Source organism: Micropterus salmoides, unplaced genomic scaffold (assembly GCF_014851395.1).
Source record: "Micropterus salmoides isolate LMB-PRFRI ecotype aquatic unplaced genomic scaffold, ASM1485139v1 Ms_hic_scaffold_18, whole genome shotgun sequence".
Classification (NCBI taxonomy): Eukaryota; Metazoa; Chordata; class Actinopteri; order Centrarchiformes; family Centrarchidae; genus Micropterus; species Micropterus salmoides.
Window position 1 is genome coordinate 14,697,811 of NW_024040928.1, and position 70,374 is coordinate 14,768,184.

At 39.7% G+C, this 70,374-nt stretch overlaps 6 protein-coding genes across 13 annotated transcripts in view; 4 read left to right on the forward strand and 2 right to left on the reverse strand.

Annotated features, from left to right (window-relative positions):
* The first annotated feature begins 9,780 nt into the window (after positions 1-9,780).
* LOC119909346 (visual system homeobox 2-like) lies at positions 9,781-15,767 on the forward strand. The gene is made up of 5 exons (XM_038727536.1): positions 9,781-10,413; positions 11,057-11,147; positions 11,746-11,869; positions 13,785-13,965; positions 15,181-15,767. The coding sequence occupies exons 1-5, from the start codon at positions 9,933-9,935 to the stop codon at positions 15,510-15,512; spliced, it is 1,209 nt and encodes a 402-aa protein (XP_038583464.1). The 5' UTR covers positions 9,781-9,932; the 3' UTR covers positions 15,513-15,767.
* Positions 15,768-17,333: 1,566 nt separating this feature from the next.
* LOC119909571 (acetyl-coenzyme A synthetase 2-like, mitochondrial) lies at positions 17,334-31,011 on the forward strand. Of its 5 annotated transcripts, XM_038727829.1 has the most exons (15): positions 17,339-17,751; positions 18,034-18,130; positions 18,213-18,412; positions 19,395-19,570; positions 20,152-20,304; positions 20,556-20,703; positions 21,046-21,168; positions 21,282-21,419; positions 22,373-22,465; positions 27,594-27,706; positions 28,269-28,395; positions 28,532-28,659; positions 28,926-28,989; positions 30,344-30,465; positions 30,545-31,011. In XM_038727829.1, the coding sequence occupies exons 1-15, from the start codon at positions 17,451-17,453 to the stop codon at positions 30,719-30,721; spliced, it is 2,160 nt and encodes a 719-aa protein (XP_038583757.1). In that variant the 5' UTR covers positions 17,339-17,450; the 3' UTR covers positions 30,722-31,011. The 5 variants fall into 5 exon arrangements, with proteins under 5 accessions (XP_038583760.1, XP_038583762.1, XP_038583761.1 ...); XM_038727830.1 differs by lacking the exon at positions 21,046-21,168 and having other exon boundaries at positions 17,340-17,751; XM_038727833.1 differs by lacking the exons at positions 28,926-28,989; positions 30,344-30,465; positions 30,545-31,011 and having other exon boundaries at positions 17,338-17,751; positions 28,508-28,649.
* On the reverse strand, positions 22,076-41,266 carry abcd4 (ATP-binding cassette, sub-family D (ALD), member 4). Of its 4 annotated transcripts, XR_005445480.1 has the most exons (20): positions 40,885-41,265; positions 40,405-40,523; positions 40,024-40,151; positions 38,990-39,129; positions 38,627-38,743; positions 36,297-36,422; positions 35,879-35,929; positions 35,493-35,587; positions 35,279-35,400; positions 34,613-34,704; positions 34,334-34,423; positions 33,902-34,107; positions 33,243-33,334; positions 33,027-33,063; positions 32,581-32,630; positions 32,369-32,421; positions 32,182-32,258; positions 31,852-31,967; positions 31,300-31,494; positions 22,076-22,209 (listed from the first exon to the last, which is right to left on the reverse strand). XR_005445480.1 is itself a non-coding variant. In XM_038727835.1 (19 exons), exons 1-19 carry the CDS (start codon positions 40,923-40,925, stop codon positions 31,396-31,398), a joined length of 1,851 nt encoding a protein of 616 aa, XP_038583763.1. In that variant the 5' UTR covers positions 40,926-41,265; the 3' UTR covers positions 30,924-31,395. The 4 variants fall into 4 exon arrangements, 2 of the variants coding, with proteins under 2 accessions (XP_038583763.1, XP_038583764.1); XR_005445481.1 differs by lacking the exon at positions 22,076-22,209 and having other exon boundaries at positions 30,924-31,494; positions 32,162-32,258; positions 40,885-41,266; XM_038727835.1 differs by lacking the exon at positions 22,076-22,209 and having other exon boundaries at positions 30,924-31,494.
* A 3,410-nt stretch (positions 41,267-44,676) lies between these two features.
* Positions 44,677-50,488, reverse strand: LOC119909573 (sphingosine-1-phosphate phosphatase 1-like). Its single transcript, XM_038727837.1, has 3 exons — positions 49,544-50,488; positions 46,160-46,249; positions 44,677-45,776 (listed from the first exon to the last, which is right to left on the reverse strand). The coding sequence occupies exons 1-3, from the start codon at positions 50,204-50,206 to the stop codon at positions 45,225-45,227; spliced, it is 1,305 nt and encodes a 434-aa protein (XP_038583765.1). The 5' UTR covers positions 50,207-50,488; the 3' UTR covers positions 44,677-45,224.
* A 2,160-nt stretch (positions 50,489-52,648) lies between these two features.
* On the forward strand, positions 52,649-68,403 carry LOC119909216 (potassium voltage-gated channel subfamily H member 5-like). Its single transcript, XM_038727321.1, has 12 exons — positions 52,649-52,894; positions 54,364-54,487; positions 55,019-55,125; positions 55,274-55,402; positions 56,344-56,459; positions 56,952-57,344; positions 57,486-57,578; positions 58,544-58,973; positions 64,195-64,394; positions 65,260-65,512; positions 65,787-65,983; positions 66,902-68,403. The coding sequence occupies exons 1-12, from the start codon at positions 52,822-52,824 to the stop codon at positions 68,015-68,017; spliced, it is 3,231 nt and encodes a 1,076-aa protein (XP_038583249.1). The 5' UTR covers positions 52,649-52,821; the 3' UTR covers positions 68,018-68,403.
* Positions 68,404-69,917: 1,514 nt separating this feature from the next.
* The window catches only part of LOC119908610 (trans-L-3-hydroxyproline dehydratase-like), a 5,034-nt gene continuing 4,577 nt past the window's right edge, over positions 69,918-70,374 (forward strand). The window contains 1 exon segment of the mRNA XM_038726404.1: positions 69,918-70,033. The gene's annotated coding sequence lies outside the window, so the exon portion shown is untranslated.

Below are 70,374 nucleotides of genomic sequence, written 5' to 3' on the forward strand. Positions count from 1 at the left end.
ACATGGTGAGGCTGTCATCCGGCTCTCTGGGGGTTCGCACAGGAAGGATAAATGTTTAATCCATTAAATAACAATTACAGCCTGTGCTTGTCCAGAGTGGCTGGCAGAGGGGGGGAGGCAACATGGCTGAACTGCTCACATGCCTGAAAATGAATTTGCTTCTTCATGACACAAAGCATTCTTGTATCAAAGTGTTCACCAGCCAGCAGATACAGACCAAGAGATATTTGGGGGTTTAACAGCCTTGAGTGGATTTACGTAGAACATATACATGGTGGGTATTTTTTAGGCTGATTCCAGTAGTTTTAGACTCAGTATATTTAAACTTGATGACTTCTAAGCCAGTTACAAAATAAATGAATGAAGATTTCAGTATTTCTTCCCAAGAATGTTATTCATGTCTCAGAAACTGCTTTTAAAATAGATTAGATAAGATAACTTTATTATCCCAGAGGAAAACTGTATTTGGTCACCCATGCATAATGACAAATGACAAGAGAGACACAATTCAGTAACCTCAGATAATATATGAAACACACAAGCTAACAGATATCTGATCAGCATATTAGCTCATAGCTAACCACTAAATTAAAAAAAGTCAAATTTTAAGATTAAATAAAAGGTCAATTATAAGTGATGCACCAAAAAACAACAAGTTGAGAAATGTTCTGCCCAATTTCACTAAAACTTTATATAGAAATATAATTAAAAATAATTTAAAAACTAACTCAATTGATGTAACATGAAAAAAATGTTTGTGGTTATAAGTGTAATTTAGCAACCTTGAAAAATGTGTATAAAAGTCAAAATGGAAGTTGAATTCAATGTCCTCTGAACTCATCTGTAAACAAACAACATGCTAATGGCGATCTGATTTAAATCAAAGGTGGTGCTAATATTTTATTCAGTCAACAAACAAAAAAACAATCACTTTTAAGAAACAGCTTGTCAGAGTAAAAAACAGGCTCTTGTCTTGAGAGTCAGAAGTGAACAGATGTTTGGAGAGATTACATTTCCACTCCGACTGTAAATTAAGTATGTGGACTGCATGATAATATAATTTTATGGAGTCTGATGGAGAAAGTGGGAGGACGGACATAAAGGGAAAGCTCACAGTATTAATCCTTGGAAATCATAATAGTAAGGAAAATGGAATCAAATAATATTTAAAACTCTTCACATGAATCAATGACTGGAGGAGGTTTAGCCTTTCATAAGGTCACAGCTAATTTGCAAGGTGTGACCACTTAGCTTCAAGTTTTGATTATTATTGTCAATGAGATAAAAAAAATATTACAGAAAATGTTACCTGGAAATCAGGGTTCACATTCTCTAAACTTAAGATCTATCACCAAAGTGACATTCATGTGTTCACAGAATATTTTAAATTGTCCGGAATGGTTGACACATTTTATGCTCAGTAAAAGACAAGCTGATGTTAAATTCACAGAGCATCCATCTGAATCAGACATGAAACTAAGAGATATTTGGGTGATTAGAAGATGAGAAACATTTAAAGGCCTCATGTCAGAGTGGGTCTTTGTTTGTGTGCAGATGTATTTGTGTGTTTGTAAATGTGAACAGTGGGCTAAAAATAGGAAATGAGCTAAGTGGACTAATGTCTTGCATGTTTACTTGTTTTGCAGATAAAAGCTATCATGCTGCTCAAGATGCGTAATATAATATACTAATAATTTGCACTGTCTGATCACTGTATTATCAAGAGCATGACTTCACACTCCCACACACGCACACGCACACAGCTCCTTGAACGCAGTGTGTCAGTGATTGTTAAGTTGCACTCGTGATCCAAAACGAGTTTGCTAGCTGCGGTTTTCTCATGCTGCTCACACAATGGCCTGTATATGGGAGCTGCCTGTTGGCATTGCTTAATTAGGCGAAGAGTTGATTCATTTGCACTAATTGACAGCTAATTAAAGGAGTGAGGGCACATTGATTTGACGTTCCTCTGGACAGAGAGGCCTTGACTGCAGGGGATGTTAGAGAGGGCGAATTATGAAATATTGAGTTTTCCGGGTACCACCTGCCATTAGACATGGCCTCAAACATATGGAGCAGTCTGTGTGTGTTTGCATGGTTGAACAGGCTGATCCCACAGTGTTGAAATGCAACCTGTAGAGCCCAGCTGCTTGTGGTTCAACATTCGGCTGCACAAAAAAAGAAGTAAATCTGATAATATTAATAATAATATTAATATGTTCTGGCTAAGAACTCATTTGAAAAAAAGTTACAAACAGGTTGAAGTTGATTTTATCACAGTGCTAACAAAAAAGGTTCAGTGTCATGTTTGTGATGTTCATTAACCTCTTTTGTTGTTTTGCAGCAAAAATGACACGACTGATAACATAAACATGAATACTGTATGTTATTTTATGTAATATACTGTTGAGTTAATGTGGTCTTTTGCCAGACTACACCATGGATTTTATAACATTGTATTAAAAACTACAGCTGGATTGAGGAACCATAAATGAATGACCATTTACATTTAAGCCCTTGCCAAACGAGTTCACAAAACGCCAGGTAAATCTCTCTGTATTTAGCAGTATACACCAGAGTTTTTAAATCTAGTGTCTCCGGTGACATTCCTGGACTGTGTTTAATGACCTCGAGCTTATGCCAGAGCTGAACGGGGAGCAACTCAGTATGGCAGAGCCATGTATGTAATTACACGTGTTGTGTAATTACTCCCCTTGTCAGAAGCGGGAGACAAAGTTCTACACTGCAAGTTTTAAGTTGCAGAAATGTAAGCGACAATACAGATTTCTACTGTGATCAGTATTTTTATATAAACAATGGATCAAATCACTGTGTGTAATATGAAAGGGGCTGCCTGTTGTGACAAACCCATATATCATTATCACGCACTCTGCAGTTTCCCTCAAGTTTACTGAGTGTTTAGCCCCTTTTTCAATGCATGGTACCAGCTCAGCTCGCCTCGACTCTACTCGCCTTTGGGGAAAAATAGTACCCAGTAATTTGGCCGATAGGGCACCGCCAAGTTATTTTTTGCAACCAGCAGCACCGAATGTGACCATACTTGGACGAAACAGTGGAGCTAACCGCCGTGTGTGGAGCTAGCTTGCTAGGTGCATCTGTAATTCACGTTAACTGTCATTTTAACAGGGCTGACAACTTTGTCTAGCGAACAAGTCTTAAAACTAAATGTACTCACCAGAGAAAGTGAACAGCCAACTCCTAATAAGCTTTTTCAATGGTGCTGGTTAAAGTTACACAGTGCCGTGGGTACGAGTCACTCTAGCCTGATTGACAGGTCGCCATGGTAATGACTTGTCAATCACAGATAATCCCGCCCTGAAGCATACTCTGCTTTATGGTCAATTTTCCTCTAAATGGCACCATAATTTACTAAATGAACACCATGTTGTATTGAAGAAGACATGAAACTAGCGATTGAGACCATAAACTAATTATGAAAGTGTTTACTGAGGTAATAAATCAGCTGAGAAGTAGGGTCATTTTACCTTTATTTCTAATGGAACTGGACTTCTTTTTGCAACCACTCGCCCCCTGCTGGCCGTTTGATAGAATGCAGGTACAAGCATTGGCCTCAGTTCTCGGACCAGAATCTTCCCGCTCGGGCAAAACCAAAGGTGACGTAAAAACACTGCAGACTACTGAGGGGTCAGAAAGTAATAACAACAAATCAGTGTCGGAAATAACCTAGCTAGCAGCCCGTTTTCAGTTAGTCCTGTGGTGTGTTTACGGCAGCGCTGATGCTGCTAATGTAAGATGAGTTTAGGTGCTCAGTTTGTTTTTAGTTTAGAATTCCTTCAGTCTTGACCGTTCAGGAGATTTCTATTAGTAGCCGATTTACCACCGAGGCAGTCTTCTTTACAAAACCAACGGACTGGGTCATTAAAACAAATAAAGCAGTTTCATCCTAAAAAATGTGTGTCTCTTCGGCGGACACATGCCATCAGCAAGCCAGCCTCTTGACAGGGTAAGAGTTGTCGGCTGGCAATATTTTAATATCAGCCAGCGCTTGTAAAACAGGTAGAATGCAACAGAACTTTTGTTTTATTTATCAATATGTACAATCAATGTGCTGTTGGACCAGATGTGCCACAGACCGGACAAACTGCTGCATTTTTATGTTTGTGTTTCTTTTTTGCTCCTTTCTCTGTGCTGGAGTTCTCTTAAGAACTTGATGGCTTTATCCAGTTTGTAATGAAATCAAGTTCTGACAATCCACTCTATGCTACCTGCTCACCACCAAACACAGAAGTTAGACAAAGTTAGCGACTGGCTGGTGAATATAGTGGAGCATTTTGCAGCTAAAAGAGGAACCTCCCTCAGGAGGTGGTGGGGACCAAAAATAGCACTAAAAGGGGAATTAATAATGTCAGGTCACTTGAAACACAACTCCAAATGAATGCTATTTTTTCTCCGTGTGTGCTGGATGTGTAACGTCCATATCAACTTTAAAGGTGATAAATATATCAGTGCTGCTGCCAAGTGGCAAACCAAAAAACAATTAATGCTGATTTAAAGAGTTTTAAAGCAAAACAAAAGAGAGATGACACCCCAAATAAATGTAAAAGAGTCAAAATATTATCTAACAATAGAATTTCTTTCAGTTCTTCTGAAATATTAGGCTTATTATGTACATTTAGAAGGAATGCCTGGAGCGTTGCCTTGTGCATTCAAGATTTACTGTATTCATTTGATTACACGCAGATATAAAAACAGTAATCCAAAGTTGTTAGATTTTTCTTGGCATTCATTAAAACAGAAGATAACATTAAGTAATTTTCGATGCACCTCTTGGCTGTCTGTAGAGAAACAGTGCTGTTCCCTTGTCTCTGTCTTCAACATGCTGGCAGCTCTCCATATTTGGGACGCTGTCACAGGAGGTTAACACAAGTTGTCTGGAGTTTGAGGGCCAAACATTGAAGGCCCTGAGTGAGTCAATTTAAATTTCTCCCTTTCTGAGGGACAAGGACAACGCTCTCTGCAGGAGACCAAGAACAGGCAGTCTTCATGTCTGCTAGTGCTGCCCATGTGAATCAAAAAAAGACAATTAGGGGCTTATTAGGGCATTGGAAGAGTCTGCTTGCCTGCTCGGCCCCAGCTCTGAGCCTCTGCCATAGCTCAAAACAGTCAGGGGCATTGTCTCACCTAATTAAGCTGACCAGAGGCCCCTTTTTGTGTTGCTTCTGCCATGCCTGTCCGATTCCCTTCTCCTGCCTAACTGCTAGCCCCTATCCATTGTGGAAGTGTGCTAATTAGACAAGAAATGGGCCCAAGTAATTATGTCAATTGTAGTTATGAGTAACCACAATGAGGTATATTATTTTGTCAGGAAAGTTTTGGTGTTGGGATGGGGGGTTGCTCTCTCCCATGTTTCTAAAAGTATTTTCCTCATTACGCCAATAACACATCTGCACATGGAACAGGGGAATGTGGCACACTCGGCAAGTCAGAGTCCCCGACAAACTTCAGAGCATAAATAGATGCACTCATACAGAAATGGAGACTATAGAACGGCAATGGCATGAAGTTATTGCCCTAATTAATGCTTTGTGCCCCCAGAGCAAACTGTTGAATCACCAGTGGCACATTGTTAGGATTGTGAGAGCCTTTTGTTTCTTCACCTTAATAGGATGTTTTGATCAACAGCTATTTGGTAACCCAGCTCTTCTTCTTAAATGCTGAGCTCTGGGAAATGGCAATTAGCTAGATTAGAAGAGCCACTTCTGGAGCCTCAAACAAAGACAAAGATGGATCAGACAGACAGAGCTGGTTCAGAAGCTCATCACTGACCCAGACTGTTATAACATCAAATATTTTTATCAGATCAAAACATACATATATCAACACAAATATCCAAACCGATACATGGTAACACAACAACAAAAAAAGACATTAAGGAAAAAAACAAAAAACAAAACATGTATATAGTTCATCATTCTGTCATTCATAAATATTTGTTTGTCAGAAACTACAGATTTGGTCACATAACTTGATTTACAAATGCACAAAGTCCCCATATTTTTTTAATGTCTGTAGAGGGTCTTTAGTAGAATATGTCAGTTTCTCCACAGCCTTTAGATTCAAAACAAAATGTCAAATCTTTATTTTCTTGTGCTTGTGTGCTGCATAAATCTGCTGTGGTCCATACTCTGTCCATGCTAGTTCTGTGCTGCTGCCAGGTTCCTACAATAAACAAACAGGAAGCAGGTCTATTTCTCTCTAACACAGTGAAACTGCAATGCCAAAACTGATGCATTACAAAATTGTGTCCGACTCTTTTTTTACTTACATAAATATAGTTAAAAATACCACAAAAAAAAGGTCTGTGCACAGCTCGTTCACTCAACTAGGCATTTAGCATGAGCTAGTGATTAGCTTAATGCTAACATTGGAAAAACAATTTAAATGGATTATGCCATAATGATTTTAAAATCTTTAGGTTTGTTGCAGGTTGCAGAAGAACTTAGCAGCTTCAAGGTAAGTATTTAAGGTCAATATTTCAACTAATATTACTTCATACTCACAGACATTATGTTCTTTAGGGACTGAAGAAAAAGTTAGCAGAGGAGAAAAACAACAGCTAACTTACCAGTGCAGAGTGAGCTATGGTAAGCTTCAGACACAGTCTCTCCCTCAAAGGTGCAACACAGTTCAAGTATGGAAAGAAATGAACATTTGATGGATAAACATGCTCTATGGCACACTATTTTAGTATCCTGACGTTGTTATGTCACGCTATTACTTCAACTGAAGAGATATGTAGCGCTGCAGAACAATAGCAAACATAATTGGCTGTAGCAAAGTAAAAGTGCATATTTCACTTTCAACAGTCAAAAAACAAACCAAAATATCCATGGGAAACAGGACACTGTCATGTGTACACCTATGAGGACACCCTCCCCTACTGAAGACGTAGCTGCCTGCATGATGAAGAATGAACATGTCCTTTTCTTGGTGTTCGTCCTTTTGTATTTGTTAATAATGTGGTCATAAAATAGTTAGTAACTGAATAATAAATTAAATGTAATCATACATAATAACATACTAGTATATGCACACAATATACATTAACACATCTATATGTAGCCAAATAATGCACAGACAGCCTCCATAAGAACTTACAGTTCATTCATGGCTTATAACTCATCTAAAACATTTCCAAATTGTGTATTTAACAATAGTAAATATGAACTTCATACGTAAAGCCATCCATCACTTTACATATGAATGTGAAGATTCATTTGGACTGAGAAAAGGAGTTCAAATGAAAGATGTAAATATACTGTCAGCAGAGTGTGAGGTGAGCAGGTGTAGCTGGGTTTAGTCAGTTATTCCTGTCAACTTTCTGACATAAAACCAGGTTTTCAGCTCCACACAGGAGACGCTGCTACTCAGCCATGAATGTCATGTAATCCTTTGGTTCACAATTTTTGCATTGCCTGACCTTTAACGTATCATTGTAGTTTACAGTATTAGCTGTTGTAAACTTGATTAAACTTTTATCTTTTATGGAAATGTTCACTGACTTGAATAGAATACGACAATGTTGTGACTTTACAGTGCCTGATATTCATACGGGGAGTGGTTAAAAGAATACCAAATCAGTGGACTGATTATATCATGCAACACATATTATATATAGCAGGATAATGCGGTGAGCTGTGATGCAAAAATGTGTTTCTGGCTGTATCCTGATCGAAGTGGAAGGATGTGATTCATGGATGTTATCTGCACATGTGTATGAGTGTAATGTAGAACCCTCATTAGCATAACTATCGGTGTGGCATTGATCTCTTCATTCACCTCTAATGAAATGCCTCTCTAATAGCTTCTCATGAGATGCTGAAGGCAATTTAATTTGCTTCTCTCCTCTTTCTTTCTATAGGCTACAACATCTGGACCAGTCGAATGTTTTTTATTGTTAGTTTACATTTTTGATTTTTAATTTTCTCTTTTTATTTCTGGACCACATCAAATAGGTGATACTTCTCTCTTTTGAATTTTTCCATTTGCAGAGAAGATTTTATACAGTTCCGCAGTGATTAGGGAAAATAAAGGCTAAATCATTTAATAAAGCAATGCCAAAATACATAACAGTAAATAGTGACAGGCTTGATGTCCTTTGGTGTTATAATACAAAAATCTTGTGTGATATTTATTTTACCCCCACATTAAGGCCTGTGAGTGTCTTTTCCTGCAGGGAAATTAGGCGCAGTGTTACACAACCGGGGTGAAGCCACGTCTCTTGATCACGTCACAGATTGCAAACCAGCACTAAATCTGATGTGGGTTTGACAGCCTGACGCACTGCTGCCAAACAGTCCCACCGGAACCACCTATTTATTTATTTATTCATCGCCACATGTCCCATTGACAAGACTGTTATCTCCGCTTCTATCGTGCGCGTCCACTCATCTCCATAAACTCTCCTCTGCGTAATTATCTGTCCAGATGTCCAAAAGTGTGCCGCAAATTATCTCGGAACGATTGAAACGGCGCAATAATTGAATAATAGCTGATTAGGGAGGATTAGGTTTGTGGAAACAGAGGGAATATGAAAGTATTTTCACTTCATTTCACAATTCAGTGGGTTTGAATTTGAGCCGAGGTGTATAGCCTACTGTGATAAATGAGTGTGAAGAGAAGCTGCTGATTTCCCCTGACGTCCTAAATGTCTTCGCTCTTACTTACACATTCATGCGCTGAAACACTGCAACTTTTCAGTCTGTGTCACAGCTTTTTGTGTTTGATATCAGACCTAAAACTACACAAAAAAGGAGGAGGAGGAGGAGGAGGTAAAATAAATCTGTTGCTGTATAGCACACAGGCATGTGCTCCTCTGTTTGTCCCCTCTTTAATTGCCACCCTGGTGTGCCCTAAATACCCTGAGCTGGGATATTGTATTCTTTATCATGTGACCCGTCAAAGAATAAAAAAAAACGTTTAATAACCTATCAACAGATGAGCAGACTGCCACCAAAGACAAAACGTTTAGTGCGCAAACCTAATTAGAATATGCAAATCAACACGGGACGTTGTTTCATTTTGCTGTCCTCTTAATAAGAAGCTCAATTGATTCATGAACTGATAAAGAAATTGGCTTATGTGAGTTTATGAGTGTTTGAAAATCCAACGTGACCTGTGTTTAGTGTGCATTATTTTTTAAAGGATTCACCTTAATATTGACACAATATTAAAATATAGAGAGCTGAGTTTAAGAAAAGTTTACTCAGGTGTAATCACATTAGGCCTATTCATCTTTTCAATTGCATGATTTTTTTTTTTTTACTGTAGGCCTATCGGTTTACTGTGATTTTAATCGTCACACCTTATTTCGTAAATGAGACTTCTCCTTTTGTGCAAATAAAGTTGTTTGTTGTTGTTATATAGGCTGTTATATCAAACTAGTAGTCCTATTTTTATAAGCGATAAATAGGCTGAAATAAAACGGCTAATAATAAACTGTACAAGCCAAACGTGTGTTATTTAGCAGCAGATTTAGTTAAGTAATGAGTATTTTTTTGCTTTTCAGTATTTTTTGGGCTCCTCACTACTAAATGGACAAACGTGCTGCAAAGAAAGCTGATTTTCCTCGACTTGAGGGGTTTAACCCGGCTGATTGGATCTGAGTGACTCCCGGATGATCAGCGACAGAAACAGGAAGGGTTAGTGAAAGTAAGAGCAATACATATTTCTTTTCGCTGAGGATTTTAAAATAAAAATAATAGGAATATTTCGTCTCAATTAATCGACAGAACTATTGTAATCTACTTTAATGGTGCTGATGCGAACTTCAGTAAGGAGTCTCTCCCCTCTTGTGATTGGCTGCACGCCTGTTGCCCGTCGGATAAAAAGCGCAGTAGAGAGGCGGAGGAGATAAAGACGGAGCATCACGGGGCTCATTGCACAAGGGGATGCTGGCTTTTTTGGAGGGAGCAGAGAGCAAAAAGTGGAACCGCACCACCATGACTGGGAAGGAGGGAATTCTGCTTTCAGACAATGAGAATAAACAGAAATCAGCCTCACAAACCAGCGTGAGCCACGGGGGATCCCAGCAGCCGCCTCCGGTCTGGAAGATGGCCCCCACGGTGCACCGGCGCACCGGCTTTGGGATCCAGGAGCTGCTCGGCCTCAACAAGGAGCCGCCGGTGGCCCCGAGGCGGCCGCTGGAGGCTCTGCCGCACAGGGCGCACGTCCTGGCCGCCAGGTCGGCCCTCGGACACGGGGCTCTCGGGGTCGGTATGGGTTTGCTGGGACCAGAGGGAATACACTCGTTTTACAGCCAGCCTGCCTTTCTGGAGGTGCTGTCTGAGGCGCAAAATGTGCACCTGCAGCCGCTGCACAGAGCGGCGCACGTGGACACACAGATGGATGCGCAGCACTCCGCCAGCTCAGGTGAGGCCTGCTAACTCTAACACCCTGCAGGTTTCTGTTGCACAGATGAGATTGTATGTTTCAATTATATCAGCACACACTTTTAGCTCAGGTAGGCCTATGTATTGTGAGCGAGCTAGAATGAGTGGATAGCAGAAATTTCATGCACCGAGAAATAACAGAAGTCAACAAATACAGATGTCAAAGCTTTCGCGCCCTCTGATCGAATAATAATGAGATGAATAATGAAAAGACTAAAACTTAAATTCAAAATGATAAGAATATTTTTCTTCTGAAATGCATCTTTTTAAAGGCTTTTGGGGTTTTTTTAAATGGGGAAAGATGAGGAGGCCTTACAAAAAAAATTCTTAAACTAATTTAGTTTTATTAGTATTTATTTATGATATTTAATATCATTTGGGACAAATCCGCGGGGAAGACTCAATAAGCAGAAATGAACCCTTTACATCAGGAAGGTCGACTTAAGACCAGAATTAGCCAACTATTTTCCACCATCTTTCATGTAGCCTATTATACAATTTAGATAGCCTATTATTATTATTATTATTATTATTATTATTATTATTATTATTATTATTATTATTATTATTATTGCTGTTGTCCTCGTATTGGATTAGTTGTTCACTGATGTGTTTCCTCGCAGATTCTGATGACTTGAGTCTCTCCTCCGGTGACCAGAAGTTCTCCAAATCCTCCCTGAGTCAGAGCAAGAAGAGAAAGAAAAGACGACACAGGTAAAAGAAAAACCAAACAAATGGAAAACAAGATTATCGAACTGATATATAATTACATTTACAATTATTATTACATTTATTAATTTACAATTGCATGTTTTACACTGGTGATATTCCGGTGTGACATGTATTAGGCCTTTATAACATCACGATAGGCGACCTTAGTTTGGTGTCATCACTGATTAAAACCTCAAACTAAAAAAATCTATTTTAATTCCTGCAATAACACGTGTGTGTCTGTCATGTGTGTATGCTCATAATGTGGTTTTTCTCTTAGCCTAAAAGTCCTTATAGAAACAGCTGACATAAAAAACATGGAGAGTTCCTCTGTTTTGTCTTTAAATTATTATTATTATTATTATTATTTTTATTATTTATTTTTTTAATTAAGATTAATAACGAATATTTGTGAGGGAAAAAATCACATGGCCTATTTTGTATTTTGATTTTCTGTTGATTTTATTTCAAATTGACTATATTTTTTTTCATATTTCACTCCATTTCAATTTAAATTCAACAAAATTAAAGAAATGTTAAAAAATCAGAAATCCAAATAAGGGTGTTTATTCTCATTTGTTCTCTTTCCTTTTATTTGCAGAACTATTTTCACTTCCTATCAGCTGGAGGAGCTGGAGAAAGCGTTTAATGAAGCTCACTATCCAGACGTATACGCCCGAGAAATGCTCTCCATGAAGACTGAGCTGCCAGAGGACAGAATACAGGTGTGTTAATTGATATCTGCTCAGTATATGCAGAAAGGTAAATATGAATGCTCTGCTATTATCTCAAATCATGGAGATGCTTTAATCATCTTGCTTTAAAGAGGGACAATATGACAAAAAAGTGTGTATTCAGTCAGATAACTCAGATATTTCCTGCAATATAAAGCTTCTTTAACATGAACTCAAAGTTAAAATGACTTGCAATCACAGTAGCAGTAGTAGTAGCAGAAATGAAGCTTATTTCAGAGGGATGAAGATGGATTTTTAAACAAAACAACCCCCATAAAAAAACAGGTAGATCCACTAGTCAGCTGCTCCATCATCATCCTCACAATGGCTTCTGGTTTCACATTAGCAGCTGATTCACCTTCTCAGTGTAATTAGTTAATTGAGGATAACTTATTACCTCTTTCCCTGCGAGAGACGGGCCGCAGCCCTGAAATGAAACGATAACTACATAGAAATTAATTTGCGCAGGTCAATGGTGGAGCAGAGGCCTCTGGCTGCTATGAGCATTTTAATTTCCCGTGATATTTGAGCGCCTGTCTCCCATCGATCGGGCCTGGAAATTAACTTATTTTTCAATCAGCCTCTTTGCCCCTGGGGTCACCTGTCCCTTCACACACACGTGCGAGCGATGACAAACACACTGTCATGCACACTCACACTGCTGCTGTCAAAAAGCATGATTGCTCATCTGAGGCTCATCTTTTTATGAGATGGAGGTTATCATCAGATCTACCTGAATAGCTTTCCTGGCTCAGCTTTGATCGTTTTTAATTCCAGGTCTGCAAAATACACACACACACACACACACACACACACACACACACACACACACACACACACACACACACACACACACACACACACACACACACACACACCCTTCCCATCCTGCCTCCTCGGCCATCTTAGGATGCTCATTTTTCCCCTGTTTTGCTCATCCATATTCACAAGCTTGCTGAGGCTATTACAAGGTCTGGCTTGGTGGAAATCAATTTAGGCACTTGAAGAGCCAGAAGGAGAGTAATGCATGAGCATGCCCGCACACACACACACACACACAAAATGGGCCGAAGATATTCTATAAGTGAAGCAATGAGGAAAAAATATTAAACATTGAATGTCAGCACTGAATTTTGTGCAGACACTTTCATTTTGAGTCTATAATGGACCTAAAGGAATCTGTGCACAAGCAAACATCCAAATTTGAATCAAAATGGGAAGGAGTCTTCTTCATTTACATTATCTTTTGTTAAAGCCTCTCCTGGGCCACTAAAATAAAATATTCTTATGTTGATCCAGCAGTGACTTTGGATTGTCTCATCATCAAACTAAAAGAAACGAGTAAAAGAAGATTCCCTCCAAACATGTTTTAATATAAAAATACTCTGCTCTGAATAATAATTTGTATCTGATATGTGTATTTACACAAAAAAAGTCCAATTACTGGTTAAAATCTTAAATCTTAAAATTACATTTACTCCTTCTCTCTTTTAAAAAAATCCAGACTCTATGAATAATCATGCAAAATTTTTACTTCCAAACGCAAGATTGTCTCCTGCTTCACTTAAAAGTACATTTTCAGTGTATGTGCATGGATTTTCAACCCAGTACACACAATTTAACCTGAGATTTAAAGCGATCACAGAGAAACGCTCCCACCTTCAGCAGATGAATGTGAAAACAACCTTTTAGTGTCAAACTCTGCACATACGTCATTCTGCAGTGACGCCCAAACATCCAAGTGAAGCAACTGCACGCAGTGTGGGGGGATTTAAATCGTATTTTGGTCTACTTACAATTAAGAATGTTCATAGATAAATTATAGGCCTGCAGGTTAATGTCACTGTATTGCAAAGCTCAATAAACTTAAATAAATCTGACCCTTATCTGACCTTCATCTCTCCAGGTGTGGTTTCAGAACCGCAGGGCCAAGTGGAGGAAGAGGGAAAAGTGTTGGGGTCGCAGCAGCGTGATGGCAGAGTACGGCCTGTACGGGGCCATGGTCCGTCACTCCATCCCGCTGCCGGAGTCTATCCTCAAGTCAGCCAAGGAGGGCATCACGGACTCTTACGCGCCGTGGCTATTAGGTGAGCTGTTGCATAAGTATGTTTGTTGACATTTCAACTGGGAGAATTACAGATCACAGAGGAGAGTTTGACAAGTCACAGTAGGAAAAGTCACAGGTGTAAATAATATGACTGTTGAGGGCTGAATTCCATTTAGCTGCTTCAGTATTTTTCTGGTATTTTACATGTTTCTCACTGTCACTGGGACACTTTAATAGAATAGAGCCATAGTTAATGTTATAAGCAACACCTCTGCTGTTCCTTCTCTGACGGACTTATATAAAGTCTATTATGAAATTTATGACCTTTATTGATCTTGATCTCTATTGGCAAAAACAATGATAGAATTGGCATTCTCCTCCTGCCTTTTATTATATGACTGTCTGTAATTTAATAATTTGGTAAGCTTGCCTCAGCTTTTGTTTTGTTTCTTAAAATTCCAACACTCTCACAGATATTTTTACAGATCATTATGGTCATAATGTAAAAGGTGGCAATAAAAGTCATACATATTACACCTTTAATATCAATAATGAGGCTCATTATTATTATTATTATTATATTATTATTAAGTGAAAATCAAGTTTGCAAAGTTATCTCTCTTCTCCATTGCCCCATTCAGACTTTCTTCTGTCTGATACAAATACAATGTGGGGGTTTTCCTGCTCATTCTTGTGTAATTACTGTTAGCCCATATTTTAGTTGCTGTACTGTAGGATCAAAGAAAACCTGCTTTTGTTGACATAAATGCAATCCTTATTTGTATTAGTTTGTGTCATTGTGTTTGAAAATGGGGATTAAGATGTATTCTGACAACAGGGAGTGGGAGCTAAGCCGGGCTCATGTTGGGAGCCAATAAAAGTGTCAGCATGTCAATAAGAGGTAGCAGTCAATACAGTAATAATCCTACTTAATCAGGACAGATTAGCCTAAATCTCCTCTTGCCTCACGTTAATTGATTAATTTAAATCAATTAGGTGTCTCTAACTGAATAAGAGGTCCTGTCCATCGATCTGTCCCCTTCACTCTCTTTCACACTTCATTTCAATGTCAAACACCTCAACACATAAAAACTGGTGCTACATTATAGATTTGAAATCACCTAAATGCATCAATACGTCATGCTACACCTGTAAACACTAAGACAAGGATGCTTACAAGACAAAAGTGCTCTTGATAAGTGATGTTATCCAACCCTTCTCTGCAAACCCTAAGTGGACTGTCCTTCCCCTTCAGGTATGCACAAGAAGTCAGGTGAAACCTCGCACACCTCTCCTGGAAAGCCCTGCAGCCTGACACCATCACCACCACCAATAACACAGGAGAAACCAGTGGACAAAGTGATGGAGGAAGAGGAGGAGAAACAGACAAAAGACACTAACTCGCCAATTTCTAAGGAGGAACTGAGGGAGAACAGTATTGCTGCACTGCGAGCGAAGGCACAGCAGCACAGCGCGAAGATGCTCGGGACGGTTTCAGACAGGACAAGCAGCCACTTGACGCATAAAGAGGAAACTGGGGACAAGGTGACGGAGCAGGAAACAGCAGAGGTGGAGAAGAGCAACTGAAAAGGGCTGCAGGATACAGACTGATGGCGAAATACCCGCAGAGTGGAGTTTACAAACACGTCAGAGGCACAAGTCTTGTTTCATTGGTTGAGTTGGAGTCACCCATGAGCTTGTTAGACTTCATACTGCAGATTATATATTATAAACCTCTCAGTAACTTCTGCTCTGAGAAAAGGTTCTTCGGCGCCAACATTTTGAGGTTTATTAACTCAACCAATGAGATTATTTCTTCCTCGCTGCCCTTAGAAATATTTGTACAGCCAACCAGGGACGTGCACAGGAATTTTGAAGGGCAGTTGCTCTGACCTGAAAAAAGGCACTAAACACAGTATCCAAAATGTATTAACAATATAAATGTCACCAAAATACATATGAGAAAAAGAGTTCCTTATATTATTGTTTATTGTTTTTTAATCATTATTATTATTTTTTTTTTTCCTTTTTTTTATTTGAAAATAAATAATCTAGATTGAATTGACAGATGGGGAAAACTCGCTTCTAATAAAATATTAAATAAAAAAACGCTTAGATTTCGGAAAAAAATACAATCCTTTTTTAACCTTTTGGCTTCCCGTACATTCAGTTGCGCTTCTAGCTCGTATTCACTTCTGTTGGTACGTATCACGTATGGTAACTGGGCAAAACTACGCATGATTTGTTGTAGTATAATTGCATAAAGGAAGGAAACAGGAATTCCGGTAGGGAACAGAATCGACTGACGTGCAGGCAGCGCTGCAGCAGTGCAGCCACTTAAACAGAGTTTGCCCTTCCCCTACTGACTTTCACTTTCGGTGCCCGAATGGAAGTGAATGAGGCTTTGCGATCGCGATTATTTTTTTATTTAATTTTTTTTTCTCGGAAGGGCGAGTCGGAAGGGCAACTTGAGTCAGGAAAGGCAAACGGGCAGTTGCCCGGGCAACCAGAGCAACCCCCCTGTGCACGTCCCTGCAGCCAACTCCAAACTACACTCTTCATGTCACCTTTGGAAGGAGACTTAAAAGGAGGCTTACGCACACAAGTGTTTCCCTAACCTTTACTGAAGATGGAGCTGCGTTAAAAAAAATATATTTATTTTCTTTTAAATAGATTGTTAACCTTTACAGTTCTGTGAAATGGCAGCTACTTTATGCAACAGTGTGGATAAAGATGGTATCTGGAAGCAAGTCTCCTTTCAACAAGCATCTTTAGCACGAAATAGACCACCTGCTCCACAGGTGCTAATAAGGAGTGACCTCTGACCTCACCTCCCTCACTGATTTCAGTTAAAGGTAACTGGAAAGCACAGCTGGTATAAAGTCCTGTGAAAACGTTACAAGCCTGAATCTTTGTTTTCTTTCATCTGTTGCAACATTTGTGATGTACATACTGAAAATAATGTCCGATAGTTAATGTGTACTATGTGTACAGTTAACATGAATTATCTGTTTCTCTGTATAAATGTATCTGTAGCCTCATTAAAAGTTACTGATATTTAAAGCCGTCTTCCACTCAAAAATTTGTTTTGCTTATTGTCTTCACCTGGATGTTTCTCTGATAAGTTTCTCTTTGTTCACCATAAATCTCACTTTAAGACTTATTTTTATGAGCATGACTTTGTGACATCACAACTAGTTTAGAAACCAGCCTTGAAATCTGGATCTTTAAATGAGGGACAAGAAGTCATTATAGGCTAATTTCCACAATCTTGCAGAAAGAGAAACCTTTCTTTTCTTTTGCAACTTTACTTCCAACAAAAGATAAAGTGTCGGCACATATGTACCGCCCTTTAACGCATCACTGCTCTAGCCTCCTCCTCCTTCCCCTCCGGAGATTCCAAGTTTTTCGCCTCACTTAAAGAGCGGCAGAGCGACTTCCAAAATTGCTTAAACACTGACTCGTCTGAGAAGGAAATGCTTTGCAAACATAACTTCCGCTAACACGCAATACTTTTTCGCTGTCATGATGTGGCTGCCTTACAGATGCACCTCAAAGTACGCAGTTACCGTCTTCAGATCTTATTTCCATGTTTTGAGTCGAAGGAGATGTAACATAACGGCGTTCATGCCCGAGGCTGCGGGCTTTGAAGGCGCGTCGAACCGCTCGGCCCTGCAGGAGTTTTCCGTCTCCAACAGTGAGAGCTTCTGGGCCGCTGTGGCGAACAAGAGACTGAGCTGGATCCGTCCTTTCCACACGGTCCAAGACTGTGATCTGAGCCGAGGCATGATAAAGTGGTTTGAGGGAGGAAAGCTGAATGTGTCCGGTAAGACTGGGTTCCCATTTAATAATAACACGACTAATGATTGGATTTATGGTGATTAATTAAAGTGATAATCGGAGGCATTGATTTTATTTCCTTCTGACAGACACAGTTTCCCATGCTGCTTTTTGAGAAACACTTCTAAATAAAACAAGTCTAGAGACAACAAAGGGATCATCATGCAAACCAGTCTCTTAATCAGCATATCTATTCAAAAAATACCTTAATCACCATGTGACATTTTCTATGAGTGTGTGTATCTGGTTTCTAAATGGGTTGATGCAGTGAACTGCCTGGACCGCCATGTGCACACCTGTCCTGAGAGGGTGGTCCTGATCTGGGAGAGAGATGAACCGGGGTCAGAGGTCAAGGTCACCTACAGGTCAGCAGGTTGGATTTAGTGTGGGTGTGTGTTCCTCCTCCTTTCGTCCCACGTAGTTAAGTTCATTGATATCTCTCTACAGGCAGTTACTGGAGATGACATGTCGCCTGGGCAACCTGTTAAGGCGGCGTGGCGTGAAGAGGGGGGACTGCGTCACCATCTACATGCCTCCTTGTCCTCTGGCTGTGGCGTCCATGTTGGCCTGTGCCCGTATCGGTGCAGCACACAACGTGGTGTTTGCAGGTTTCAGTGCTGAGGCCCTCGCAGAGCGAATCAGAGACGGTGAGATGGTGTGACTCACCTGCTGATGCCGTCTGACTGAGATGACATATTTAAGTGACTGGGCATAAAACTGTAAACAGGACACATTTTAAAGCTGCACTGATCAATATTATTTTATTTTGACAGTAGATCAAATCATTATCTGTAATGTGCAAGTGGTTGCTTGCAGTGACAAATGCACAGAGAAGTATCACCCGACCCTGCAGCTCCGATCTGCTACGAAACATTTTAGCCGCTTTCATCTCGTTGTCTTGGTTTTAAAGCTGCAACTTTACTGTTTGGTTCAGTCTCACTGTTCTTATTAACCTTGTTTCCAGCCACAGCAGGCAGCGGTTTTCAATGATAAAGCCCTGATAAACCCACTGCACACTACCTGACCAGCGTCAAACGACAGCCTAACAAAGTTAATGAGTAGCAGAGAGCCAAGTTTTTTGGGGGGAGGGAGTTGGTGGAGACCAAAACCAGAGCTAAAAGGAGAGTGAATTTGGACTTACATTTACCGTGTAGACACAAACACCACTCTAAATGAAAGCTAATGTTGCTGTGTCTGCTGGATGTGGAAATTGATAATTGTTTGCTAATATTTGAATCATAACTATTTTAAAGGATGATTATAAGGTTGCTGATCTTTCTGCTTCCCCCAAGTGGCCAATAATCAATTAATGCTGTGTTCATTTCTAAATGAGTTGGTCAGCAGGACATACTGTTGCCTGAGTGAAGTATCTGATTTCCTGGATCAAAAGATTATGATTGCCTCCTCACTCTTCACCTTGTTCCTTGACAGAAACTATTCTTGGGCCCTTCTCCTTATAAAGTTCAGTGTGTGTTCAGCGATATAATCTCTGTCCTTAGCCACAGTTTCACAATATTTGGGTACTAAGTTTGAAACTGAATCGAAATGCAAGAGGTAAAAGTGACCACAACAGTCAATTAAAAAAATAATCCACCTCAGCAGTCTGATTTCTTAACATCCTGTTTTCAGCCCAGTGTAGCACCGTCATCACGGTAAACCAGGGCGTCAGAGGGGGTAAGGTCTCCGAGCTGAAGAAGACAGTGGATACAGCCGTTCAGAGCTGCCCGACAGTACAGCAGGTGTTCGTTGCCATGAGAACAGAGAATCCGCTCGCCATGACAGCCAAGGACGTTGCCATGGAAGAGGTAAGAGTGTAAGCCAATCAGAAATGAATTAAGAGCAGCTGCACTTTGTCACTTTTCCCTGAATTAGTAAAGAGTTGTTTTAAATGTTGATTTAGCAGAAATACAGTTTATCTTAATAAATTACTTAATAAATAAATCAGTTAAGCAAAATTGTTCATTTTGATCAACTAACGGATTAATCAATAACATTTTTTGAGATTAAAAGTTTGAGATGTTGGAAACAGCAGCTAACAGAACAGTGTCACACCTAGGTCCATTAGTAGCTGTTCTGGAGCTTCCTCAGCAGAAGAAAAATGGAAATTTGAACGTCTAAGCTACACTTCCCTGAGGAAGATCCTGTGATTCGATAGAAAGCTCCAGAACAGCTACTAAATGGACTAACCTTAATTCTTATGCCTTTGTTACTTCTATATTTTTAGTTTCTTATCCTTGCATCATAAAAAGTTACATTGTACATGTTGCACACCATACATCATGTTTCAACCAGAAAAAGTTCATAGAATAAAGTTTGTTCTGTTGTGGCTCCATTACTGAATGTGATTTTTAACAAATGAAAACTAAAAATTCACTTTGCCGTGCAGGAGATGCTGAAGGAGGACACAGTGTGCGAGCCAGCTGCCATGGACAGTGAGGACGTCTTGTTCCTGCTTTATACATCCGGCAGCACGGGGAAGCCCAAAGGACTCGTCCACACTCAGGCTGGATACCTGCTGTATGCTGCACTCACTCACAGGGTAACACCAAGCTCGACCTGTGGAGTCTTGTTCTTATTTTTTAAATCACGCAATGCATAGTCACAGCAGATTCACAAACATTGTACTCTAGTTTTAGCATGGTGTATCCACGTCATATAGTGAACTCAAGGTATATTATTAACCAAACTTCCACCTTAAATAGTATTATACTTCAAAACATAAAAAGGAAACGAAACACCCAATCTTCTCTTTTTATCCAATCATCCCATCAATCTTCCCTCTCATCACAGTACGTCTTCAGCTACCATGACGGAGATGTGTTCGGCTGTGTGGCAGATATTGGTTGGATAACAGGACACAGTTACAGTGTCTATGGGCCCCTGGCCAACGGGGGAACCACTGTCCTGTTTGAGAGCACTCCCATTTACCCTGACCCAGGTATGAATGTCAGCACTGTATCAGACTGGTCGACAAATTTCTAATAAAAATAAAACTCATCTTATATTACAAAAAAAACTAAATACCTTTAGTTGAAAAAGTAAACCCTCTAATTTGTCATATACTCACTAGTTTTCATTGTATGATTTTAATAACATTTTTAGTGTCATGTTGAAATAAAATTTAATGTGCTGTGTAAAGTGTGTTGGCACACACCTTCCAAGTATTCCTGTCCTTTGCCAAGAGCTCTGCGTGCTTGTGTCTTTGTCTATGAATAACTGTTTACAGTTGAACTTGGCCTTACCTTCCACAGTCCTAATATTAGGACTTCTATATACTCAGGAGTCAGGACACACTCATCATGTGTGTCATCAGCACACACACCTTGTTACTGTCAAGATGAAACTGTCCTCATCACCACTGGGCAGAATGAAAAGCCCTCTGGTGTTAGTCGTAACTTCTCAGGTGACGGCTTCTGTCTAATTTCTGTTCTGATTTTGAGTTTTCCATATCATCTTAGTACATAGTAGTGCATCCCTTTGGACCATGCTAACACAGACGTGTTTTGTTGTTCACAGGAAGGTACTGGGAGATGGTTCAGAGACTTAAGATAAACCAGTTTTACGGGGCTCCCACAGCGATACGCCTGCTGCTCAAGTACGGAGACCAGTGGGTGCACAAATACGACCGCTCCACCCTCAAAACTCTTGGCTCTGGTACGCAAAAACATGCTACTACTTAGAAATACCATTATTTGCTCAATAGCTCTCCATTAAAAGGAAGATTTAGGTTTCTGCAAGATGGTTTTCATTTGTATTGTAACACAAGCAATCAGAAAAACAGCTTTTGAAAGCAACTGAAATGGAATATCTGGCTCTACTTAAGAATAATTGTTTTTTATAATTGAGTAAAGATGGATATTGATGATCAAAATTTTCCAATAATTGGCCAACAGAATTGAATTGATTGATTTTCATTTGAAAATGACAAATTCTTAAACAAAACTGATGCAAGCTATAAACTGAATAATTTCAGTGCAGCATCGCTCAAAGTGCATTGTCTTGTCTTAGTTTTCCAGCTTGTGCAAATGTAAGACTGTTGTATAATTACATCTCCCTCACTATCACAGAGGTAGTCTGACTTTGTGGTGACTACGTTTGTTTAGCATATCATTTCCCTTTTTACTTTGATGCGTTAGCATGCACTTTATTTACCCAAGTCAACCAGCTGGCACTTGTCCACATCAAATACAGTATGTACACACACACACACACACACACACACACACACACACACACACACACACACACACACACACGTGTCATGTAATGGAAAGTTACTGTATACATTCCTTTCCTCTAAGCACACACACATGTTGCAGACTTAAATATATTAAAAGTCAAGCAGGGCCGGTATGTCAGTGTGCCTCAATGTTCCAGTGTCCACGGCTAAGTCCAGCATGCCAGGAGATCAACCTCGCACACACAGAGATGGACAACTGCTCCCCTGAAAGATGAAGCAAATGGGTTAAAAGACAAACATTAACATAAAGAATGGAAGTCCTCGTCCTTTTTTCAAAACCTAAACAAAATATGGATTGGTCTAAAACAAAGTACACAAACAGCACGTGGCAACAGTATATGATTATACGGTGCTTGTCTGTGTGCAGTGGGTGAGCCCATCAACACTGAAGCGTGGGAGTGGTACCACAGAGTGGTTGGGGAAGGACGCTGCCCTGTGGTGGACACCTGGTGGCAAACAGGTAACTGTGAATACACCTGAAATTGTGGAATTAATTAGCTACTGGAAACAAAATGAAACAAGACTAATGCTGCATCTCAATTTGGATGCTTCCCTTAGTACACTTCCATGTAGTACACCATGTACACTATGTACTTACTTGAGTAGTGTGTGAATGTAGACTGGGTATTGTCTCAGATCGAACACTGCTGTTTTGCACTTACCCGAAATGACGATAGCAACATTTGACCACTTCTTATTAATGGTGAACTCCAACTGAACAGAGCATCACCACAAAAGATACTGATGGCTTCTATCTGTTAACAGTCCATTATAAGTTGTTGAGATATTTTAGTCTGGCTCAAAGTGGTGGACCAACCTACATCCCCAGAGCCTAAAAACAAGTCATCACAAAAATGACCAACCAACCAATTTGATTGGATTTTCATGTTGATTATAGAAAAATTTAGGGGCGGTAGAGAAAGTTGTTTGTTAACAGCAGTGCTGAAACAATTAGCTGATCAAATTAATTATTCCACATGAATCACTTATAATTCTTGTTATCAGTTGGGTGATTTGTCAAGCATCCCAGTCATTTGAGAAGCTGTAAGCGGCAAACGATAACGGCTGGAGACTATTTTGGCATTGGGGTGTTTAATGCTTAAGGCTGAACTTTTACTTTGTTATCAGACTGCAGGTTGCATGGTTCAAACTAGCCATTGCTGCTGCCAGCTGCCTGTTCTGCTGTTGGAAGAACTGGATAAGTTCTTCATCCCACACTGTACATGCATTGTGTCTGTGATTACTATCGTACATTTTGCCTGTTTTTTGTGTTATAACTCTGTGTGCTCTAACTTTCTTGTGATATGTCGTCACCAATTAATTTGAACACAGACGCCCCCGGTACCGGGGCAGCACGCAATTGTCAAAACCACTGACTTACTTTTGTCTTATATGCCATTTAAGTCCAAGAATCAGCGGATTTGTTGCTCAGAGTATCGGCGGGCGCCTGGGACCTGTGCCTGCCTTCTTCTTGCCTTTTTTTCAGAGCATGTGGCGCTTTCTCACACACGGTATTTTTTGCCATTTGTTGGGCGACCTGTAGGAGCTACATACACATCCAGGGTATCAAATGAATGTTCTGCTCAAGCAGGATCGATTGATGCCCCCACCACCACCACGTGGGATGTACCGTTCTCAAGCTACAGACCTGTAAAGCATGGGCGTGCTTTTGGTGACAGGAATGTTGATGAATATTCACTGTTTTTATCAATATTTCAACGTTATGTTATTTGGAATGTGGTTGTATGGACATAGTAATAATAGTGTTTTAAAGATAACTAAAAGATAAATAAAAGTCAACATTTAAACAGTAAATATTGCCAAAATATGAACATTCGCCTGGTATATTTTGAAAATATTGTATGATAACTGTTGTATTTTAGTTTATTTTCATCATATTTACAGTAACCAGGCGTCTTTCCTGGAAAAGGGCTGTTTTTTTCCAACAGGTTAACCAAATCTAATTTATTGTATTCACATAGAACTTGCTTTTGTCTCTCATGCTGTGACTCTTATAGTAGCATTTTTCATCACTTTTTGACAGGATCACAATCCCTCCACAAAAGGCCCTTAAGTTCATAAACTTTCTGTCAAATGCAGCCACGTCTGCAGGCACAAAACAGCCTATCAGTTGGCCTTAAAGGGGAGAGCAGTCTGCTCCGCCCTTCCAACAATAATAGTATTACATAACATCGGGACTGTGGTCAAGTGTGCGCACACACAACATTACAGTACGTGGGGGGAGGAGACACACACACACACACACACACAAATATAAAGTGAGGGGGTGTTTCTATCCCCTCTGGACTCCAGAATCAAACCAGATGTTTTCCTCTCAGAATTAAACATCTGGTTTCAGGAGCAGCACACCAGAACCAGAAGCATGAAGTAAACAGTCAACCTTTTTTTACTTGATATTGAACAATTGTAACAGTCAACATTGACACCATTGCCATACAGACTAATATGACTAATAACACGCGGCAATAATTTAATCCCATCTTCACTGTTTTGTTTGTCAAAACTCTCACATAAGCCAGTTGAAGATGTTATGATCGTAGCAGCCAAAAGAGCCATGTCACAAAATGGATCACGGTCGTCTGGAGAGACTCCGCTCAGCCTATGCTCTTCCCACTTTCAGTTGAGTCTCTATAGTACAGTTTGTACCCCGACCTGCTTGGAAACCTACAGAAAATGTTAATTTGTTCTTTAGTTTGTTTCCATTTTGAGCACAGAGAAATAAAAAATAGAATTGTTTGTTAAAAAAAAATAGGGCTTGTAAAACTGTGACAGTATAATTACAGTATTTGCACTGGGACACAACAGACTTGTCAAATTTGTCCTTCACACTTAGTATAACCTGTGATGTCACTGCAAAATAACTACATAATAATAAAGTAGCTTATGATGGGACATAATGACAACATGTTAGAAATCAGCAGATTTCACTAATCGCAAAATCACTTTCGCGATGAACTGATGACTGACACTGTGTTTCATCCTCAGTCCCTTCAAATTAGATTGAGTAATGACCAAATGGAGGAAAAGCTGCATTAATTACCTTACAAATGGCAAAAATCTATAATTAATTGACAATAATTAAACATCAGAGCATCATGAGCTTGAGAATTACAGACACAGATATGACCCAAATACCCCACTTCAGTAAAAAGGATTATATTTTTGTTATTTTCCTGGACCAGTGTTTCCAATTAGGACTAAGTGGCATTATTCATAAATGCCATTTGGTTGATCTGAGAGCAAGTAGCCTGTTTAGAGAGAAAATTTTATTTTGATCTGCTGTTGGCATACGGCCTCCATTGGATCATACAGGACGCAGAGGGCAAGAAGATACAGGAGGTGCTTTGTGGAATTTTAAGGCAGAAGAAAAAAACATAGTATATTTATAAGTATCCACAGGTTTAAATTACTAGTTTGGTATTTTGGGCAATATGCTCATTTGATTTCTTGCGAAGAGCTAGAGGTGAAGATTGATACCACTCTCACGTCTGTATGCTAAACATGAAGCTACAGCCAGCAGCTTGTTAGCTTAGCTTAGCTTAGCATAGCAAGTGAAAACAGGGGGAAACATCTAGTGTGGCTCTACTGAGGCTCAACTGGAGAATGTTGGGTAATTTCTTTGTGTGTGTGTGTGTGTGTGGTGTGGTGGGGGGGGGTGTTGTAGCCCAGAAGTCTCACGGTTACAGTTGATCTGAGCAGGATGCCAGTTGCTAATGCTATTGTGGGATCATCTGTTGTGTCCTACTTTAAAACGGGTCCCCTCTGCTGTGAACCAACACTACCAGGCGGATTACGAGGGTCTCTGAGGTCCAGGCTAACCTAATTTAATTTAATGTGCTTAGTATGGCTGTAATTCCACAATCTACATCTGTAGCAATGAGAAGGGCTTATATTAGGTTTACAGTGTTAGCCAGCTCTGTCATGTATTATATTATTATTATTTTCCTACTTGCTTCTCTGTCCCTTTCATTTTAATCAAATATTGATTTGCAATTATGTTTTTGTGTTAAGGTTAATTATTTGGCTTTCTGGTAAGCGTTGCACTATATTAATCTGGTCTTGACCAGTCTGTGTAGAACTGTGTGAAGGTTCATCTATTCTCAGTCTTTTACATTCATGAGACATTTTTAATTCAACATCTTTTGTAAAAGCACATCACTTTGTCTATTATATTATGAGACTTTGTCTTAAGTCTCATAATATTATATATAGTCTTATTATCAAAACACAACAATAAACAGGGTTCACACTCGATGATAAACTCACCTTTGAGCCTTGAAACTATTCTTTCTTTTGCCCTTGTGAGCTGGTTTGAGTCCCTCACTCTTAAAAACCAAAACAGGCTGCAATATATAGTTAAGGTGTGTGGCAAAATTTCCCACAATCCTCTGACTAACCTAAATTCTGTAAATGAGACAAGGACCCTCAAGAAGGCACAATCAGTCCTGTCTGACCCAAGTCACCCCCTGAACAGCTGCTTCATTTTGTTGCCATCTGGCCGCAGATTCAGTCTGCCTAAATGCAGGACAGACAGACACAAAAACTCTTTTGTCCCTGCTGCTATAGGCTTTTTTAATAATTCAGTGTGAGATGTGGACTTCTGTGTAGTATGTAGTTTCTTACTGATGTTGGCTTGTTTTGTATAACCTATGTGTTATTTATGTTACATACTGCTGCACAACGAATTGCCCCCCAGGGATAATAAAGACTCCTTGAACCTTCTTTTCTAGAGATCATATTCCAGGACTTTTCCAGAGATGATCTAGCTGGTATGAAAGACAGGGAACACGTTATACACTAATATGTTTCTCTATGCCGAAGTCTATGGCTACAACTTATCTATGAAATCATCTATTACATAGAAATGACATGATATTGCCTTTTTTAATGCTATGTTATAATATTATTTTTACAGTATAGCCTAGTATTTTTTTTGTTTTGTTTTGTGTGCTTTCTTATTAATCATATTTTAACCACTGCTGCCTGAACACCAATGACTGAAGTCTCAACACAAATAAAAGCCTACAATGTTGCCTACTAACAAACTAACTCTCTTGAACTTTAGTTTTCTAAAATCACTGTGGTCCTTTGCCCAGTTGCAGTGTCACAAAAAGTGCTGTTAGCCATTATTTTGCTGGAGTTTGATGCAAACACAGCTGGGCTACAATTCATTGTATTGACCCTGGCTTCCTCTTCATTCTTATCCAACTTTCTCAGCAATACACACATTTGAAACCATTGCTCCAAGCCAGAGTTGAAACACAAAATTTAAACTGTTAACCAATTAATATAATTCAACTGTTTAAAACAAGTTGAGAAGAAAACGTTAATCTATAAGCCTAATAAAAACTACTGCAGTTACCAGCTAGCAGTGACTAATATTTACCTTTAGAGGATAATGCAATTTACATTGTAGGACATTTAACTTTTTCTTTCATTTTCCAGGTGTTTTCCATGGCTGGAAAATAAGTCCACTGTTTTCCAGGTTTTCAAGGGCGAGTGGGAACCCTGATAAAAATATAGGCCACCAGCTTTATAATCTGCCTTGTTTCACTCTGTGTTCTCAGAGACAGGTGGCATCTGCATCAGCCCAAGGCCATCAGACCCTGACGCAGAGATTGTCCCAGGAATGGCTATGAGACCTTTCTTTGGCATTAAGCCCGAGCTCATGGACCCTGAGGTGTGGCGCTCATCACTGTGTGACTGTGTGTGTGTGTGTGTGGCGTGCCATCCCTGCAAATGTTGGATGGCTGGGAACAGCCCGGAGGAAGGGTCAGATTAGGATTAGTCACCAGCTGTGTCACTTTTGATACCTTTGATACCCACCCTGGTCCCACCCGTCAGTCCCGCTCTGTGCGTGCCAGAGTCCCCATTAATAATCTGTCATAACACTTTGTGGCAACTGCAGTTGCACAGATTGCACAGACAGTTGGAGTGGTGTCTCTGATCTGATCTCTCTTCCTCCCACTAAACAAAAACACACACAGACGCTTACATACAGCATTTTGAGAGGACGATATCCACAAGGCTTAATGTGGCGCTCTAATTGTGAGTATAGGTATGTAGGTGTATCAGTGTAGTTGTTGGACCAATCACCAGTGTCACTGCCTATACAATGTTGCAAGTAACAAGACAAAATACATCACATGGCACAATTTTTGCACTTACAACATTATTACTCAGTTATTATTTTGTCCTTGTTTCTTGCATTAACAGTTATCACTGTTTTATATTTTCTTCAGGGAAAAGTGCTGACTTCCAACCACACATCCGGAGCTCTGTGTATAGCTCAGCCTTGGCCTGGTATGGCCCGAACCATTCATAACAACCACCAGAGATTCATTGAGACCTACTGTCAGCCTTATCCTGGTACAGTACGATGTGTTCCTAACCGTCTGTCTTTATGGTGTTTCTCAACTCATTTGTTGTTTTTGGCGAGCACCTTATGGAAATTCAACTGTCACTTTCTTGTTTTTGTAAGGTCTCTAAATCTTTGTGCCAAAAGGTTACTTCTTTACTGGTGATGGCGCCTATCGCTCTAAGGAGGGGTATTACCAGATCACCGGCCGCCTTGATGATGTCATCAACGTGAGCGGTCACAGGATTGGGACAGCAGAGATAGAGGATGTAGTCGTAAGGCCAATCAATGATTGACAAATAATTTTCATTCTCATGTAACGGCAACATGACAAATATGTCAAGTTTATATGAAAGCGATTAAAAAATTTATAGCATTAAAATCATTAACAAAACTATATACACAAGTAATAAGGAAAGTCATTTCAGTTTCATTAAAAGTGCCTTTTTAGGTCCTTTCACCATTTTCCAAAGCTCAAGCCAATCAAGTCAAATATTTTCCCATCGGGTACAGACGGTTCTGATTGTGATTTCTGTAACAGAATCACTGCTCTGCAGTGGCCGAGTCTGCTGTCATAGGATACTCTCATAACATCAAAGGACAAGGTGAGCAAGAAATATTTTTTTTCTGCGTAAATCAGTCAGAAAATGTGATTCCAACATAATGTAGTTCACAGGGGTAGATACAGTGCCTTGCGAAAGTATTCGGCCCCCTTGAACTTTTTGACCTTTTGCCACATTTCAGGCTTCAAACATAAAGATATAAAACTGTAATTTTTTGTGAAGAATCAACAACAAGTGGGACATAATTATGAAGTGGAACGAAATTTATTGGATATTTCAAACCTTTTTAACAAATAAAAAACTGAAAAATTGGGCGTGCAAAATTATTCAGCCCCTTTACTTTCAGTGCAGCAAACTCTCTCCAGAAGTTCAGTGAGGATCTCTGAATGATCCAATGTTGACCTAAATGACTAATGATGATAAATAGAATCCACCTGTGTGAAATCAAGTCTCTGTATAAATGCACCTGCTCTGTGAAAGTCTCAGAGGTCCGTTTAAAGTGAAGAACAAGGAACACACCAGGCAGGTCCGAGATACTGTTGTGGAGACGTTGAAAGCCGGATTTGGATACAAAAAGATTTCCCAAGCTTTAAACATCCCAAGGAGCACTGTGCAAGCGATAATATTGAAATGGAAGGAGTATCAGACCACTGCAAATCTACGAAGACCCGGCCATCCCTCTAAACTTTCAGCTCATACAAGGAGAAGACTGATCAGAGATGCAGCCAAGAGGCCCATGATCACTCTGGATGAACTGCAGAGATCTACAGCTGAGGTGGGAGACTCTGTCCATAGGACAACAATCAGTCATATACTGCACAAATCTGGCCTTTATGGAAGAGTGGCAAGAAGAAAGCCATTTCTTAAAGATATCCATAAAAAGTCTCGTTTAAAGTTTGCCACAAGCCACCTGGGAGACACACCAAACATGTGGAAGAAGGTGCTCTGGTCACATGAAACCAAAATCGAACTTTTTGACAACAATGCAACAACAATGTTTGGCGTAAAAACAACACCGCTCATCACCCTGAACACACCATCCCCACTGTCAAACATGGTGGTGGCAGCATCATGGTTTGGGCCTGCTTTTCTTCAGCAGGGACAGGGAATATGGTTAAAATTGATGGGAAGATGGATGGAGCCAAATACAGGACCATTCTGGAAGAAAACCTGATGGAGTCTGCAAAAGACCTGAGACTGGGACGGAGATTTGTCTTCCAACAAAACAATACAATCTACACTGGAAGGGTTCACAAATAAACATATTTGAAGCCTGAAATGTGGCAAAAGGTTGAAAAGTTCAAGGGGGCCGAATACTTTCGCAAGGCACTGTAAAAATGTGATCGCAATGTTAGTTAAGAATGTCCATCATAGTATTGTCTCTGTGTGTTGTCAGGTGTGTATGCCTTTGTGGTAATAAAAAAGGGTGTGGACGTCCAAGAGGCAGACCTGTCCCAGCAGCTAAATGACATGGTATCTAAAAAGATCGCCAAGTACGCCTGTCCAGACTGCATCCAGGTAACTCTGTCTCACTGACTTTCTACTACTTTTGACTTGTTTGTCACTTGGTCATGTTTTTCTTGGGTTGTTCTCACAGCTTGTCCAGCGGCTGCCAAAGACACGCTCAGGTAAGATAATGCGGCGGGTGCTGCAGAAAGTGGTGGAGCGAGACTTGGACGGGTTGGGTGACCTCAGCACGCTGGACGATCCTGCAGCAGTTCAAGAGATCATCCAAGGTCACCGTGAACTGTGCAGTAAACAACAACCACGATGATGTGTTTTCTGAAGAGGAATATAAAGTCATGCTTGCACATTACTCTTCGGTTTCACTCAACCAGACTTGTGCCAATGTAACAAATTATATTAAAATGTTTTTATTGTACATATGACATTTTTGTGAAAACAGGTAAAAACCCTTAAAAACTGCATGTATAAGCAACAGATGTAGTCTGCTCTTGATAGGAGTTACAAAGAGCTGAGAACAGTGTGTGTTTTTATTACATAATTGGAACTAATATTCCCAATGTAATGTGAACATAATACAATAAAACAAATGTAATCTCACATAAAAAGGTACACAAGATTTTGGTCTAAAAGGTCTCCCCCCCCCCCCCCATTTCCTGTCAGGATGGACGAATTTACTCCATTTAAACCATCTGTCTTTCAAAGTATTTGGGTCCAGAACATTTTGGTAGAGCTCTCCTTTCTGACCCACAAGCCTCAGTCATCTTCCTTGGAAGAATGTTGCACTCCCACCCACTTTCTGAAGCTCGTATTTAACCAAGCTGGCTGGTGAGAAACATTGTTCTCTTAAACTGCCTGTGGATATGAGAATATATGGTTTTAAAGTACCTTGTTGAAGAGCACTTGAATGTTAGTAGCTTGAGGAATTTAGGAGTGTTTTCTGTTCTCGTCTCCCACCCTGATGCTTCCTGCATGTCCAGGGTTTTAAAGAGCAGACTCTTCGGTCACGTGCCCGCTGCTTCTTCTTAACCTGGTTAACTCCCACCGGCCTTCTCCACACAGTTTCAACTGGATATCATGGTACTGTGAGAAATAGAGAGGCAGAGTTAATAAACTTCGTAGATTTAGACAGATAAGAGAGCAAAACGTGAGACAACTGCTAAATCGTAAGAATTGAAATTATTCATGGATAAGGAATATATATATATACATACATTATATATATATACACACACACACGTGTATATGTATGTATACGTACATATATAGACATATACGTGTGTGTGTGTGTGTGTATAAATATATGTATAATCTTCACTTCCATCCAGATTTCTTCATTTTTATTCTTAATTGGTGGATTTTCTGGTGCAAAGTGGGCTAAAGTGAAGCCGAGCCATTCTTTTAATTTCAATCTTGTTGACAGATGTGTTTTCAGTCTACCTTCACCAGGCTGCTCCGGTGTCCCAGACTGACCAAAGTCATGCCAAGCTGTTTACAGGTTCGGTACAGCTGTGCTTCTGCCTCCTCCGTCAAAGCACTGGTGGCCTCATCCAACACTGCAAAGAAGAAATTAAAATTAAAAATGTAAAAAGAACACAACACAATAGTTAAAAAAAAAGCAACTCTAACACTGAGGACAAGGATGAAAACACGCAATGGTTTTACATCTGAAATGCTAAATTTAGGTGTTAAATCAAAGACAAACTGTCAGGATGAGTGAATGTCTCAGATGCTTTCATGAAAACGTTACCGAAATCCAGAACACCACACCTGCATATTTGGGCTGCAGGTAGAAGAGTCGCGCAAAGCAGAGACGCTGCATTTCACCTGGAGACAGAACATCATACCTGCAGAGAAATACTAGTTCAGAGCACATTTTAAGAAGTGGAGTGTCCAGTGCACACATTTAGTGTTTCACTTTTTCATTGATTTTTTTTCTTCTTGTATTTTCTCTTACCAGTTCCAGTCCACCTTTTCATCTAGGCCGCCTGTCCGCTTCAGGAGACTGGACTGGAGCACAGATAGAAGTTTAAATAAGGATTAGTGAATGATTAAATGTCAAATAATTTAATGACATATTAAATGTGAATAAACAATTTAGCAAAAGAGATTTTAGTTTAGGAATATTAGGAATTTACGGATGAACAAGCTATGTGACAAGTCACTCACCACTCCAGCTAGCTCCAGGAACTGTATAATTCTGTTATCGTCCGCTGACCCTGAAAAAAAGGGCGCTCACATTACGAATATCACAAACCCAAATTACTCACTCAGTCCAGGAGGCAGCATCAACACAAAGTTACGTGTCACCAAGATCCAAGTTTAGATTCATATAAATATAAACGTTATACCTATATATATTTATCTTCTTACAACACTGATCGACTGTATCAGTGGTATTCTCTCAATATTATTGTAGCATTAAATGAGGCACTTTAATCAAACAACATGCTGCTCTCAGGAGATGTTTGAAAAGACGTGTTTCTCTGGCTTTTGATGTATTAAAATGTTTAATGTAAAGGTTCTAGGACTCCAAATGAAATGATTTGGATGTTTGTAGGTTGTTTTTTTTTTACCAGAACATTAAATGATTAAATTAATGTGAAATCAGATACCTGATGCAGGGTAAATATCCTTCAGTGGGTAGATCACCTGTTGCAGAAGAGAGGTCCAGTTAATCCTCATTCATTCTAATCTCTTTAGATTTTGGTAGAGTTTAGCACTTGCAACACACATATATACATACACATATATGTATTTTTGACAAGTTACAGGCTCTATAGAGAAACAACCCTTGAAGAAAAACAAACATAGAAAGAAGAGACAGCGACCTGTTCGCGCAGCGTGCCATCAGTCAGGTAAGGTTTCTGTGGCAGGAAGAGGGTTCCTCTGGGCCCGAAACATGTGGTCATCTGGACAAAACCTGAGGAGACAGACGATGTCATGAAGCTACTAATGTGTGGAGATATCACAACGCTCCCTCTCCTCCTATTTGGCCATAAACACAGATCCTGGATCTATAAAAACAAAACCTGCAGTAAGAGCCTGGTGCCCTCAAAAATATACCTCAAAAACGTTTGGTAAAAAATTTCTTGACAATATGTCCGTATATCTATGAGCTGTTTTCACACATATTTCTGTGTTGAGTATTGTTTTAAAGGACATGATGTGAAACAAATTTGTATTTAATTAAGACAAAACAGGGAAGGGAAAACATGACCACAAAGTATTTGAAGTAAAAATATGCTACTACAGTACATACAATAAAACATTTTCACCGAGGGGCTCCAGATATTTTAAACTACATACTACAATTAACAATTTGAAATGTCTTGTAGACATTTGTCATTTTTTATTGTGTCTTCTGTCCAGGACCTGAAAATAATTAAGGACTTACACATTGGTCCTCTATTTGTATTTTTTATGTCATATTCACTCACATTAAAACTGATTAAAATGAATCAAACCTCCTGAGTCTAGCTGCTCTCACCACTGTGTGCCTCCCAAAGTCTGTTGAGGACCCTTAGTAGTGACGTCTTGCCGGTGCCAGTGTTCCCCACCACTAGCAGATGTGCTCCCTCACTGATTTTCAGACTCAGATCTTCTACCAGCAGCTGGTCTGAGTAAGGAGATTTGTATGAAAGATGGTCCAGGATGAAGGCCGTGTCCACGGGGCCTGCGTGGACATTGAAGTCACTGTGTGGAGAAATGAAATAAAAAACAAAGAACACGTGGAGGCTGAAAAGCTTTGTTATGAGTACTTTATATTCATTTTGTCATGTTCTTTTCCCTTTGTCTTGTTTTTTAATCTTGTCTAAGTTTAGCCGTGTGTGTGCATTATTTTAATATGCAGTTTGTTGCTTTAATCTCTTTGACTGGACTTTTTTGCAGCAGAGATTAATATAAAAGTGCTCGCGCAAACCTGTCAAAGTCATAGCTTTCCCCTGATGCCGGATCATAGTCACACTGCTTGTGTAGGATGTCATCCATCACCTCCCTCAGCTCCCCAATCCTGACCACACACACACACACACACACACACACACACACACACACACACACACACACACACACACACACACACACACACACACACACACACACACACACACACACACACACAAAAAGGTGGATGGCATGCACAAACACTGCTGTCATTATCTGTCCTCCAGGAAGTGACTATAGGTATGCAGCATGATACCTGTGGGTGTATCCCGCCACGTCTGACAGAGTGGTTGACAGGTCTATTAGCTGTGTGAAGCCATTTATCAGGTAGATGCACACAAAGGCATTCTGAATATGAACAAGGAGAGGGAGAACCAGAGCAGAGAGAGTAAATAAGAGACGGGATTATTACAGGAACACAACGCAGAAAAGGAAGTAACAATAAGTCACACTGGACATCAGCAGAGATATGAGACAAAGTCCAATTTAATACTGGCTCATTATAATGCTCAACTCTGCTTGTGTACATGTGTGATTCAGTTCTGAAGCTACAACACTTCTTTATGTAGAACAGAAAAGGCTTTTGCTGCCACCTAGTGGTTGAATTAGCAACAAATTAGAAACAGATTAAAATTTTATATTTTTATTTGAAATTTGTTTCTAAATTGTTTAACCTAATGTACTCTTCTCCCACTCAGGTCTACGTTTTTTTTAAATTATGTGTTTGTGCTTCTTGTTTTACATTGTTTCTGTGTCACGGCTGCTTAACCATATGACCTTTGGGGACAACAAAGATTGACTGATAAAGTTGACTGAAAGTGAAAGTCACACTTCTACTGATTGTATCATCACATCTTATTTTTGTAGGTGAAGGAACACACGGTTCTCAGAAGTGGGGAAAGGAAACAGAAAACACGCCTACCTTACTGATGAGCGCACTGAGCTCACCAGGAGTGAGACCATCATAGACACCAGTGAAGATGGGAATGGCAATTACAATGTAGCTGAGAAAAGCTCCAATGTAGTCAAAGGTGTTGACCCCAACTGAGAGGGGAGAGGTCAGAAGTCAAGTTTTAATCAAAGCAACTAATGAAAGACAGGAGACAGTGATTGAGGGATGTATAGGATGTTCTTACTATAAAGCCAGAGCTCTTTGTTTATTAGAGTCTTTTGAGTTTGCAACAGAGCCTGCAGTCTTCGGTCGGTCCTCATGAGCTCCACTTTACCGGCTCTAAAAACAGACAGCAGCATTTTTTTCCAACCTGCTTTAACTTCACAATCGGTGTGACTTGGTGCGTCAGAACTATATAGTGCCAAATACTGTACTATAGTTTAATCAAAGGAAAGTACACCAAGTACAGTTTCCATGTAAGGTATACAGTTAATGAGCATCTACACTTTCTGGAAATGTCTGTATTTCTGTTTCAGCAGTCTCTTTGCGTGCGCGATACATGCATGAGACACAGTAAAATAAATGAGAAAAGGCTGACCCTGGTATATAAATCATGTGGTTGTCTCTCACCTGTAAAAAGCGGCAGACTCTGCATTGACACGGATCTGCATGTGCTTGAATCTGGATATACAAAAACATATCTCAATATTGATTTCACTTTCAAGCAGCACAATTCAAGATTTAACACAATTTTCCTTCAACTGTTCCCCCAACATGAAATCACATTGTCTTAACTTGTGACTGTTATATTAAATTACAATTTCTCTGCAGGAAAAGCTGACACATATCCTGTTATTTCCTAAGAGGCCCAAAAAGCTGGCTCAAAGTCTACAGATACTTCCTCTTAAGAAAAGGACTGATTTCCTTGACAATAAAACACTGAAAGGATTTGCATCAAATGGAGGAGAACTGTCCGGGCACATTCTTACTAACACAGAAACTTGTGTGTTCACTGCTTGATACTCCATGACTCGCACACTGAACTTACCTGAAGTCTCCCTCCAGTTTTTCTTGCTCAAACAGAGTCGACACAATTGGCCCCATAAGGATTTTATTGGCAATGGTCCCAAGCACAAAGTAGCCAAAGATACTCATAGGACCGATCCAGCCAGTGCTGCAAAGCAAGGCGACTTTATTTCCTCTTTTCAAACAGAAAGGCAATTTAGAGTGCTTTACATAAGGAATTAAAACAACATGACAAAGACAATAAGAGGGAATATGCATTAAAACTGAATATATTTAAATACAATTGAACACTCAAATGCATATAAAAGATAATACTCATAATATTTACGGCATCATTTCGCTACAGCCCAAAAATAGAGCCTCACACTTTTTAGCCTACATTTAAATAAGTTTAAAGTTGCAGCATACCTTTAGGTTTGGAACCGACACATATATTGTGTTTTTTTCTTTTGTTTCTCTCTCATAACAGTCACCTGTCAAAGACTTTAATATATTCACTGACAACAGGTGAACTATCAAGGGCGTAACTTTGTGTTGAAAAGCGGTGGGAACAAAAGGTCTGAGATTAGGGGTGTGATGAAAGACTTTGGTCATGAGAACAAGATGAGAAGATATTTTAACGCTATTTTGAAAAAATATTCGATGTTGAAATATATGAGTGGGTCGGTCTGGGGGTTAATTTGCTGCATTCTAGAGACATTTGTTGCACCAATTTATGGTGTAAATGCCTTTATTTATATTAATTTACTTTCTTAGACAATGCACATTTGTTTCTTCTACATTTAAATTGCATTGCATGTTTTCTTACTGTGCAAATAAACCTTTCTCAAAGCAATTTTATTTGTTAAGTAGGTTCAAACTACGAAGCGTTAGAACCCTTTTATGTTTGTCTCTTTTAGTTATTATTATTATTATTATTATTATTTGTTGTCTGCCGAGTCGGCTCAAATTCCCGTGAGCTGGAATAAGCTAGAAACATGAAACTTGGGGGACTAACTGGAAAGTGTGTGCATGTGCTTCCATAGAAATATGAACCGAATCGACCACATGGTGACATCTCCTCCTAGACCGTAGCTCTGATTGCCACTAAATTCAGTGAATCATCGTTGGATCAAGCCTATTAAAAGTTGTATAAAACATGTTGATATCTCAATTACTTTTCAAGATATGGACCAATGAACTTCAATAGGGCCGTGGCTCTGGACATAAATTAACACAAATCGGCAGAGCCAATCATCACAAAACTCACAGGATATATTCAGATAAGCCCCAGATATACTTGGCCAGTTTGATGTACATACGCCACTAGGACGCTACAACCGCAAAAAAGGTGCTTAGCATTACATTCTCCAGTCATCACAAATCTCTCAGGATATATCCTCATAAGTAACTGAAACATGCCCTGAATGTTTCATTCAAATTGAACACCAGGGGACGCTATAAATGCAAACAAACTGCAGGTGATATTACAAGTAGTATGTAGCTGCAGTAGCGGAGGCTGCATTTTCAGAACCGGAACTGCATTTCTAGGACCCTTGTTTACTTTGATACTGTCAGCTAGCTGGCTGGCTAGCTAGCTATGTTACTCTTGACAGCCCCCTGAAGCAAATTATCTTTACCACAACCTGTGTGAGTGTGTGCCTAAACCCAAGTTACTGATTATATGCATGTCGACCGGTTAACCCTACAGCTGCGCAAGGCCAACGTGCTAGCAGACAGGGTTAACCTCCTTCGTGTTGCTGTGCATTACCACCACTACTCCACTAGATGGCGTTGTTGCAAAAGAACTACGGTCCTAGAACTGCGGCCCAGGGTTGCGGAGGTCCTGAAACTGCAGCCTCCGGTACTGCAGCTACATAATATTTGATAAAACGCAAATCAGGCTACAAAATACAAATTGTTTGTGCAATCAACACAAAACTTCCAGGATATGTCTACATAAGCACCTCACACATACACTGCAAGTCTAGTTCAAATCAACCACTAGGAGGCGCTATAAATGCAAAATAACTGGATATGGAATTATACAAATGAAGCTATTGATCAGAAACTGCCTGTTTAATCGCTACAAAACTTGCAGGATGTGTTTCATAACAATGTTAAACCACGTGTATGATATTATTTTGAAGTCACTAGTGCGAAACAAAGGTTTGAACCTGCGAATCGCCACTTGCGGCTATTTCTTGTTGCAAAATCAGCCATTTCAAAGTGATGATGCTTTGACTTCCACTTCAGAGGAGCTGATAAATGTATTACGAGTATGATAAATTATGATACCACAAACATCCTGTGACATGTAGTTGAACAAACTGAAGCTGTTTTTCAAATCATCACAGTACTCTACAAACTCACCTATAAAAGCACTGGTAGGTGTAGTAAGCCAGTGTGAATGGCGATACAATCAAACGACTAGCCATAGTGCTCATCTGCTTACACAACCTCTCCGCATCTTGACTGATTCGCTGGTCTCTGCAAGTCAGACGGAAAGAAACACAAGGAAAAAACAAATCAATTGAATTATTCCACTTTATAATGTCTATAATTTTGAACAGATAACAACTTTCAGGTGATAGAGTTGCATGGACACTACCTCTAACAACAGATTTATATTTGTTCATTCATAAATGCTGATGAACTGAAATCACATTTATTTCTATATTCTTTTTTTAAAAAGCACTAGATAAGACTACAAAGAGGAAAACCATTAAGGCTTACGGGTTGTCTATGTCCTCTCTGAGTACATTGAGTGTATAATAGACCCGGCCCTGGAAGTAGGCTGTATGGAGGCTCTCAGTTAGCGTCTTCCTCCAGCTAATATACATCTGATTGCAAATGTACTGGTCAAGACTTTTCAACTGCAAGAGGGAGACAGAAACACAGAGAGAGATGGAGAGAGATACAAAGAGAGAGAGAGAGAGAGAGAGAGAGAGACAGAGTTAGGTCTATTAGTGTGAGAAAGTTACACAACCACAGTCAATAACCAGCAGCTATATGTCGACATCTATGAGACTAACAAGGCAAAGGTAAACAGCCTCTAGCTAAAATAAATTGTATATAGAATGCCTGTTTCCTCAGAATAAAGTCAGTATTATGATAGGTGTTTACGACATCTCGGGTTCAAAATCCAACTATCATGATCAGACGTGTGCAGGCTGTAAAATCAACATGTCAGGATGTCCTGACCTTGTTGCTTCTGTGTTATCAGCAATCCAAATATAAACAATGTACAATAAATAATCTGACCGAATGGTAATAAAAGGTATACTTGGGCAATGCTCTATATTCTATATTTTAATAAATACATTTTCTAAATATGGTGTAATATCCAGTCAATAAATAAATTATCCTATTTTTAGAAATAAGTTACTGTTTATAGCATTTAATATACACACAAACCGAAAACCGTCAAACAAGCACCTACAGTAAAATTAGATTTTTCTAGTACATGGCATGATAAAGAACCTTTTCATCAATACTATTTGCAAAGTTATTATCCCAAGAAAAATCGGTGTAATGATGCAGTAAATTTTGAGAAAAGCCTTTTATTACTTAAGTTCTATTTTGACCAATGTATACAGGTTACTGTAAGTAGAAAGCTGTTGTTGAGAAGTGCAGAATCTAAAAGTACTTATTTAAAAGTAAAATTACTACTAATTTGTTTTGAGTAAACAGGCCAATCGGAAGCAGATCTGTGCACAAAGGAAAATAAGAAGCTTCTGGCCTCTGCCTCCACAGCTCCTTCCACTTACTGTGGAGTTGAGCAAGATGAGCACCATAGCTGTGGCCAACAGGTTCCTGAAGCTTGAGTAATCTTTGTCTGCTAGCACATTGTAGAATTGGCTGGGGAGGACACCCACTTGGTAAATGATCAGCTGCTCTGATGGCAGAAAAACAAAGATGTTAGCGAACTGTTGGGAGACTGTTTGAAACAGAGACTTGTAAAACAACGTAGGGAAATTAGGCAACGCCACAAAAGTCAGTGAATGCGTCTTGTGATAAGGCCTCATGAGAGACTGTTGTCATTAAAATTACATTTAAAGACATTTGACAGATAGCTTGATCTGCTTGTGACATTTCTTTCATCACATTTCTCCTCTTGCACAAATAGCTTTTGTAAGTGCAGCAATTACCTGTCAGAGTGACACCAAGCAGTGTCCCAAACATCAGAACACTTTGACTGGTCCATGATGGGAACAGGGTCTTCTGGATGCTGCAGAACCTCTGAACAAACTTCCAGTCTAATTTTAGTCTGATGTTGTGCACAGAAAGAGATATAAAACTGTATTAGAAAGTTGCAAAATTTGAATCTGGACTTACATCCCGTGTTCACATGGATGAAATGTGTGATTTTGTAATGACGAAATTCTTGCTTTAGTTTGCATCACTCATTTAAACAATTTATTTATAAAGTGATTGCTAAAAAACTACTTGCCTGGAATGTCCAATCATTAAGGAAATGTTTTACTGTTAAATTGCCAATAGCGTGATAATCATCAATTTAAATTAAATCTCTATACTAGAGAATTACTCAAGTAACTTAAATTAGCAGAGCAATAACAGAAATCCTTGCTGCTCCGTCAGTTTCCTTGGAAGTGCAGCTTCAGTCTTACCTTCTTGTCCCTCTGCCATCTGAGTTTTCCAAGCGAGGCATTTGGCACTTGCGGCAGGGGACTTATATTTATCCCAGATAAAACTTCACATATGTTTTTAGACTTGATGTAAGTTAAGCGAATATTAACCAGCAGACCGAGCTAGCTTCAAATTAACCAACGTCTCCAGCAGCCAAAGAAAAATATGGTTAACACTAACCGTTGCAACGGTTAACGAGGGGAATAACTCACAAATTTCTACAAAATTATTATAAAAAGTAACTCTCTTTGTTTCTTTGATGGCTACAATAATTACGTTAATTGTAACTTTAGCATTGTCTAAACGACCCTACTGCTCCTCTGCAGACTGACGTTTAGGTGTTTTGGTAGGTAAAACATAAACGTCCGGACGTCCGGTTTGACGTACTCCGATTTTTCAAAATAAAAGGTTCCATGGCATTTCTGCTTAAAAATGGTGGGCAATGTATTTCAGAAGCATTTGCTTTATTTGATGACATTCCAACAGCAATAAATCAATAAATCAAATGCTCTGACACAACAATGACAAAATCCGGTATATGTGGCTGTACCAGGACTGTAATAAACACGTCCAACACTGGTTGTTAGGTAGGCTATTTGGGAGTGGCCCAGATTGGAGAGCTGGGAGATTCTTGAAAAGCTTGCAAATAACTGCCTGATATAACAGCTTAAATCTTTCACTGATTAATGGTTAAAGATTGTTAAGGGAGAGTCAGATCATGTGCTGAGCTCTGTGAATTCTGAGGACAGCACAGTGATTAGGCTTGTTGCATGCGTGGGTCAAACTAAATAAAACCTTATCTAATTTGCTCAAAGGTTAAGTACGAACCCAAAGTGCTGGGAGACAAACACATGATCCTAACACTGCAGACCTTACCTTAATATGGACTGGTATTTTGAGCTATCAAAAACAAAAAATGCAATTATTTTGGAATTTTGCAATACTTCTCAAATGTGTAATTTTAAATTACGGTATATACCAATCAATACGTGTGCAAAGATTTGCTAAATCATTCACCCTCAATTTCTTTGTGCTGAACGGACTGGCTGGAAGAACATTTAGGCTTATAATTATTGATTACTTACTTACATATCTGATGTTTTGTGCCTATCCAGAAACTCTCATGTCAGCAAGTTGACTGTTGTCAATGAAAGTCTCACTGATGAAATAGCACCTATTGATTACAGGAAAGATACACTATACAAAATAAAATGCATTCAAAACTTTAATTTTTTGGGGAATATTTTATTCTCCTTGTTTCCAGATTTTTTTCCCCCAAAGGATACACTTCTTGCATAACAGAAAAAAGAGGGATGGTAATAATAGATAAATATTCCATGAGTAAGTATAAATACACAAACTTGAATATTAGAGAAACCAATATTTGAACATTACAACAACAAATAACAAGAAAACATTTAGACAAGTGGTTAGTGGTTTTACATACTGTAGTAAAGGAAAGTGGAGCAAAAATGTCAGGTACTAATAATAGTTTTTTTTTTCTAGAGCAACAATTTTACTCAAGTTATTTAAGATGGCAAAATACTTCTGTTATTTTGATATTTTGCTTTCAAATAAGTATTCAGAGAAAACAATTTGCATTTCGATGGATGTTGAAACAAAGGTACGATATGGGTGACTATGGTAGTGCAGAAAAACTAATCACAAAACTGACCTGTTCAAAGATTTAAATGGACATAACTACTCCAGTGTAAATATGTCGCTACCCCAACACCTGTGCGCTCAAATACTTACAGTACTTTATCACGTCCAGGCTGACTTGATTTAAGAACGGCAACAATTGAGAAGAGAAGCGATTTCTTTTGCCAATAACACATATATTTTAATGATGGAAATATACATTGGATTCCCCCTTAATAAATGCAAGCATCATTACAGTATGCCCGATAAATTTTGTATAAGTTCCAGTCAACACTTAAATGTGTCGATCACAGGAGGATCTTAAAGGATAAGGCAGGTGATGTTCTATGTTGTTGATATTGTCAACAAATCCCAAGTAAAGACCTTTCTCATTTCTCAGTTTGTACCTCCTCAATTCCTCATCTCACGTCTTTGTTCCTCCCACCCGAGATCCGAGTGGAGGAGTAGAGGAAGAGACGCGAGGAGAGAGAAGTCGAGGCAACAGGCATTTATTGAAATGAGACATCCTTGTCTCCGAGGTGTCATTTTAAAGTGACGTCAAATAAATATGAAGTGTGGCACAGCTGCGTCATCTGTCCGTTGATTTGTTACAGCCTGCTGCTATGATCTCTGTCAGATGAGCACACCAACTGTCGGCATATAGGCTACAGATCATATCTTCACAATCCAAAAACTAATGACATGTATTAACATCTCAAGGATAAAGCTGTTGAAATCAACAACAGATAACAGTATCATCTACTACAGAGAAATCCAGTAAATCACTCCCAGGCTTTTTTTTGGATGTAAACAGATCATTTCAGACCTCAGATTGATGAGGCTGTTTCATCATCAGTCCCTGTAAAGAATGACCAGTAAAATTTATCTCAAATGCAGCCTGCAGGCCCAACTCAAATGCAGCCTGCAGGCCCAACTGTCGTCACAGGACTATACATTGGGAATGACTTGTCCAGACTACATAATGGGCACTATTATTACTATATGACAACATCAGATACAGCAGATCAGTGTTGACCTAAGAGGATGCTCTTGTTGATATTACAGCCTAATAATATGACGTCATCGGCTGTTTGCACTTGTCAGGTCACGATTATAGCAGAATTGGTGTGATGAGCGGATTTGCTCTGACAGTCTCTGAATCTGCATGTAGGCCTACGCATAAATCATTTCCCCCGCCACCCACCTAACTTATCATTTTCTCCAATTTAGAGACCCGCACCACTACTGGTCCCTGTAGCTTTCCAGGTGATTTCTTTATTTATTTATGTGTTGTATAAGATGTACGAGTGTTTTCTGTAACGGTTGACTTTATTGAGTAGAGAGGCTGCCGTCAGTCATTTTAAACGTTTCCATGTGTGCAGTAATGCGACAGCAAACATCGTTAAGCAGCTAAACTAAAAACGGTAGTAATAAACTTGACCGGACAGACAGAGGAAACTCTCCAAAGGAAACCGAAATAGACTTTTAGTGTCTGGAATCCATGTTTAGACGCTCTGATGGAGCTCAGCAATAATCAGGAGGACGGGTGCTTCACTCCAAACATTTCACTGTATGAACCTGGACTGTGTGTGAGACCTTTTGGATGTGCAGAAGAACACAGAACATTCATTCACATTAAATCATGACCGAAATCCCCGCTAATAATGAAAGTGTTAATTTTTATGATCCAACCAGCCCATCCGTGCATCACTAGCCTACATTTAACAATACAAACATCAGTAAAATCAAAGTGAAATGTCATTAAGGAATGTGGTTAGAACAGCGGCTTATGAGGCGCTACACAAACGGTGAAGGGAAGAAAGTTTGATCGCGCATTTGATGATCTTAAAAAACTAATGCAACTTATGAATAGAAAAGAAACACTGTGGAGTCCTGCTCCCACAATGGAGTGTATATTCCAGGTGTGCCACAGCTCTTTTATATGTCAAGGCTGCCGAATAGACTTCCGCAAAGGATACACGGGTGCATCTTCACTTATAGCTTCTTGGGCAAGCCTCCTCTCTCCTCAAGGTGCACTTAAGGAATTGAGATGTCCTTCAAGATGGTGCGCTGAGATCAATTTCCGGGTCACAGGTAGGAAGATTGAGGAGCGAGGAGACACAAAACAGAGATGAAATACCAACAATGCTTTACTCTGTCCCTCAAAACCTCCTCCGGGGCACAAGTCCATTGATTCCCACTTAAGACCTCAATCTTTAAAAAAAAAAAAAAAAAAAAGGGTCACAAATATATACTTTCCTTTTTAAAAAGGGATCAATTATTCTCTATAACAGCTCAGCACTGTATTCTTTAACTGGAACAGGAGTATATACTGTATTTGTTTGGGACTATTTTTAGCAGCAGACTGATACACATTTGGTGGACTCAAAATAAACTACAGAGCCCATGCTCATCATAATAGGAACATGTCACCCAGTGCAGGAGTGTGGCTAATTGATGTGTTTTTAATAGTTTTCGGACAACAATGGAGGTCTATGACATAAAGGAATAATTTAACTATATAAAAAAAAAAAAAAAAAAGAATATCACCATATTTATCCTTTATTATCAGTTCTGTCATGCAGACTTTATCTTGTGTCAAAACAAGCATGTTTCCCTGTGCCGTTTGCCTTCACTGTGTCGATGAGCATGTCAGAGTAAGACGGTTTGCACACAACAGTCAGGCAACGTTTAAGATCCTAAAGAGGAGAGGCACCACACAGACACAACTAAAACCAACAACACTGTAGACAATGTAACGATAAGGCAACTCTACTCTCATGTGCTGCCTCGCCTGCCTTACATCATCTGAAGGCAGCCCAAACACTCGGCACAAGAACGGAATAGTCACTGCTTTCATAACCATTCTCGTGACGAGGAGGACGGCGACTCCGATGACGAAGCGCAGCAGGGAGAGAACCACCAAGCTGGTGGTGATTGGTGGTAAAGTTAGAGGGAGTGAGGAAAGCGGTGGATCCGGCAGCAGCCCCAGCTGATAGTTCACATGGGTAGCCAAAGCAGCTCCTACCCCGGTGCCCAGAGCCTGAGCCGTATCGCCCCGAGAAGTGCTCCAGGAATCCAGAGAAAAAGCCACAAGACCTAGGCTCACATGTGACACGATAACCACAAGCGGAGCGTAGTCGTCCATCATGTAGAAGTTGTCGATCTTGTCCAAAATTGGCCAGAAGAAGGTTAGAATAAGAAGGCTGTACAGGAAGCCTGTGATTACCTCCTGCAACACAGGGACAAATGTTTGTAAACCATTAGTAGAAGCTATTAAAGCTAATTTTCCTCACTCGACAATTAATTTTTCTATATCAAATAAACAAAAAACAGGAGTCATGCATAACTGCTGGACGAAGCAGAACATAAACAGTATCTACTAACATCAGTTGCCTGACCAATGAACCTAATATAATTTAACCTGAAGTTGAAGGCAGTGGAGCTTGTGCATTTTCTGGAGAACATTTTTGACCAAGCTGAGGTAGACCTCACTGAGTTACCATTCTGGGCTGAGACTAAAGGTGTCAGTGGAGGCAAAGTGTCCAGGTGGAGCAGCCTCACTTTATAACCTTGAGTTATTTCAGCGAGGGATTATTTATTTAATATACTTACCAGGATAGAATGCATCCCCATGTAGACTCTGCTTACACAGACCAGCACACTCCAGCTGAGAGCCAGAAAAAAGCCAAATAGGAAGGGGTACTAGGACAGAGAGCATAAAGACATGGCATTAAAAATTAAACATATTAGAAAAGTGGCTGAATATGAGACTTTAAAAAAAATACAAAAATCAACATTATAAGAAACAAACAACATCCTGTGTACTATGAGCCGGGGGACATACAGTAGAACTTAAAAGAGGCTTCAGTACCACCGTCTCTAGCACGGCATTAATGACAGTGGGCTCAACTTACAAGTCTCAGGACATTTCATTCAGTGGAAATACTAGCTTTGAATACCCACAGTGCACAGTCTGTGTAGAAAAACATTCAGCCAATATCTTTGAAAGGACTCAAAGTCACTAGCCTATGTGAAAATAAGAGTCTCCAGACTCTGGGAGGCTGTCCTTTGCACAGCGGTACTCTGAGCGAATGATGTTTACCAGGCTCAATTAGCAGTAAACACAAAGTAAAACTGAGGCTGATGGGAATGTCATTTGTATTGCAAGTATTTGGTCATAAACCAGTACTAGACAAGTTCAAATTTTGTCCTGATGATGGCAATAGATGGAAAGGTAAGGGATCATTGAAGGGAGTCATTTATGTAGAAGTCTTAGTACCGGTCATTCATCACAAACCAGTCAGAGACTTACAGTGCTACAAAACTAAAGACTTTTAAATTGGATATCCTTGTCAATTATAGCTCTGTCTGGATTTGTGAAGCAGTCAGTGGATCGCCTGCTGCTCTACATTGTTTATCTCTTTGCACAACCGTGCTGGTGGAAAATCAAAGGGTAACAGTCCTATCAGTGGGTGGTCAAGTTTCACTGCTTTGAGCTCTCTGATCTAGCTGATACTACACTCTTTTCTCTCACCAGCAAAGTAATCCTCCCAACCCCCATTCTTCCAGCTTTACCAGAAAAGTCACTCAGACACTCACAAAAGTCTAGTTTTCTCATCCCTAACTGTCCTCCTCTTTTTATTTTCATCGCTGTCCATTGACAATTTAGATCAAAATGTTAACTGAAACTTAAATTTGACACTTTTTCTCCCCCTGAATCATTCACTAGTACCTTTTCTCTCTGACAATGTAGAACAGCGAATCTTTGTTTACAAAGCTACCTTCATTCATCACCTGTACTCCACCTAACACACCCTGTCATGGCTTTACTTAACTCATAAGACCTGTGCTCTTCTCATTATTCAGACTGGGCTGTAGAGTTTCATACAAGACAACAAGGATTAAGGATTTAAAGGCACCCTGTGCTTTTTCATTCCAGACTGACCCTCCTTGGCACTGAGGGGCCATGGAGATTTTTACTTCTTATTAGGTCAGGTGCACTATGTGTTTCTTACACTGTTTTTTTATTTAGATGTTTTTTTCTGAACAAACACATGTAGTAAAAGATGTTGGATGTGGACATTTCTCAACATTTGAAACTGTGGTTCTTGGGGGCCCTTGAATGTCTGGGACCTTGATGCGTCTCGCCAACTTCTTCTTATCAAAACATGTTCATATCCTGTGGATCAAGGCTAGAGCACTGAATTCAAAAACAAGAAGAAGGAGAAAATGCCGCTGTAGCATTGAGATGTTTGGATGTGTTCATTTAGGGCTCTACGGTGAGAGTATTTCACTTGCAGATGCCCCTAAAAATAGGTATGTGTGAACAGGAAAAATAATAAAGACTACAACCTACCGTTACCGTCAACCACCCCACACCCTGCTACTTGTTCAAAACATAGTCGGCCATCGGGAGCAACAGGAGAAATCCTGGTAGGCCAGTCGCTCTGTGGGTGGCTTGAGCAGCTCATTAAGAGCGAGAGATGCATCAGTAATGAGTGATTAGTGTTTTTAAAAAGCTTTGACAGTATTTTACTCCTAAATTTTCTCATTCAGGAGCACATTTGCTCCTTGGGAAAAAGAGCCCGATCAGGTTGTGCAGTAACCTGTAATAATTTCCACTTCCATACTGTGTATTGCCTCAGAGCTGGATCAACACTGTGGGGGTCCCAAGGGCTAGAAATGAGCCGTGGGCCTTACTGAAATCCCAGTTCCTCCCTCTCTTTGTGCATTGTGTTAGTATCCTGTTGAGTTTCAGTAGCTTTGAGGTCAGCTGGGACACTCCTCTGGTGTGTTGGGTTAGTTTATTCAACACGCACCATGTAAGCTTAATATCAACTGAAGAAACAAAAAGGTATTAAAACTACATTTTTACACATGGCAATACAAGACAGGACATAACGGGTGATAAGGCAGGAGACACCTCGAGGCCCTTATGGTTCCAGTTCAGTGTTTCAGAGGCGGCAAGGCCTTTTTTTTTTTTTGTTTAGGCAGTATGGTTCACAGGTTCTAATCGCCTTCTCGCATTGTGTGTGAACCATAGGTTTGAACACTTGCAGCGAGTGTACTCATGCAAGGAAAGCATTGCGAGGATTAAATTTGCGTTTGGTGTGAAAGCACCATTAGTATTTCCAAATAAACTATGGCTGCAACCAAAGATTATTTTCATTCTTAATTTATCTGCTAGTCTAATCACATTCTTGATTAATCTTTTGGTCCATAAAATGTCAGAAAATACCACCACGTTGGCATATTCAGACTGCTTATCCAAGCAGGAATTCAAAAGCCCAAAGATATTTAGTTTCACATCCCAACAGACCAAGAAAAACAGGAATCAGTGCATTCACTAGCCAGGACCACGCCACAACAATGTGTGATTTAGATGTACATGCAAATATGGAATGCATGGATTATGGAGAATGGATTAATGCATGTAGAGGGGAAGGGTGATGGTGGAAGAAGGATGTCGTCTGGCTGGTCTGAGAGGGTGTACAGAAGACCGGGCAGAGAGACTCAGTGTGGGGTTTCCGTCTGGGAAGTGTTGAGAGGAGCGCTATATGTAGCCTTGACAGGTTATTGGAGGTGTGGCCCCACTCCAGAACCTAGGTTAACAAATTAACTTCATTTCTGGACATTTGTGCTTAAAACATTAGTTGAACGAGTAACTAATCATTTTAGGATTGAGTGACTTTTAAATTAAGATTCTGTTGATCGACCATGAACTAACCTTTTTAATTATAAAGCCATTCATTACCTGTCAATTTCCAATTTATCAATATCAAATTACAACAAAGTAATTAAAAGTGGTCCCTGAGGATTTGCACTGAGGCAATTGACCCCTTTGCTCTGTTGATAATCCAGACTTGGCATGTTTATTTCTGCACTCTAGTTGTATATCTGCACATGCAATTCTTCTGACTACAACATCTCCTTGCGACACTGTTCCCACCTGTATTTGACACTTTGAGGTGTGCGTTTAAAAAAAAAGGTGCTCACCTGCCACCGCCCATAGGTCAGCATGAAGACACAGAAGGGTATGGCCGTCCCTGTCATGGCGTGTGTGGACGGCATGCTGTACTCGGAGTTGTAGAAGACCTCCACCTTCACCACAGGTGGGGAGGCCGGCCGGGACCAGCGGACCAAATCCTTGGTGGACTGCCCCACGAAGAGGTTCCAGGCCCAGACCACGATGAGTCTCCGGCTGACCAGGGCGTCGATGTTCCAGAAGAGGAAAGGGAAGAAGATGATGAAGAACATCTCGTTGCCCAGCTCGGTCCCAAACGTGAACAGGTAGAACAGAAACTTGTTGTGGATCAGGAACTCTTGACCCACGTCTCCGGTCAGGGAGTTTTTCCGGAGGGGTTTCGCCCTGATGGTCTCTGCTGCCGGTGTCCCATCAAGCCCGGCGGTGCTGTCACCCTGCATCCCGTTAAGCTGTGTGGTCGAATCACCGGTTGCTCCATTCCCAACACTAACCTCCTGTTGGACCCTCTTTCTCAGGCCGGGACAGTCCGACTGCGGCTGTCCACTGTCAGGATTTGTCGGTTTAACCGGAAATGTCTCCTTAACGCCGCAGAATTGTTGAAACCTCGCTACATGACAGGGGTCTTGGAGATAATTGCACATATGCACGAAAGTCTTTACAAAGTCGGTCGCCATGACTCAAAATAACCGTTAACGCTACTTTAACGTTAACAAACGGCTCGGCGGCCGTTGCTGCCTCTTAACAGACAGAATAACGGTTCAGCTAAAAGCACGGAGCGGTCACACTTCACCACCGGGTGGTCGCACTCAAAACACAGACCTTGTTCACCGGCGTGGAGGTTTTGGACGGCGGCATCCAAAGTCCGGGACAGTTAACCATTACTTCACGGTGTAGCCTCACTGCCTCAAACTGCGTCAGGCCCGTTAGTCTTGTTTCCACTACTTCTTCTTCTTCGGTTTGTTTTCTTCTTCTTTTTGTTTTATGGTAGATCGAAACCATGACTTTTAAAGGTGCACACTGCCACCTACTGTTCCGGAGTGTGTAGCATGAACTATGTTCGTTGGGACGACTTTATATCATCAAAATAATAAAAACAAAACAAAACAAAACAAAACAAAAACGAAGAAAAAACCCTAAATCCTATCGCATATCCCTAGATTTTTCAGATTTTGTACAACAGCTTTCTGTGTACCCTTTCGTTTTCTTCTTCGTTTGACTTAATGGAGGTCGTTAAAAAATAAAAAATGTTGGTCAGTGTACCACCCCTGCTGGAGTAAAAAACACAAATTACACGTGTTACAAATGTCAATGTTGCCTCAAAAGTATCTACAGTTAGATGACCAGTGGTGGATGAAGTATTCAGGTGCTATATTTTATTTATAACATTATAAATGACAAATACTAGAATGTAAAACAGAATCAGAATCTTAATTTGCCGGGTATGTGTAAACATACGGGGAATTTGACGATGTGCTCATACAATCAAGAATCACACAGACACAGACTACAGTAAACAGAGCGCATACATACACACCATAAACCAAAACAACAACAATGTAGACAGAACGAGACAATGGTGCAATGAGCAGAGTGCAAAGGACGCTGGAGTAATATTATTATTATTATTATTATTATTATTATTATTATTTACTGTCAAAGGTGGATGTGATATCTATACATATATATAAATATATATATATACACCATACACACAAACACACACACACATGTATGCACGTGTACACATATATTCATATAGCCTACATATATACTTGCAATGGGGAAGCGTGCAAGAGATGCTGGAATGAAATAAGTATTATGTGCAGATGTTATGTAGGCCTACATGAGGTAGGTGTATATGATATGTACAGTATATATAATCTGAAAAGGAAAACACCTCATTACAAGTAAAATCCTGCATTCAACATTTTACTCAAGAATAAGTACAGAAGTATTTTGAGCCAATGTTTTCTAAGAATCAAAAGTAAAAGCAGTCATTATGCAGAATGCTCCCTTTCAGAGTGTTATCAAAGCCTATTATTTTATTGGATTATTATAAACATGTAGGAAATAGCTTATGTATGTAGGGTACTTGTTGTTCAGTGGTTGTTTTGTGTCTTTTTGTTTTGTCTACCTGACGAAAGATGCAAATTTGCTGCTAGCTAACTCTGGTGCAATTACTTTTAATTGCGCACTGTCCCTGCCAAAAGAGTAAAAAAAAAACTGTTGTGGGTGGTCAAGGTGGAGCTAATTTAAAGCTGAGGTAGGCAATTTATTTCAGAAGCATTTTTTGTTATAGCCTATTTGTTAAAATTCTCTTTACATCCCGACAGCAATCAATAAATCAAATGCCCGGACACAAAAATGTAGCTGTTGCTACATACTTTGTACAGTATAATGGTGGGTAGTTAAATCTGTAACAGTGCAAAATATTTTATAAACTTTGCATGTAATATCTTTAAGTTACTAACAGCCCATATACCACATAAATATAGTGGGGGAAAAGTACATTATTTATCTCTGAAATGCAGTAGGGTATATTAAACAGCATAAAATGGAAATAGTTGAGTAGGCCAATACCTCAAAACTGCATCGATTTACAGTAGACTTCAAATTATATTTTAGAAATTCCAAATACCATAGATTGAAGCTATAATAACACACATATATTTTCCAACATAATCAAAAACATTTTCCAGTTACAATTTTAAAAAGGTTTTTTCAACACGGGACATTATTATTAATTATCAGGTCAGTTCGTGTACACAGGTCCGAGAAGCCAGAGACAAAAGTACCAGAATACACCGGAAAACCAGACAGGTTTCCTTCAAACTAAAAGATCAAACGTCATGGGGATTTTATTTTTTAATTGAGGCTGACGTGACTCTTAACTATTTGTACAAGATGTGTCTGAAACTTTTCTCGTGAGTAAAGAGATCCATCCAAGTTGTCTGTTAGGCTACATGTTTTGTAACCCAGCTTATCCTGTTATAAAGGCCTGTGACTTTTAAAGTGTAGGCCATAGACTGTAGGTGTAGACCAATGTGGCTGTAACTATGTAGTGAAACAGGGGACAATAATTACCATTTTGTATTATTTAAATAGTCTTCTATTTGTAGTCGGAAAAATGTCATATAATACGACGAGGCTTTTACTTTTAAAACCTCAGTCCGGAAGTACCTCTTACTTGACTTGTGATTCACGCTCAGATCGGGCGGACAGCTGAGGGGGGTATTAACCATCAGCACGACCACCGAGCAGCTCTGAGTCTCTGTCCTGAACCCTCATAATGCATGGGGGCAAGAGAGGACTGGTGGCTCCGCAGAACACTTTTCTTGAAAATATTGTCCGTCGCTCCAGCGGTGAGTTTTACTCTAACAGGGAAAAAAGAATGAAAGGATTTTGATTGTCATGTCAGTCAAGGCACCACACAGGACTGCATGGGATGCTTAAGTATAGCCTACCTATAATAATATTAAATGTAATTTACTAGAAACCATCAACTAACACATTCTTGTCATTTTCACTTTTTATTTATTCATTTTTTTACAACTACCAAACAATATATACATCCTGATGAATTGTGCAATACGGTCCAAATCTCCGGGATTAATAAAAAAAATCAGTATATTAGCCTATTATTCCATTAGCTATACAAACAGTGTTCCCTCTGAAGAGAAAACACTTTGTTATATGATTTAGGTGAGACTGTATTGTTTTATTTATTGATTTAAGGATCATTCTAATACAATGGCCTTTATTTCTGATGACTTCCTCAGGATAAGAAACTTGAGCTGTGTTTTCTCTGTGGCTGATTTTTTTTGTGTGTGTTGTGTGTGTGTTGCATTTAAAAATGCATGTGGGCTGGGCACTTGTATGTGCATGAGGCAGAAGTGCAGGTCAATTTGGTCAGTCAGACAATATTTATTTATTTTACCTGAAGACCAAAAGTGCTCATGATGTGCTGCATGGTGCCTTTCCAGTGACAACCCAGGGTGAATTTGTCTTATTGATTTTTCTAAACATCAACGCTCATATAAACATAAACAGTGAGACAGTGAATATGAGAACAGTCTTACAAAGATTGGTTTTACAGCCATTAAGAGGGGCCTTTTTAGTTAAGTTTTGTTTTTCATAAAAGTAGCATTGAAAATTAATTGTTGGATTGACAGTCTGTTATGGCAGGCAGTTGCTCCCCTGTGAGATTGAGGCTTATTATGTGTGAGATTTAAAGTTTTCATTAGAGGTACAGATTAGGTGTATGGCCTACACCTGCAGAGGGGCTGCATTTATCATAACATAAACTCATCCAACGCTCAAGCATTAAGTTCAAGATAAACAGGCAGTTGTTAATGGGTGTAATTTGGAGAAAATGTCCTCAGTCTTTTCTCTCGAGACCACAACTTCCACCAAGCTGTTGTAAAGCTGAGGAACTGTACGGCTCCTCATCAAAATTTCATTAACATTAAGGGTGGAACATGAACATTTCATCAACAACTATTTCTTTCCAGAGACTCATCTGATTACCATTGTTTACTGCTGCTTTAAATATTAATGATCTTTTTCTGTTATATATGGTTATTAAAACAATTTTAGTAGGAGAGTTTGCTTTTCACTGATTTGAATAATTGCACAGAATATGTCAAGTAAAGATTTATATAAATGCTGAGGTTATCAAAAATTCACAACACTGGTCAGCAGGGACTGTTATGTAACTCCAGTTGTAATGATTGGAAGACAAAATCCCCAAAAGGTGATCAACAGGTGCAGTAGTCTCAGGTGTTGTTAGTAGAGACTAGTTTTGTTTGCTGTATTTTTTGTTTTGTTGCAGAAACCAGTTTCCTGTTGGGGAATGCACAGATCGTGGAGTGGCCGGTCGTTTACAGCAATGACGGATTCTGCAAGCTGTCTGGATACCACAGATCTGAAGTCATGCACAGGAGTAGTACCTGCAAGTAAGATGCTTCTTTGTAGTCTATTGGCCTGAAGGTGAAGATACACTGGACGGTTTATATTTTAAGAAAAATGTGTTGGTTGGTTATGTGGTCTTATGGTGCAGGTGTTCTTTATGTTGATGCTTAGAGGTCACCTAAAGCTTGAGAATATATGGCACAATATGTAAGCATTTATTTGGTGACCAGTGAATTAATATATTTGGCAGGGACTTTGCTCATTGATCAACAGAAAAAAAAACTTGTAAATGATCCAGATTTTTACACAGAGGCAAATTTTCATCAGTCCTGTTTTGTCATGTTCAAAAGGAACCCTAAAATCTGAACTGATCTTTATATATATATATAAGAAACATATATTGGAACTAATTCAAAAATATGGTTAAATGAACCAGAAATAAAATACAACTTCTGCTATCTCTAGAAAATGTGACTGTGGATTTGCTGCAAGTACAATGCAGATTTAAAGAAACAAAGTGTTCACTCCACTTTTAGTTATTACACTCTCCCTTTTGCTTCTTCCTTATTTTGCAGTTTCATGTATGGTGACCTGACTGATAAGAAGACTATAGACAAAATCAGAAAGACCTTTGATAACTATGAGTCCCATTTCTATGAGGTGTTACTCTACACAAAGAATAGTGAGTATCACCAGTAAGCTCTGTGTTTTTACTAGAATAATCATCAAATGCACTATTAAAAGTTAGTATTAACAATAACCTTTACTCCTTTTTGTCCCATTTTCCATCTGTGCTCCCTCACAACTCTTATTTGAATTGTTTCCTACAGGAACACCAATATGGCTTTACATGCAGGTAGCTCCGATCAGAAATGAGAATGACAAGGTGGTGCTTTTCCTCTGCACCTTCAGAGACATTACACTTTTCAAACAGCCGATTGAAGATGAGTCAACTCGAGGTGAGACAGTTCATATTCTTGTAGCTAGACTAAATGGTTTCCACCGGAGTGTATTCAGTATTTCAGTGTAGTTGTGATGAACTGTTGGATCCTCATTTCTTATTCCACACACTGAAGGGTTAGAACACGCATTCACGTCAAAGCTTATCAAAGCTCGGTTTAACCCGACAACACCATGGAGGGTGCAGCGCCGCCGAAAGTCACCAGCACACATGAGTGGCTGTGACGTAACAGACGTTTGTTTCCTGGTATGTAACACATACAGCTGTCCAGGTGTTGTGTGTACGGGTCAGTGAACACTGGTCTCTGTGGGTCTAAGCGGTGATTTGTCCCAGGGGATTAAGTGTGCCACTAAGACTTGAACATACATCAAGCAGAAACAAAGGACACTCAGACCACACAGAGATGGTAAATGTATGAAAATACACAGGGAATAAAAGAATATTAGTCCATTTTAACACAAAATGTTCCAGCTGACAGGGTAAAACTGCATTAGACACAATTTGACTGATACAATTTAAACCCTCTCAAGTCCCACTCAGCATACAGTATACCATATTGTGTTGTTAATTTTAGCGAGAAACCTAATTTGTAGTATTCAGTAGCATAACATATGCAGTATTCCCACATTTTACACCAATACACTTGCCAAGATGCAAACTGAAGGAATCTTGTAGTCCTGCCTCTTCGCTCCAGTGTGGACAACTACACACTGAGTTCATGCTCAGTAACGTATCCTCAAAGTGTTTTCTTTGTAAGGGGGAATGAACATTATATTGTTATTGTGAAATTAAAAAGTGAATGCATTGTTCTCTGCGACTGAAAACATTCCTTGTACCCATTCAGATGTGGGAAATTTTTTGAGGAAATCTGCATTTATAAAAAGGAGGTAAGGATTCCATGTGGTGCAATAAATTGTCTGTCTTTTTGTCTCTAAGCAGGATGGGCGAAGTTTGCCAGACTGACACGGGCGCTGACCAACAATCGCAACCTGGTGCAGCAGTTAGCACCGCTGAGCAAGACCGAGGTCAGCCACAAGCCTTCCAGATTGGCTGAGGTGAGGTTTATCGGAAAAGTTTGTTTTCAAACGCCATGTATCTACTTAAATATACCTCAGGTTCAATCAGGAAAGTCCCTTAAAGTAGTTTCCAATCAAGAAAATAGTTACTTCTCAATTTAAAGGAAAAGTTCAACCTAAATGTGTATAGCATGTAAAAGACATTTCTGGGGCCATATTGTTATTTGATGATGGAGACAGCATGGTCTTACACTATGTCAGCATTACCAACACAGCTACCATGACGTCTAATGATAATAATCAGGCTTTGCTATTAGCCAGGTGAGATTCTAGATAGTTTCTTTCTAGACTCAGCATCAACAGTCTTAAAAAGAAAAACAGATTATAAATAATACCAACTCTTAATAGCCCTGATCTGTCCTTAAACCATTTGTCTGACCCTTTTCACACTTAGGATGACTTCTGTTCCTTGATACACTTTACATGTGATTCTGTACTCATGATGATAAATGTTCCCTCTCAATAAAAAAGGCTCTCCAGCTGGGATCAGACATTCTCCCTCAGTACAAACAGGAAGCCCCTAAGACCCCCCCGCACATCATCCTCCACTACTGCACCTTCAAGACCACCTGGGACTGGGTCATCCTCATCCTGACCTTCTACACCGCCATCATGGTGCCCTATAACGTCTCCTTTAAGACAAAGCAAAACAATTTGGCTTGGCTGGTGGTGGACAGCGTTGTAGATGTCATCTTCCTGATCGACATTGTGCTCAACTTCCACACCACCTTTGTGGGGCCTGCAGGAGAGGTCATTTCAGACGCCAAGCTGATAAGAATGAATTACATGAAGACGTGGTTCGTCATCGACCTGCTGTCCTGCCTTCCGTACGATATCATCAATGCCTTTGAAAATGTGGATGAGGTGAATGAATTGTGAATTTCCTTTAATAGATAATAACTTGTTGACAATTCTTTTCACTTAGGATTGATTTAAAATGGCTCAGGCATTGGTACATGACACTGGACTTTAATATAAAAACACTGATTTCTTGTTTCTATGAAGGATATCATTACATCTGCATCTCCAGCAAGTCACCTCCGAGAGTCTTCACATTTGCACAGGAATACCACACGGACAGAAGACTCTGTACTCCCAGTAAGGAAATCCATGTTTTAATCAATTAAATTAATAAAGTTACTTTAATCAAGTTTCTTACATATTAAAATGGATGGATCAAATTACTACATGTAATGATAAAGGAGTCGATTGTAGTGACAAACCTACAAAGAATTGTCACGCTACCTGCTCGACACCAAAGCTGGTGAACATAGTGGAGCATTTAGCAGCTGAAGAGAGTTGGTGGAGACCCAAACGAAGCTAAAGGAAAGTAAATGCTTTGTAATGTTATTTAGGTGACCCGAAACTAAACTCAAAAGTATGCTAATGTTGCCGCGGATCTGCTGGATGTGTAAATAAGCTAGCTGTTTGCTTACAAGTTTGCCATGTCAACTTAAGAAAGTGCTGATATGTCAATATTGTGTTCACAGCTTGTTGCAGGTTCATAAGCTGCGATTTCTGAGAAATGTGATATGAATCCTGCAAGATTAAATTTATTTTTATTTCAAACATCAACAGTCACTGTTATATGGGGCTTTCAAGTAAACAACACATTTGTTTATCAGCTCTTGAGGTAACCAGAAGTATTGTTTTAATTTAACTGTGAGAGTGGAAAAATTACTTGCAATCTTAATCTCCTATTGAATTAGTGAGGAAACATTTCGAACAGTAAATGCAGCAGGGGCTATTTTCATTCAACATTTGATGATTTCTTTGAACAAATAATGACATTTCAAAAATGGTATAAACTTAAGTTGACATATTCAAATGGATTTTTTTTTGTCCGACCAACAGTTTAATACCCAAATATTTTCTGTGTATTATCATAGATAACAAAGAAAACCAGCAAATATTCACGTTTGAAAAGCTGAAGCAAGTTAGTTTTTGTGGCTTAATTAACTGAATCGATCATAAAAATATTTACTATTTCATTTTCAACCAGTCATTTCCCCTCAACATCGCTGCACGTCTGAGTCACGTCTTCCACCTGTCTCTCCCTGTAGGGTCTCAGCAGCCTCTTCAGTTCCCTGAAGGTGGTCCGCCTGCTCCGGCTGGGCCGAGTGGCCCGGAAGCTGGACCACTACCTGGAGTATGGAGCAGCCGTCCTGGTTCTGCTGGTGTGTGTTTTTGGTCTGGTGGCCCACTGGCTGGCCTGCATCTGGTACAGCATCGGGGACTACGAGGTCATCGATGAGACCACCAATACCATTAAGACAGACAGCTGGCTCTACCAGCTGGCCCTGAGTATTGGGACTCCTTACCGCTACAACGCCAGTGGTACAGGACAGTGGGAGGGGGGTCCCAACAAGGATACGCTGTACATTTCTTCTCTCTACTTCACCATGACGAGTCTCACCACCATTGGATTTGGCAACATCGCTCCGGCCACAGATGGAGAGAAGATTTTCTCTGTGGCTATGATGATGGTGGGCTGTAAGTACTCTATCTCTTTCCAACACCGTATTATTTTAAGTATTTAAAATCTTCTATTATATTTTAAGCTACATTCTCTATTCAGTTGATGTGCTTTCTTATTACTGCAAAATTGCAATCTTTTTTCTAAATCTCATGTTAGAAAACAACAAGTCTAGTAGATCTGATATTACATAACAGTTGGTATCATTCTATCATTACTGTTCTCAGTTTAAGATATGGTTAATGGAGCAGTAAATGGAGATGGCATTAGAAAGACAATAAAGTCACACAATTGTCTAATACAGTTACACACAAGCTCTTTCTATTATACACACACACACACACACACACACACGTATTTAAACAGCCTGCAATCAACACAAAGGCTCCAGTTTTTCTTGTGTTCTTCCAAGCCTCTCACAAATAGCACAAACCCCCAATTGTATCAATTGCCAGTGGACAGTTTGTCAAGTGAAATTCAAGGGAAGCTTTTCAAAAGCAGCTTAAATCAAAGTGACCAATGTTTTTTCTTCTTCAGTGAACACAAAGTACAGTACAACCTTAACAGTCTCAATCAATCTGAGTAGAGGACAGAAGAACAGCAGCTGCACTGTTGTGGTGTACAGTATGAAGGCAGTGTGTGCTGAAACAGAAAAGATGTGTGTTTTTCCTCACTGACATACCTATTTCTACTGACGTATACCACTTTACTCGCTATGGAAGTTAATGCTCCAATAGGATGTTGTACATTTACCACTAATCTGCCAAATATCTATAAATAATTCAAAACATAACATAGAATTCAACAATTTTATGGTTTTGCCCTTCAAATGTTATCTAAGCTGGATCACACAGGGCTAACATTTAACTATGGCTTGCCCAGTTAGCCATCTGCCACATGGTGATCAGTTTAACAGTGGCCGCTGCCTATAAAGAGCGATTATTAATAAGCTACCAGTTAATGTTGGAAGCTGCAGGTGGGATGGTCATTTATAACTGTCTTATGCCAGCAGAACAACAGCATTATAGTAATAGACACTTTTTGATCTCCGCTTTGAACATCCTTTGATGCAATTTTTCATTTAATTCATCCATTCATAATATGCCTCTACAACCTCGCAAGAGCCGAAACAATCTGGATGCATTTATTAAACAAAATAATGTGCTCCACAGCCCAGCTGGCAGATAGCCAGCTGCCAGTAAAGCAACATATGGTGGAGACGTGGTACTTGTTCAGGAAGATCAGCACAGACGCAAAGCAAAAATTAAGCTCACTATGATAAACACATGACTGCTTTTTATGGACAAGTACACGGTGTAGCAGAGATCAACATTGTTGTATGCTAATTTATTTTAATTTATTCATCATAAATCACATATAGACACATGCACTCACAAATAAATGTATGTATACATACGTGTAACAAGTAAGCAAGTGACATTGTGTCAATATACTTCACATTAAAGCACAATAATTCTAAAACACAATTAAAAACATAGATAACCCGTTATTTCTTACTGCCCTTTGAGCCTCTGCTAAGTATTTTTAGCTGCAGTCCTGCATTAAAGGTGACATTTTATACTTTTATACAAAAACTGTATAAAAAACTGTATATATACTGTTTTCTGTGCTTTTCCCTCTCTGCAAAATAACCAGTCCATGTGACTGCTATACTCTCTATGCTCACACGGTTTTTGTTGAGCCAGGTCATCAGGGACAGCACTATCCTCTTTCCTCCTTCCTCTACAGCTCTAAAGCCAGAATTACCTTGTGAAACTATGTTAATAATATCACCAAGGATATATCAGCTTTTCGATGATAAGGCATCCATGGCTGAGGCTGAATTAATCACCCAATCTTTCAACCTGGTTGTAAATGTATATTCACTTTATTAATCCATCAGGCATTCATTGACTTTGTTAATTAATTATGATACAAATCTGCCAGATTTAATTAAAAGAATAGTACATTCCTTTACAATGAAATAATGACCTACCATTTAAAATCTTTTTTAACAATTGAGAGAATTTTGTGTATATAAATATCTCCTTAACAGTGTTCGGTAATTCACAAACTCTCCTGACTCATGTAATTCACATTTAGCTGCAGACTCAGTGTTTGAACCACTGGGGAGTGTTTAGGAACTCGGCTTTGTCGATAATAAAAAGTGACATGTTCAGCGTCCATCACAGACTGCTCTATGAGGGTCTGTCTGAAGGTTAGTCACTACCCGGCATCAGAAAAGCATTGTCTTTGTGTTAACCCACTCATACTGACATTATGAAATTATTTTCTCTGCTTTAAATAATTTGTTTAAAACATTGCTCTGTCACTGATGCTTAATACAACAATACTAGGGACACAGGGTACAGGTAAAATAAATTATCTACAACAACCACAAAACAGTATTTTTTCAGTCTGTATAATTTATGGTTCTGGATTTCAGGTCCGGCTGGGTTGCAGTTTTTGATGAGATGCAACTGTAACTTGCTGTAAGATAAAGAGCAAGCTTATTATGTAGAGGCTTGTGTAAGATGAACTCACAAGTGTTGTACAGTACAGTATAGCATGTAGTCTAGGGAGTGGTGAATGTTAAAGTCACCAAATCTCACCTACCTCAAATGTTCCCAATGAGTCTATCCACCTTAAAAAGTGATTTTCACTATGAGAAGTTAATATATCTAAACGTCAACCTCATTTAAATAACTTTGAACATCTGCATAAAAATAGAAACCTAAATCTATTTTTATGCAGATGTCGGTATTATTTTCATCACCCACTGCAGTTACAGTAATAGATTCACCCTTTGTGTCACTGTTTCCACTGTCAGCCTTTGCTTACAGTTCCTCCGTCACGACTCGCCTTTGTGCACTAACCTTTGGCCCACTCCTCTAAAACAACATGTAAAGTGATGCAATAAAAACATGTGAGGGAGACGTAAACTGACAGCCACGCTTCAAGGTTTGTACTTCCAAAAGCAAACACCCAGTTCTCTGGTGGTATTTCGATCACGAAGATCCCTCAGTCACACCGAAGTGTCGGGTCCAATTACGGCCAATAAATCTCCTGCTACAGATACAGTAATTATGCGCAAGGAATAGAAGAAAGGGAGAGTTCGCCTGCAGGCTCCAGTGTAGTAAGGACAATGAGCCATCACGTTAGATATGTATCCTAACCTCTGTGATCCTGCTGGGGCGACTGGAGAATACTCTTTCCTCTTGAGTGGGTAAAACCTCACGATAAGAGATGCTGACTGACTCTTTGAGGTCACTGCAGCACAGCACTTACTGAGGAAATGTGCATTATGAATTACATTATAAAGGCTCATTCCACCACTGTGTGTGTGTGTGTGTGTGTGTGTGTGTGTGTGTGTGTGTAGAGGGGCTAGATTTACTATATCTGCGATATAGTAAATCCTTTTAGGACGAGGAGGCCACTATATTTGTGGGGTCTAACAACTTTGTGGGAACCAACCTCTGAGACTGACAGAGGCTCACAGTTTGATAACAGGTAATACAGTACAGAGGAGGTCTTCTTGCTTGGTTTGGCTCATGGCATGGCTCTCATCTATATCAATGACACCACTGAGCAGTTTTAATTCTCCCCTGCAGAGCGCTCCTGTCCTGGGCCGTGCACATCCCATGCCAGTTAGTGATGTTTTCAGTCAGGATGCTTTCTATTGCTCCTCCGTAAGAACATGGCATGGGAATTTGACCTTCTTAATTTTCCTTAAGAAATACAGTTGTTTCTGAGCTTTCTTCACCAGCGTGGAGATGTGAGACGACCATGTCAGGTTCTCTGTGATGCTGATTTCCAGGAACCTGAAACTGTTCACCTGCTTCACCTCTGCTCCACTGATGTAGACAGGAGTGTGTGTCTGAGCAGTAGGTTGTTCTCTGAGAAAGATTATCAATTTCCTCCCAATATGAAGTCTCATTGTTGTTGGAAATCCGGCCGATGATATTGATGTGGTCCACAAACTTCACAACAGAGTTCTGTCAGCCCTGGGGGACTCCGGACGTTGTTCACCACTTGAATGGAGACAGCTAGTTAGCAGCAGTTAGCGGTTACTTCAGCAACAAGTAAAACTATCTGGCCATCAGGACACTCTGATTTACCTGACACACAATTCATGGCTCTCTCCAGGTGCTCCGGCTTCCTCCCACCGTCCAAAGACATGCGGAATAGGTTAATTGGTGACCCTAAATTGTCCTTAGGTGTGAGTGAGCGTGACTAATTGTTTGTCTATGTGCCTACGTTGGATTGGCGACCTCTCCAGGTTGTACCCCGCCTTTCGCCCGATGTCAGCTGGGATTGGCTCCAGCCCCCCATGACCCTATACGCAGGATAAGCGGTTGACGATGGATAGGTGGACAATTCATGGCTGGAACAGCTGGAAAAAGTGTTGTGTTGCAGGGTGTGGGCCACTTTTTTTTTTTTTTTACATAGAATTGACAGCATAGCGATATCTGCATCTGAATTTGACAAAAGTATGTGTATTGGATTAAAACTGCATACTCCACCTTTAAGATAGACATTTTGCTTACCGGTATACTGAGAAAATTGTGGTAAAATTTGTATTTTTATATTTGATTAAAGCAGTATATAATAAAAATTGTGACATTATTTTGTTTTAATAGGTTGAAAATGTATGTATCAAATATTACAGTAGGTATTTTTTGAAAATTGGGTTTTAAATTAATTGTTAATTGATAAATTAATGGAATGGGTTATTTAGATTGAAAACTTCCTTTTATAAGATACAAATCAGGGGGGAGGTACCTGTACAGTAATGTTGTTTTGTACATTTGTAGAGACTCCTTGCAAAGTGCACAATCCATTAAAATGCCTTAAAATGTTGATTATTGATTATTTCCATGTCTGTAGTAAATGCATTAATTTATACCATAATTGAAAAATGTAGATACAAGTTAAAGGGTACATGTATTGTTTTAACCCTCTAAAACCTCCCAAAACTCATATAATCCATTAAAATATTGATGACCAAATGACCAAATAATTAAAAACAAATCTGAGGTGTAATACCTGAAAAACGGTTCTGGATACTAGTATATTATATTTTTTTGACTTGAAAACATTTCAGACCTTCATTTGAACCAAAATCCTGGATCCTGATTTGCTAAAATAAAATTTATCCTCTCATCTTAAATTGAATAAATATGCCCTGCGTGTCAGTCTGTTTGTAAGGCTGCTTTGTTTTCCATTTCTTGTTTTTAGCTTTGCTTTATGCAACCATCTTTGGAAACGTCACCACCATCTTCCAGCAGATGTACACCAACACAAACCGTTACCACGAGATGCTCAACAATGTGCGCGACTTCCTGAAGCTTTATCAGGTTCCTAAAGGTCTGAGTGAGAGGGTCATGGACTTCATCGTCTCCACCTGGGCCATGTCGAAGGGCATTGACACAGATAAGGTATTATTATAGATCCAAAACAAACATCTCTTACCATCTCATGACAACACCTTATACTATTCTTATAGCAATAATAATAAATAAATGATTGGATAGAGGTATAAAGTTAAACTGATGCACATTTCTGTCTCTGACTGTCAAAAAGTAAAAACGATAACATTTTAAACAGTATCGTAAAAAAAAAAAATGGGTGGGGTTGAAAGGTGGATGTGGCGACATGAACAATAACGAGCCTCAAAGGTCACAGCAGATCATCAAGCGCACTCATTGACCCTTAGGGAAACTAGATCTTGTGCAACTTTAGGTCCTGCAGCTCTGGAAAGTGATATTTTTGCTAGGCTTTGGCAAAATAACAGCAGATTGATAGTTTAAATGTAATTACCAATACTTAATGGATCGTACGAGACACCCTGAAGAAGGCAAGTGTGCGCTGGCATGTTTGTAAAATGTACGTGCCCATATTTTAAAAAAAGTGTATTTGTAACCATCCACTTGAGACTAAAGTGTTGAGTACCTAGAATTGGACGGTTTATGCCACATCTTACCTGTGGATGAGGGCATATTTTTACCTTTTTGAAATTCCTTTTCTCCTCCAAGAGCATCAGAAATCACTTAATTAGTTGCTGGAGTTTCTGGACCTAAAACATCTTTCTGACTTATACTCTGTTTTGTAAAGAAGCCCTGCCACTGAAATACTGTCACTGCAACATGTAGTAATTCAGCTACAACAGACTATTCATGTTTCTGCTATAGTTGTTTTATCCTATCATACTGAAATGCCTCCATAAAAACTTTTGGCTGCTTTAATGTTGACCACTAAGTACATAATGATTACCTGCTCTGATATCTCTACAATTTCTCCTAGGTTCTCTCAATTTGTCCCAAAGACATGCGGGCAGACATCTGCGTCCACCTCAACAGGCAGGTGTTCAACGATCACCCGGCGTTTCGCCTGGCCAGTGACGGCTGTCTGCGCTCTCTGGCTGTGGAGTTTCAGACCACACACTGCGCACCTGGAGACCTCATCTTCCATATCGGAGAGAGCGTAGATACCCTCTGCTTTGTGGTCTCCGGTTCCCTCGAAGTCATCCAGGATGATGAGGTCATCGCAATCCTAGGTAATCCAACGTAATATTATGAAATAGATCAGGCCATGGTTTATTGTGGCATAGATAAAACTAGAGCAAAGGTTGTCTCAGTGCAAAAGACTTACAGGATGGCCTCTTCTCTTCCACTGAAAGCTCTTTTTGTGCTATATTGCCACATATTCTGTTTGCTATTATGCTACTGTGTCCCCCTTAAAAAGGAAATGTAACGTTTGTATGTCACCAGAGATGCTTATGTCAGCAACACTTTCTCCCTGTAATAAACTAAGTGACTCACTCCATCCAGGTAAAGGCGACGTGTTCGGAGACGTGTTCTGGAAAGAGACCACGCTAGCCCGGGCTTGTGCAAATGTCCGAGCTTTGACTTACTGCGACTTGCACATCATCAGGAGAGAAGCTCTGATGAGGGTGCTGGACTTTTACACGGCATTCGCCAACACGTTCTCCCGCAACCTCATCCTCACCTGCAATCTACGAAAACGGGTAGAAATGACTGTTGAACTCTTAACGGAAAACATAGCAGTCGTTTTTTTCTTTCCAGTTACTTACCAGTGTATGTTAAACATATTCTAGTGGAGTGAAGCTTCCAAACACACCAGATATGCCAGGCTGAAATTTGGGTTCGCTGCAAACATCATAAAGCTACAATAAAGAGCTGGAACAAGCTGATACAGAACATATATGATACTGTGTGCAGTAGCCGGATTTTAAGAACCATAAAGCTGCTTAAGTGGATACAAAATTGTAGCTCAATGGATTTTGTCATCAATTCTTACCTTTTAAAAGGAAAGTTGCAATTTGACCAATGTGTGAAAAAGATCCATTTAAATAGTATACACTGCTCCTAATAACATTCAGATTTCAGAAGCTTGCAATAGGGCAATCACAAAACTATAGTGAGCAACTAAGACTCTTATTAATATTGATAGAGCTTATCCAGGCTATAGGCTACACATTAATCAAGGCAAATGGCTACATGTTAAAAGATTTATGGCTAGAACTTAAAATGTATTTAAGGAAAATAAAGCCATCTATTATTCATTTTAAGAGCTTTAAAGCTGTTTGTTGTAGCATAGGTTTAAGATTTACTCTCTGCCCTCTTTACCGTTATGCAAGTAAGCTATAGGTGTTTGCTATGTTGCAGTGCCCCTATTTGCTTTTGGTTTTCTTTTTTCTTGCTATTTTTTTAGTCAGTTATGTGTTATAAAGCAACATTTTGAAATTTTGTTTTTGGTTTCAGTGTGTTTTTGCATTTTGTGCAGCTGACTTGATTAAACAGATTTCTCTTTGACCATAAACTTGTCCTAGACCTTGTGTACATGCTGTAGAGCTCTACTATTGTCATTTAAAGTGTGTATATCCCACGTCACCATCCTCATGCACGGATTCTCCCTCTTGCAGGTCATCTTCAGAAAGATTGCTGATGTGAAGAGAGAGCAGGAGCGCCAGAGAAACGAGGTGACTCTCTCCATTCCTGAAGACCACCCGGTCCGCAAGCTGTTCCAGAGGTTCAGACAGCAGAGAGACTCTCAAACCTTTGATCATAACTGTGTGCAGGTGGAGTCGCAGCATTGCCATCACTCCGACTCAAACTCTTACGCACAGTGTCAGTCTGTGTCTTCTCAGCAGCAGGGGTACAGCTCCTCTGTGCAGAGTAACACACCCTGTGCTGGAGGAGGGGGCAGCGTGGCTGCGCCTCCACAAGCATTTATCCATGCTGAGGAGTCAGAGCAAAGCTGCACAAAAGAGGCTGGGGACTCTATATCAAGGCCTTGTGCAGAGATTCAACTTTGTCAGAGGGTCAGCAGCCCTGTAAGGAGCAGTGGTGCAGGTGGAGAGGGAGCTGTAGGTGGTGGTACAAGTGGCAGAGGCTCTCGAGGCTGGGCAAAGTTTAGAAAAGCAGCTGCACCACTGCCTCCTGCTGTCGAGCAAGAAAAGCAGCTGCAGAAAGCAGAGGAGTGGCCCGGGGGATCCCAGTCCTCAGAACAGTCAGCAGCTGCCAACAAGAACCGGGACTCGGCGGAAAGCGGAGAGATAGGGAGCACAGAGGGTGGCAACAGCGCCGGAGAAGCAAGTGAAGAAACTAGTGCCCTGCACAAAACGGACTCCTGCGACAGTGGTATTACAAAGAGCGACCTGCGCATCGACAGGGCCGGAGATTCAAGAAACTCCTTTGAAAGGAGCCCCCTGGAAAAGAGCCCGATGGAGAGAAACCCTTTCGAGCACAGCCTCGGGGTCGACTCCCTCAAACACTCTTTCGTCCAGCCGGCTTCTGAGCAAGCGTTCCTTCAAGCCACCCTGCATGCGGCCAAGCTGGATCTGAAGGGAGACATTCAGATCCTGAGCGGCCGCCTGTCAGTCCTCGAGTCTCAGGTGAGCGAGATCCTCCGGCTGCTGTCGATTAAAAGACGACTCTCCCTGCCCCCGACGTCTTCCCCGAAGGCCAGAGTGAAAAGTCAAGCCCCGGTCGCCGCCTCCAGGCCTGTGACGCCGAAAGAGGATGATGGCCGTTTTTGAACGAACTAAAAACTAATTTTTAGAAGCACCAGTTTGCATGTTGTGCTGGCCTGCCAAAGACATTTCTTGCATTAAAAACTTGCATGCAGGAATCCAATCCCCTTTAATGTAACCTTAGCACTACAAAAACCCAGGGATTATTCTAATAGTCTTTGACTTATGAGGCACTTATATGGTCCTGTGTGTGCTACATTTGAGAATACTGAAAAGGAACAGGAACAATTATTGAACAAATAAAAACATTTTTACTGTTATTGCTACGAATTTACTAAATTTTTTTTAACCAGCATCATAAACCAGCGTAGAGCTACATTATCTCTTGTATGATACTCTGATGAAGGCTTATGTTGAAACATCTCAGCCTGATAGGACGATCAGTAAAAGTCACATTTGAAAAAAAAGAAACATATAGGCCTACTTATTTCGAGACTTTTTTTGTAAAGCTGTAATTTTCATGATCTCCTTGGATTTTTTTTTCTTCTGGATGTTAATTTACAGTTTTCGAGCAGAACACCTGACCAAAGGGTTCAGCGAGAAGGATCTCCTGCCATAATTTTTTAAATTATTTAAACAAATTTCACTTGCTCCTGTCTTAGAGAAAGCAGGAGCAGCTCAGACTTTTTATCATCCTAAACATTTCCACATGTTAAATAAATGTCACCCTTTATCTAATTAAGCTGGAGACTCATCTTCAGTGGAGTGACAGTGGTAGTCGCTACTGGAGAGTTATTTATTGTCAGGTAATGATACATGTGCCTTACAATAATGAAGCCTCATTCAGATTTGGTTTGATGAGAGATAATCAGCTCTTTTATAACAGAAATGTTAACTCTGTTGGTGTTTTACCAGTTTTTCACAGGATAATAAATAACATGTACTGTATATACACACAAATACAATATGAAATGACAGAATTGGAAGATAATGAAAATGTATTCTTTAAATTGTGTTTGAGCTTCATTCCCACGCATGTAAAATAGGAACAGGAAAGCAATAATGGCGGTTAATAATTTTTATTGTTAATTATCAAGTTCTCAATTTTCCTGTGAAAGATTTATTTTCCTCAAACAAGCTGTGAATATTTCAACAGGTAACAACTTACTGTTTATTCCTTCATGTAACTTTGCCTCGTACTCAGGTATATTTTCTCTAATGTTGAGTTTCAGTATTTATTTCAGTATGAGGGATTTTGCCTACTTGTGAGATGAAATGCTATGCAAATGTAAATGAACTGACGCTGCACTTGTTGATGCAAACACTGGCATTTGTTTATCTGTTTGGATAAAATGATAACGATCGTGTACATGAACAAACAGCGCGGTTACTGTTTCAGTTCATGATGTTTTCAGATTTTCTGTGTGACTGTGAATCATCTCTTTGTGAACTATAAGGATGTAAGCACGAGACTGTTCGTGGATTCAGCACATGTATTTTATATTAGATATATAAATGATCTTGCATGCATCCAGGGAACCTGATAACAGTGAAATGAATAATGAAAACTGAGGCCTGCTCACCGCCTGTTGTTTAGTCTCCTCAGTTGTACAACACTCAGTCTTTGTTTACATCAAAGCATTGAAAACTGCAACTTGCAGGGTTTTCTCTTGTTGATCCAGGTGAGTCAAAGCATACTCAATTTGTTGTGTTTATTTTGAAACTCTAAATCCACCTAACTTTCCTGCAGTTACTGATATTGTTATTCCTTCACACCAACTGATGTGGAAATAGTAGCTTCTAAATTATTAAACATTGTTGTCCACTTCTTCGAGCATGCGTTCAAATGTCTGCAAAGAATGGCGTGCACTCCACAAATCTGGACTTCTATTGCATAAAAAATGGTTTATATGCAAGTGCATTGCTAGTGTTTGATGGACGCAGCCCTCCAGAACACTAGGTGGCACTATTGTCTCGTTTTAGTCTTGTGAACTCAAACACGTCTGCACTTCACAGGAGAAATAAAAGAAGACTGAAGGCTGCAGAAGTTTTAACCCAAAATACAAAGATAATCTAAAGCAGGTAACGTTAAATATAATAATCCTTTCTGGTGTCGTACTAATTGAATAGACAACGGCCTTTTGCAGTATTTTACCGACGACTCTGGTCACATGGCGCCTCAGTCATACGTCCCGTTCATTTCCATTGAAGTAAATCTTTACTTTATGGTAATTGGTTCTGTAATAATAGAATCCAGTTTGAACGTGCAGACAACAACAGCGGTACAAACATTTGCAGATAAAATGTGTTTTGGTCTCCAAACATGCAAACTGTCCACAGAAATAGTGTTTTTCAGTCACAGCAGGCTAACATTTAAATCCACATGGAGTCTACCAAAGATTTTTTCTTTCTAATGAAGTACA

What these genes read in the sequence shown, in the direction of transcription:
- LOC119909346 (XM_038727536.1), top strand. Translation starts at nt 9,933, where the DNA reads ATGCTGGCTTTTTTGGAGGGAGCAGAGAGCAAAAAGTGGAACCGCACC. An exon ending in AGAAAGAAAAGACGACACAG is followed by an intron (nt 11,148 to 11,745) that starts GTAAAAGAAAAA and finishes TTTTATTTGCAG; the next exon opens with AACTATTTTCACTTCCTATC. An exon ending in TTACGCGCCGTGGCTATTAG is followed by an intron (nt 13,966 to 15,180) that starts GTGAGCTGTTGC and finishes CTTCCCCTTCAG; the next exon opens with GTATGCACAAGAAGTCAGGT.
- LOC119909571 (XM_038727829.1), top strand. Translation starts at nt 17,451, where the DNA reads ATGATGTGGCTGCCTTACAGATGCACCTCAAAGTACGCAGTTACCGTC. An exon ending in AGGAAAGCTGAATGTGTCCG is followed by an intron (nt 17,752 to 18,033) that starts GTAAGACTGGGT and finishes GGGTTGATGCAG; the next exon opens with TGAACTGCCTGGACCGCCAT. An exon ending in TCATAACATCAAAGGACAAG is followed by an intron (nt 28,990 to 30,343) that starts GTGAGCAAGAAA and finishes GTGTGTTGTCAG; the next exon opens with GTGTGTATGCCTTTGTGGTA.
- abcd4 (XM_038727835.1), bottom strand. Translation starts at nt 40,925, where the DNA reads ATGCCTCGCTTGGAAAACTCAGATGGCAGAGGGACAAGAAG. An exon ending in TCATCTTGCTCAACTCCACA is followed by an intron (nt 39,130 to 40,023) that starts GTAAGTGGAAGG and finishes TCCCTCTTGCAG; the next exon opens with TTGAAAAGTCTTGACCAGTA. An exon ending in GAGTCTGCCGCTTTTTACAG is followed by an intron (nt 35,588 to 35,878) that starts GTGAGAGACAAC and finishes GTCTGTTTTTAG; the next exon opens with AGCCGGTAAAGTGGAGCTCA.
- LOC119909573 (XM_038727837.1), bottom strand. Translation starts at nt 50,206, where the DNA reads ATGGCGACCGACTTTGTAAAGACTTTCGTGCATATGTGCAATTATCTC. An exon ending in TGACCTATGGGCGGTGGCAG is followed by an intron (nt 46,250 to 49,543) that starts GTGAGCACCTTT and finishes TCTCTGTCCTAG; the next exon opens with TACCCCTTCCTATTTGGCTT. An exon ending in TGGGGATGCATTCTATCCTG is followed by an intron (nt 45,777 to 46,159) that starts GTAAGTATATTA and finishes CCTGTGTTGCAG; the next exon opens with GAGGTAATCACAGGCTTCCT.
- LOC119909216 (XM_038727321.1), top strand. Translation starts at nt 52,822, where the DNA reads ATGCATGGGGGCAAGAGAGGACTGGTGGCTCCGCAGAACACTTTTCTT. An exon ending in TATTGTCCGTCGCTCCAGCG is followed by an intron (nt 52,895 to 54,363) that starts GTGAGTTTTACT and finishes GTTTTGTTGCAG; the next exon opens with AAACCAGTTTCCTGTTGGGG. An exon ending in CAGAAGACTCTGTACTCCCA is followed by an intron (nt 57,579 to 58,543) that starts GTAAGGAAATCC and finishes CTCTCCCTGTAG; the next exon opens with GGTCTCAGCAGCCTCTTCAG.